Source organism: Brassica napus, chromosome C8, assembly GCF_020379485.1.
Source record: "Brassica napus cultivar Da-Ae chromosome C8, Da-Ae, whole genome shotgun sequence".
NCBI classification, from domain to species: domain Eukaryota; kingdom Viridiplantae; phylum Streptophyta; class Magnoliopsida; order Brassicales; family Brassicaceae; genus Brassica; species Brassica napus.
The window spans coordinates 30,032,706-30,104,637 of record NC_063451.1 but is presented as its reverse complement, the minus strand read 5'-3'; the positions used below and the strand labels follow the sequence as shown (position 1 = coordinate 30,104,637).

General features: G+C 34.6%; 7 protein-coding genes and 1 pseudogene across 8 annotated transcripts in view; 5 read left to right on the top strand and 3 right to left on the bottom strand.

Annotated features, from left to right (window-relative positions):
• Positions 1–1,164, bottom strand: part of LOC106431171 (protein NLP4) — a 3,628-nt gene extending 2,464 nt beyond the window's left edge. Inside the window, exons 1-2 of the mRNA XM_013871979.3 lie at positions 832–1,164; positions 1–682 (exon numbers count right to left, since the gene is read on the bottom strand). The exon at positions 1–682 is cut by the window's left edge and continues 111 nt beyond it. Coding sequence (XP_013727433.2) covers positions 1–627 — 627 coding nt within the window. The 5' untranslated portion in view covers positions 628–682; positions 832–1,164. The remainder of the gene's footprint in view (positions 683–831) is intronic.
• A 13,378-nt stretch (positions 1,165–14,542) lies between these two features.
• Positions 14,543–18,129, bottom strand: LOC106431162 (catalase-3). The gene is made up of 8 exons (XM_048766480.1): positions 17,883–18,129; positions 16,838–16,934; positions 16,407–16,684; positions 15,430–16,206; positions 15,252–15,341; positions 15,086–15,153; positions 14,919–15,012; positions 14,543–14,823 (listed from the first exon to the last, which is right to left on the bottom strand). Exons 1-8 carry the CDS (start codon positions 17,895–17,897, stop codon positions 14,764–14,766), a joined length of 1,479 nt encoding a protein of 492 aa, XP_048622437.1. The 5' UTR covers positions 17,898–18,129; the 3' UTR covers positions 14,543–14,763.
• A 17,358-nt stretch (positions 18,130–35,487) lies between these two features.
• On the top strand, positions 35,488–38,156 carry LOC106431132 (cyclin-B2-3). Its single transcript, XM_013871946.3, has 11 exons — positions 35,488–35,737; positions 35,915–35,969; positions 36,036–36,165; positions 36,245–36,292; positions 36,384–36,432; positions 36,533–36,754; positions 36,836–36,925; positions 37,014–37,235; positions 37,324–37,422; positions 37,511–37,689; positions 37,768–38,156. The coding sequence occupies exons 2-11, from the start codon at positions 35,915–35,917 to the stop codon at positions 37,898–37,900; spliced, it is 1,227 nt and encodes a 408-aa protein (XP_013727400.1). The 5' UTR covers positions 35,488–35,737; the 3' UTR covers positions 37,901–38,156.
• A 217-nt stretch (positions 38,157–38,373) lies between these two features.
• Positions 38,374–39,347, bottom strand: LOC106431133 (small nuclear ribonucleoprotein SmD3b). 2 transcript variants are annotated; one of them, XM_013871947.3, is made up of 4 exons: positions 39,064–39,347; positions 38,863–38,950; positions 38,729–38,782; positions 38,374–38,619 (listed from the first exon to the last, which is right to left on the bottom strand). In XM_013871947.3, the coding sequence occupies exons 1-4, from the start codon at positions 39,147–39,149 to the stop codon at positions 38,560–38,562; spliced, it is 288 nt and encodes a 95-aa protein (XP_013727401.1). In that variant the 5' UTR covers positions 39,150–39,347; the 3' UTR covers positions 38,374–38,559. The 2 variants fall into 2 exon arrangements, with proteins under 2 accessions (XP_013727401.1, XP_013727402.1); XM_013871948.3 differs by having other exon boundaries at positions 38,863–38,929; positions 39,064–39,344.
• Positions 39,348–45,359: 6,012 nt separating this feature from the next.
• On the top strand, positions 45,360–46,894 carry BNAC08G19320D. Its single transcript, XM_013871956.3, has one exon. It carries the CDS (start codon positions 45,939–45,941, stop codon positions 46,632–46,634), a length of 696 nt encoding a protein of 231 aa, XP_013727410.1. The 5' UTR covers positions 45,360–45,938; the 3' UTR covers positions 46,635–46,894.
• Positions 46,895–47,894: 1,000 nt separating this feature from the next.
• LOC106431167 (4-coumarate--CoA ligase-like 5) lies at positions 47,895–50,357 on the top strand. The gene is made up of 4 exons (XM_013871975.3): positions 47,895–49,301; positions 49,400–49,545; positions 49,801–49,868; positions 49,965–50,357. Exons 1-4 carry the CDS (start codon positions 48,077–48,079, stop codon positions 50,185–50,187), a joined length of 1,662 nt encoding a protein of 553 aa, XP_013727429.1. The 5' UTR covers positions 47,895–48,076; the 3' UTR covers positions 50,188–50,357.
• Positions 50,358–51,730: 1,373 nt separating this feature from the next.
• LOC106431150 lies at positions 51,731–55,267 on the top strand (annotated as a pseudogene).
• A 10,371-nt stretch (positions 55,268–65,638) lies between these two features.
• LOC106431147 (4-coumarate--CoA ligase-like 8) lies at positions 65,639–68,154 on the top strand. Its single transcript, XM_013871961.3, has 5 exons — positions 65,639–67,110; positions 67,188–67,333; positions 67,434–67,501; positions 67,607–67,709; positions 67,853–68,154. The coding sequence occupies exons 1-5, from the start codon at positions 65,883–65,885 to the stop codon at positions 67,964–67,966; spliced, it is 1,659 nt and encodes a 552-aa protein (XP_013727415.1). The 5' UTR covers positions 65,639–65,882; the 3' UTR covers positions 67,967–68,154.
• Positions 68,155–71,932: the final 3,778 nt, after the last annotated feature.

Here is a 71,932-nt window from a genome sequence, read left to right as displayed (position 1 = left end):
AATGGCCAGCGTTCCACGGACATCACAGTCCTGAGCGTGATGGACTCTAGGATACTCCTCGCTCCTGAAAAACCTAACATCAGGAGTCCATTCAGGAAGCCTCCCCAAGAAAACCCTTCCAGGCAAACCAGCTAAGGCCTTGGAATCATCTTTCTCAGCGGAGAAGTGATAGTTCACAGAGACCTCTCTATAGTTTGCTAGTCTCTGACATGTAGGATCGTGGCTATAAGGTTGTTCTCTTGTGGTCAAAACTCTCTTACCACCTCTGTTAACCGGAACCCACAACTGTATTAGTGAGCCTCTCTCTGTCGTGTAATCTCTAATGTGTTCAACAGCTTGGACCAGTCTCTCAGTAATAGAAGAACCACCACCACCTGGTCCAATCCACCACCTTTTGTTCCATGGAAACTCATCAAGACTTGCGCAATCCTGACCGTACGTCTGAGATACTACTTCTGATGTGCAGATAGATGATGTATCTTGAGTTGGAGGCCACTTGAAGGAAGATGGATCAAAAGGGCTAACAGATCCATCTGTTGTCTCTAACCAGCAGCCATCTAGTAGCAATCCATCCATGAACTCAGTGTCCATAACCGTGTTCTCAGTTTGGAGAAGACTATCTTCCATAGATATGTAATTTGCTTTGTTGGTTCAGCTACTTCCAATATCAATGTAGCAGCAGCTGAAAAAAACGAAGCATCCCTTTTTCAAGAAAGTTTCACAAACATACAAGAACGAACTTCATGCTAATCAACTTTCTTCTTAATGAAAAAACAAACCTATAAAGCTTTAGAAGATAGATTAGAACAAGAGGAAGAAAAATAAACTCACAGAATAAAGATATACTCGAAAATTCCTTCCTCAAGTGGGGTTTTAAACTCCCTCTTATGAACTGAAGTTTCTTACAACTTGTTGTCTGAGATATAAGGAACAGAAATCTCAAACTAAAGGAAAAGAAAGCTGTGAAGATGTCTGATGGATTATGTCTCCGATGATGAAGATGAAGACGAAGATGAAAATGAACAAAAAAGAATTAAAAAGATTAATTGGAAATATGGATATTTGTGAATTTTGTTGAGAAATTTGTTTTGGTTTCATTTACAGAGCATTTCACTCTATATTCCAACAGGAGGAGATAGACACTTTGGAGAGAGAGAGAGTAGGGAATATCTATTTATGTTGATTTAACAAGATAGAATATCTACGAGAAAAATACAAAAATAACATTAAATCAAATTTTTGTTCTTAAACTAGCATTTAAGTTCAAAAGTCACAAAAATAGCATTTAATGTTTTATCAAAAGTCACAAACTTAGGATTTAGAGTTAAAGGGTGGGGTTTAGGATTTAGGGTTTAGAGTTTAGGGTTTAGGGTTTAAATTTTAGGGTTTAAGGTTTAGAGTTTAGGATTTATAGTTTAGAGTTTAGGGTTTAGAGTTTAGGGTTTATGGTTTAGAGTTTAGGGTTTAGGGGATAATATTTCAAATTTTAAAAAATAAAAAAATTAAAATTTTCAAAAGATAAAAGGCTATTTTGGTCATTTTAGTTTTTAATTGCTATTTTTGTGATATAAACTTATAAAGTTGATATTTTGGAGATTTGCCTAATATCTATTTATGTTGATTTAACAAACGTCACGTAGAGAGAATCAGAGAATCAGAGAATCTCACCAATAATCATTTGATATTAAAAAAGAAAATATAATTTATCTGGAATATCTGTTCACTTGATTTGACAACAATGCTGAAATATCTTTTATTTAGCGAAATAAACAATGATGAACTACACTGCTTGTTTATATGTTAGTTAAATCAGTGATAGAATAAGATTCCACAAAATTTTGAAAAATTCAACTATAATAGCTGATCGTATCTTTAAAATATACCATATTTAATATCACCAATTTGTTTAAAAAGTTATATATTTGGAGAATGATTCTTCTAACATTTCATTGTGGACTTGTGGTGATGACTAAAGCGAATCAATTGCCATTTTCAGACCCTTGTTGCCAAATGGGGAAGTTAACAATAATTATCTATGTTTATAGTTGTCCATCGAAATAGATTATTTTGCTACATGTTGATATATCTCTTAATTCTATAACTATAGCTAGAGAATCAAAGATTCTTAAACGCTATTATAATGCAGTTTTATAACAAAAGTAAAGAAAAAGAAACGAGTGGGGGAGTAGGCTCTTCCTTTAACCTGGTTATAACTTTTTTAATCAAATTGATAGTATAGAATAGTTCGGTAAAACGAAAGTTTATAATATATGTGTGTTAGTGGAGAGTATATATTGTCCAACCAGTACCGTTTTTGCCTTGTCAATATGTAGATGCTGCTAACTTTTTGTTAGGCAACACTCTTGATTAATATTCCCTATTTTTTCAGACATATATGCAATTATTTTTTAAAAATATATTTTATGCAAAATATTGTTAAAATACATATTAAAAATATTCAACTATTTTTTTTGTCATCAAGATATATAGACTCATACTGACTCTGTTGAAATATTCAACTATTTATAAAATAAATTGTAAATTAGAGAATAAAATATCATTAGTTACATATTTTGATAAAATTAAAATCACCTAAAGATATAAAACATTTTAAATATTGAAACATTATAAATTTTCTTAAGACATTTATATTTCAAAACAAAGAGTATATTTTGTATTTTTATAGTTTGTCCGAGAGAAAGTTGGAACTGATAAAGCGCACTGATGTTGATTGGTTTAGCCAAATCTACTGAGCCATTTCATTAAAATCCTAATTAAGTTCATTTGCAAAATGTCACGGTGTAACATTACGTGGAAATATAACAGTTATTTTGCCTCGACTATTCAATATACACGAGTATATATACGACTCTAATTAGGAATACATACGCGCCAATTATATAGGAAGAGATATACCTATATACACTCAAATGTTTATACTTTCTATCTAATGCACACAGATAAAGTAAGCCAACATGCCAAACAAGTGGTGCATGACTTAGCTTTCCTCCACTTGAATCAAATTATTTTCTCCCTTTTTGTCAATGGTACTAAATGTTTTACTTTTACCACTACCTAGTTTTTATTATTTGTGTGATTGGTAAACAATAGAGAAATTAATTAGAGTAAGTGCTAATAAATCAAGTGAAGTAACTAAAAAGAAAATAGTAAAAAAGTGAAGTAACAAAAAAAATGTTGAAGTCAGCATACTTTGTTGTTCTTTTCTAACACAAAAGAGAATAAAATGATTTATTTATCTTCAATCAAACAGTAAATGATGAAAAATAAATGTCTTTTCATCTGATTAGCAAAATTTGAGTTCAACTAAAAGTTAATTTTTATTTCGCTATTAGTGCTATTGGTATAGTCGAAGAAGTTGAAACATCAATGTGAATACTGAATACTAGTTATCCATATTTTATAGTCGAAAGTCGAAACTATTTAATTACGTGACTAGCAGATATGCATTAGACACATCTAATAATAAGTTTTTATCACTTTAACAATCATACTTGATATTATTATTTGATTTAGATCCGCACTTAGAAAACGCAGATTTATTTTTGAAATTAAATAAATTTTTCTTATATAATTTCTATATAAGAAAATGTACAGGTTTGGGTATATTTACCTGGATGCACTGAACCGTATCAAACTGGAAAAAAAAACAAAAATTAAGCTGAATTTCATAAATAACTGAGCATATCCTATATCTTTGAAACCGAAAAATAGAAACCGAACTAAGGACCAAATGAGTACTTAAATTTTTAAAATACAAATTATATACCTATTAAACATAACTAAACCATTAAGAAAAATATATACTATTAATGGAATTATACGTGGTAATGATCACGTCATGTGTAAACATGTTTGAATAATCTGTCATATGTTTTTTTTTTTTTGATCAACTATCTGTCATATGTTCATGTGAATTTACTGTTAGAGTAATTATATAATAGATTATGAGAGATGTGATGTTCGTTTGCTCACCTAAGTGATCCATCTGGGTGAAGATGCAAATCAATGTTCATTTTGTACATTATAATGCTACATCCAGATGGATCACCCAGCTGAATTTTTAAAAACTCATCTCAAATTCCCACTCAAATGAAGGTGAGTCTTGATGGTGTATCTGGATGCAGATGCATCTATTTTAGTCAAAAATGATAAATGAAAAAAATAACCTATTTAAATCAAAATATTATTTTCAAACCAAAATTCTATTTTTTTTTTTTGCATATACATTTTTCCGCTAGAACCGAAAAATGAATTTTTCCGCCAAAACTAAAAAAACAAAATTTTCCGCCAAAACCGCAAAAATGTGTTTTTCCGCAAAAACACACTTTTCGGCCAAAAAGGTAAAACACACTTTCCCGTTAAAACCGTAAAAATACATTTTCCCGCCAAAAATGCAAAACTGCAAAAATACATTTTCCTCCCCAAAACAGGAAAAACGCATTTCCACCAAAACCGGAAAACGCATTTCCCCACCAATACCGCAAAAACGCATTTTCCCGCCAAAACCGCAAAAATCGCCAAAACCGCAAAAACTCATTTTCCCGCCAAAACCTCAAAAACTCATTTTCTCGTCAAACCGCAAATACACACGTTTCGTCAAACACACGTTTCGTCAAAAACACATTTTCCCCCAAAACCACAAAAACACACTTTTCCTGCCAAAACCGCAAAAACGCATTTTTCTACCAAAACCGCAAAAATACATTTTCTCGTCAAGCCCGAAAAAACACACTTTTCGTCAAAAACACATTTTCCGCCAAACCCGAAAAATATATTTTTCGCCAAACCCGCAAAAACGCATTTTCCCGTCAAAACCACAAAATGCACTTTTTCGTCAAAAACTCATTTTTCCTTAAAAACTGCAAAAATATTTTTTCCAAAACCGTAAAAATGCTATTTTCCGCCAAAACATAAAAATATATTTTTATTACCAAGTCCACCTAGATGCAGATGCAAGTTAAAAAATGAAAAACAGACGAACATAGTTGCATTCAGATGATTCATCTGGATGCATAGACGAAATGAATCAACGAACAACACTCAGGTGGAGCATCTGGATAAGACACCCAGATGGACCATCTGGATGCATCTTCCAGATGTACAAACAAACATGCCCAGAAAAATAAATGACTTCATTTAAATTATGTAAAATATTTATATAGTTAGAGAAATTTAAGGTAAGACCAAATAAATAGTTAAGTCTAATGAAATGGTCCAACAATTTTGTTTAAGTAGATTTCTTAGAACTCCTTTCCTTTTAATAGTGTAGATAGAATTGGGGAGATCAAACTTTTTGGGGAACCAAAAGAAAAGAAAACGCCGACAAAAAAAAACTTTGCAAATACAAAAGAAGATTCTGGTTACATAGTTTTAAATTATTGTCCGGACGAATATAATCTCTTTTCATAGGGTGATGAAACGTATAAAAAAGATTAAGATCTCGGACATTTATATAATGAATGATACAAAACGAGTCCAGACTCATTAAGCGGCGAATCTATATGATAATGATTGAGTTTTCGCTCTCTCCTCAGCGCGCCACATCAGCATTTTGTGGGTCCCACTTTTAAAAAGTGTGAAAAAGTGTGAAGTCCATGGCTCGAACCCGGATTATTGAGATATAAACACCAACATCTATACCACTAAACTAAAGGATACTTTGTACATTGATGGCCGAAACTAATATATATTTATGAAGGTCGGAAACCCTTACTTCTTCGGCTTTCTCTGTGGGTCGGGCCTAGGGAAGGAAAATAATATAGATTGTTTTTAATTGATTTCCTGATTCTTTGTTGAATAATATTATTTGCAGATTCTGTGATTCATGAGTTTATTTCCGCCGGACGTGCTAATCATTACATGCCATCTTTGAAAGCCAGTTCCATTGTGTAAGTCGATCGTTTTGAGGTTGATAGGTGCTCAAGCATGTACAAGATAACTGATCATTCATTACTCATTCGTTTCATCTCACCAACTATTATTGATGAAGTCATCACAGATGCTCCTAAGATCAAGCTCCAGTCATAATTAGATTGTTCGACAATTTCCAAGTGATTGCGAACACAAACCTAGAACTCCCAGGTATATTATCATATTGCATCTGGGTTAATATTATGTTTCGATATCATAACTGATATTTAAACTCGCAGATGTGGTTGGGCAAATCCGTTCTGTCCAGGGCTCTGACCTTACCAAAGAAACAACCCAAGTTGTTATCTGTCTCCTCATTGATCCGTAAAAAACAGTCAACACACAATTCCCTTTATATTATTATCTATATTGTGCTAACATCAATAATCAAAAATATTTCCTACCCAAAATATGTGGTCGTCTATTTATCTCCCTTACTTATCAAACTAATTTTACAAAAATCTTTATTTTACAGCTTAAAAGAAACCACAACATCCCAAACAATCAAAACAACCAAAAACTAGAATTCCAAAAAAGACAAATCATTAATGATCACCTCTTTTTTTTTGTCTAATCTTAGAAATAAACATAAAAAAAAATATACCAAATCAATCACCTCAACTAAAACTCAACGACACATACATCGAGCCAGCTAAACAAATACAAACTACACGGCCAACTATTTAACAATTTACAAACTTGCTTTCGCAAAGAAGAAGACAAAGACGACAACCAAGATCAGTGAAATTACCTAAACAAAAAAACAGAGTAAATAACGAACTCTGATAAATACAACTAACAATGATTTTTGTTTACATATTATCCATCAAATAAAAGAGAAACAAACACAACCAAACCAGAAGATACAAGATAAAATCCCGACATACACAAAGGCGGCAACAACATCTTCACCTGCTCACTCCTCTTGTCTTATAAAAACAGCTTACATACCCAATGTCAACAGGTCAATGTTATTGTCTTCTTATGAGTAATACATAAATTCGTTTAAAACCCATTAAAGCCCAAATACTCAGAACCGTCACTCATTTTATAGTTATTTCTACAAGTCTTCATGTATTTGTTTTAAAGGTCCGGTAAGAGCAACAAGTTTTAAAATAAAAAAGAAACATATAACAAACATAATAAGGATAATAAAAATTATTACTTAATACACAAAACTTACACAACTAAACTGGAAAAAAATATCCAGAAACAAAAGGTACTCTCAACAACTTTAATATAATTTATGTACTCTTAATAGTACAAGAAACAAATTAAAAAGACAAACAAACAATAAGTCTCAGTGACACAACAAACAATACCACGAACTATATCAATTACATCACTAACACAATTTAATGCTTCATAAGTGGATAACAATGCATACACAATTCATTATCACAACTCCAACCCTATAAAAAATATAAAAACTTGAAAAACAACTCAAAACGTAAAATTCACAGCTACAATAACCCTAGCAAATATTGAGATGAAACAAAAACTCTGTCCACAACTCCGCGTTTGCGCGAGGACAATGCCCCTAGTTATTATAATTTATAAGGTGGCCGAATCATTAAGTCCCACGACAAATAATTGTAAAAAAAAATTCACTTAGTCTTTGCACGTCTTGTTTAGGTAGAAACCTTTATACTTTTTTTTTTCTTTAATGTTTTGAGTACATTGGTTGGTAGACCTATAGACTAAGGCCACCCCACGAGATTATACACCTCAGAACTTTAGATATTTTGCATAATTTACATTTTATCGTTTTGTAAGTTCTGTCGCATGCAATCAAAGTAAAGTCTTCTTGATTTCGTCATCAATAAATTGACTTTTTCTGACACGGATCCGAGATCTTTTGAGATCTCCCCGCAAAACCACGTTAGTTTATCCTGGTTTATTCCGTTAAACTGGTATAAACATAAGTAGTTTTGGACCAACACTTCAAAAACACACCATTGGATAATTAAACAATCTCTTAAGATGCGCAAAAACAATTAAAAAACTAATGTCTATGGCCAATATATTTTACATCAAAGTGGTGAGTGAATTAGGGTATGACTGGTTTTCCCGCTACCATCCGCAAACGTAGCTTTTGCGGTTGGTAGCGGTTGTTGGCGTTTGGCAACAATCGCTCAAATCGATCCAAACCGCTTCAAACTTCATAAATTCAAAAGCTGGTTCCAGCTAGCCTTTGCAGCTGTGGAAGGATAATTTTTTTTTTAAACAATATAAATACAAAAATAAAAATATTCAATAAAAGTTTAAATTGAAATTATAAAAATACTTAAATATATCTATTATACTTTAATTAATATTATAAAATTTTAAAGTAGAAATATTTTCTATAATTTTAAAAATTTAAAACTATAACTTTCTAAATATAATTTTTATATTTATTATAATATTATGATTTTTGATATTTTTATAATTATATAAAATATAAATATTGTTAATTTATTATTTAAGTGATGTTGCATTTGGTAGTTAACCAATCATAAGTATCCCGCAAACGCACCAATTTTAACCGCAGAACCAATCATACAAATCTCTAAAAACCGCTAGAAACCACAATCACCCGCATCCGCAAACTCCCGCAACCGCAACCGCAGTGTTCGAACCAGTCAAGCCCCTTGTGTCTAACCTCTAAGCATATGTTAATACGAAATTAAGAAAATAAAGCATTTTCAATTACTTGCCAAGACATCAGTTTTTTCACTGTATTAGCTAATTAAAGTATTTAAGAAATTTCAAAATTGTATGCTAATCAAATGCAAAAAAAAAAAACTTTATCTTTTTATGGTCGTGCGTCTGACATTAGACCACAATACAACTCCAACTACCAGCTCACATCATAGATGCAAATCTGAAGAATTAACAAGCACACTAAATCAAGAGAAAAATATAAAACAAATATGCCTCAGAAAATCAACTCTATTAAAATAGAGTTTTAAATTTATCTACCATTAATGTTGGCATTTAAGTTTTGAACTGTTTCAAATTTGTTAAAAAAACTGTTTAATTTATGGACCATTTCAAGACTGTTACAATCTAATTATTATATAACACGTTGCTATTAGTCTATTACAAATGAAACCGGAAAACTTTCATTAAACCAATATTTAATCTATTTAAAGTAAACCAATATATTGACACGATTTAATTTAAATATAGATGTACTTTATGATAAGTACTAGATCCTTTCTCCGCGCTACACGCGGATAATATATTTAAATTTGTTACATTTATCATTTTTATTTGTATGTGAATTTTTGTATATTAAATTATATATAACTAATTTTTAAATTTGATTTTTTTTTATATTTTTAGTCTGAAGTAAGTATTTCTGTTGTATGTAACACAATTAACTAATAAAATATGAAGAATCAAGTCCGAGATTTTAGAGTTATGTAAAAAAAAAAATTATGTATAGAACATAAATTATCTTAGTTTAAAAGATCGGAATCTCATCTCGAATAAATTCACAAAAAGAAAAAGTACTCCAATAACCTACTTAAAATATAAAACCTCATTTTCAAAAAAAACGTACTTAATAATATTTTTTTACGTGTAATAGTTGAAAACTGACAATTGAATATCGATCTACAATATTATTTTAATATATCTAACGGTAAAATATTAATTGTAATAAATTTTTTTTGAATTTTGTAATATTACATGAATTAGAAGTCTTTAAAATCTAAAATCTATTTTATTAACATAATATATTTTTTATTCATTTATTATTTTGACGTTACAAAATATTGCTTTAGTTTTATTTGTATATTAATTTTTTTTTAATAATTTAGTTTCTTTTAAGTAATTTTAAAATTATCAAGAATATAATATATTAAAATTATTTATTTAAATATATCCAAATATGATGTCTCATTTTTATGTGTGTTTGCGTTGAGCATGTTTAATTTGTAGTTTGTATATTTAATAACACCTTGTTGTCTGCCGTTCTATGGTTTTAATAAATGTGTTGTCATTTCATTTTTAATACTACTAACATGATTTTTTATTGATCAGTGATAATGTATTTTTAACGTTATGTATTATATTTTATCGTATATTTTCTAACTCTTCATGCTGGCACTTTTTTAAAAATCATTTTAATTAGATAATAGGTTTAAAGATGTAAATAAAACTGTGTATGTTGTAAATTTAAATTTTTTAGTGTAACTAAGCACTATCATTAATGGAAATTATATTATGATTTTATTTTACTGAATCTTTCTTTCTGTGTATTTTTTTTGTTTTATTTTGTTTTTTTACAATTTTATTGTCTTATTCTTTAATTGTAGAGAATTGTTATTTTTAATTTTTGTTTCATATAACTTAAAAGTGTTCGGTTGATTTTTGTTTGTTTTCTTTCTCCAATTATAATGTACAGTTCGACTGTTTCTTTTTTTTTTGGATCAAACTACTAATATCATCAGATAGAAAAGCTTAAACTTCAAGAATGGATTGAGTATTTGTGCTAGAGAAAACTGATTTAGCCACTAATATAGTGAAATATTATAATATTAGAAGGTGTGGAAACTCTTCTCTGTTGTCCTACACTGGACATAACTAAGTTGTTGTCAATTGATTCTATATTTGTGATAACTGGAAATACATCTTTATGTCTTCCTTACATCATCCTTAATTGGTTTACGGTTCGACCATTTCTAATATACTGAGAGTAACAAAATATTAGATGTTGATTATCTTCTTCCAATTAGGAATGCACAGAATGAGAGAAATTCAAGGTGAGACCACTTTACAATTTTGTCCTCATATCTATATAGAGTTAGTTTATAGATTACTCTACCTGTTTCAAAATGTAATCAATTTTAATTAAAATCCGTAATATTTAAAAGTTATTACTTTAGAAAACTTTCATTTAATATATAAATTTAATCAATTATAGAATAATTTACATAATTTAATTGGCCACACAATATCCAATAAATATAAAGTTACATTGAAATATAAAAACAATTTATATAGTGAAACAAAAAATACTTTTAAACCTTTATATTATAAAACAAATTATATTGAAACATTAGAATAGTAAGAATCAGAAAAGCTGAAATCTCAACGTCGATCATTTACGTCGGTCATGCCTTAGACCATCTCCAATGTATTCCTCTATTTTTTTTTTGTAAAATAGAGGAATTTCATAATAGAGATGAATTTGTCTCCGATGTATTTTTCTATTTTCTCTCATAAAAAATAATATTCATGATATATTCTTTTCTAAGTTTACAAATTAAATTTTTTATTAGTTAAAGTTGATAACCAGCCTAATTTATTTTAGTATTTTATAAAATTATGATATTATTTACACTAAATATTTCTTTACAAACTATTATGTAAAAAAAATATAATTATATTTATATAATTGTTTAAGTAAAAAGTTAAATGATCATTTTGTAAAAACAAATAGAGGAGGTGACTTGACAAAAATATAGTTTCTCATTGGCAGATTATTTTCGCCTACGTAGACACTCTATCTGAGGCTTATATCCTCTTGTTTTAATTAAAATCTGTAATATTTAAAATTTATTACTTTAGAAAATTGTCATTTAATATATAAATTTAATCATTTACACAGTAATTTACATAATTTAATTGGTCACACAATATCCAATAAGTATAAAGTTACATTGAAATATTAAAACAATTTATATAGTGAAACAAAAAATACTTTTAAACCATTATATTATAAAGCAAAGGGAATATTCAAATTATATTGAAACATTAGAATAGTAAGAATTATAAAAGCTGAAATCTCAACGTCGATCATTTACGTCGGCCATGTCTTAAACCATCTCCAATGTATTTCTCTAATTTTTTTTCTAAAATAGAGTAATTTCATAATAGATATGGATTTGTCTCCCATGTATTTTTCTATTTTCTCTCCTGAAAAAGAATATTTTTGATATATTATTTCTAAGTTTACAAATAATACTTTTTATTTGTGAAAGTTGAAAACCAACCCAATTTATTTTAGTGTTTTATAAAATTATTATATTATTTACACTAAATATTCCTTTACAAACTATTATGTAAATAAAAAATATAATTATATTTATATAAATAATATATTTCACTAAAAAATTATTTTTGGTTATAATTGTTTAAGTAAAAAGTTAAATGATCATTTTGTAAAAACAAATAGAGAAGGTGACATGGCAAAAATATAGTTTCTCATTGGCCGATTATTTTTTGTCTACGTGGACACTCTATCTAAGGCTTATATCCTCCTTTTATTACTTGTTTGATAACAAACAAATTCTCTATGTAATCTATTAATATAGACTGATTGTATATATACAACTATATTAGCAATACAATAACTCATATTTGGACCTCTTTTACTATATAGATGATACTTTGCTCTAGGTTGATTTATAAGTTTTTCGTCGACATAATATCACACAAAGAACATGTATGTGTTTGGTTCCTCTTTTTTTGAGTAGATAGATTAGATACGATCTTTTTTTACACCTCATTTTCGTGCAATATGTTAATTTGCTCTAACTTAATTGAATCTTTGTTATACTTAGAGATACCTGCCATTATGAACACACTATGTCGTTAAATAAACTTCAATCATATATAAACTTCAATCGCATAGTTTCATAAGTGTCAAACTTACGAATATAACTTTTGCAAAATTGCATTTTTTTTTAAATACAGAAAATGTTAGAAATTACATGTATTTTTAATTATTTCAAATTCGTATATCTAATCTATTAATTTATGATCCTATTTTTATCTACTATTAACAAGTCATATTAGAACCACTTAAATAATTAGTTAATATGACATATTTAATTATTTACATTAATAATAAACTAACTATAAATTTGAATTTTTTTAATTATAAAAAAATATGTTGTGAAAAAATCTAACAAAATCTTACTTCAAAATTTAAATATTTTTATAAAATAACATATTAATTAATTTCATAATTAGTAATATAATATTGTTATAAATCAATGTTAACTAAAATTTTATTATAAAACAAGAAATAAAAATTATATACTATTTTTTTATAAATTCTAAAATTATATTCTGTGTTATATTAAAATATAATTGATATATGAATTAAATATAATTTTTTTTTATTAAATATGTAAATTAACAAAAAAAATAAAAAATTCATCTAAATAAATTATCACTCATCATTAAAATGGGTTGAAATTCGTAAAATATATAATGTTTTATACAAAAATAAATTTATTAAAGTATGTTAAACTTTTATATCTACAACTATATATAATGTTTTTATTTATTTTGAAACTCTCAACAATATATTTTTTAAAATGTTTATATAAAAATATAATAGTATATAATAACCTTTAGTTCATATACTATTTAAAAAAATATGCTATTAGAAAACTATTAAATTTTAGTAATTCATTTAAAATATTAGTGACAAATAAAATTTAATTATATTTTTTATTTTAATTATAAATAAATATGTTGAGAAAAAAATATAAAATATTACAAAAAATTCAAATATTTTTTATAAGATAATGTAGCTAGTAATGTAGTAACAAAAACAAATTCAAAATTCATGTAGTATTCCAAACTGAAAAATTGTCGTGTAATTTTTTAAAGTTTTCTTGACAAAATATAAAATAAAAATAAATATTCAAACACAAAATAATATATTTCAAATTTTACAAAAGATAAAATCATAGATAATAAAGAATAACTTCTTAAAATGCACACGAAAAAACAAGCTATATATGTTGTAAAAATTAAAGCAATCTATTATTTCGAAATCTTAATTAAAAATTAAAAAAACTCAATATCATAATATCTAAAAATATCATATATCAATAAAATTTACTAAAATAATGTGATATGTGCTACTATGTATAAAATCTACTAAAATAATAGGCTATATTATTTAAACAAAATAGTGTTTTTCCTTATAAATCCCGTTAAATACTAAAATAATATATGTTAAAGTATATTTTTTAAACAAAACATGTAAATATAAATTATCTTAAACATATTTCTTTTCTATAGTATAAATAAATTTTAAAATGTATTATAGCAAAATGTATAAATTAAAAAAACATATTTTAAAGGAGGTTATATATTTGATTATTTTATTGGACCTAACTCTAAAATATTTTAGTAAGTAATAAAAATTAATAACAAAGTAAAATGTATGAAACAAATCACTATATGTTAATAATGCCGAATAAGAAATATAAAATTAATATTATGAGTTACACATTATATAATAATAAAATGAAATTTATATATTTAAATCATTTGTAATAATATCAAATATATTTATAAAATGAAAAATTATCCGCACGAACGTGCGGGTTAAAATCTAGTATTTGTTAATATTGTGAACAGAAAGATTACAAACATGAACCAGTACCCTTTGGTAAGTGTTTCATTGTCACTGTTTATTTTAATGATCTATCACCGATTGATTATTTTCTCCAGTTAACTGTCCTGCTAATTAGTTACGTGTGGATAATATCGTCACGTCTTTGCTTTAGCTGATTGATACTGTACCAAATTACCAATAAATCATAAATAGATAAGTCTTGTTTTCATTTCAAGATTCTCTTTTGAAGTCGTCGAATTAACTTATACTCAAGAAACATTGATTTATTGTGAAGGAGATTACAAAGACAGTGATAGTAAAACATCGGTTTATAAGATTACAAGCATAATTATTATACAAACATGAAACAACCATACATAGAATGGTATCTTTTGAAGGATTTAACGACCACGCGATATGGATCGATGAGAATATCATGACTGTACCTTTGAGATACAAGCAAATCTGTAGATTGGTCTCTAGATGCTTGGCCTCACATTGAGACGGCTTGCCAGTTTCTGTCCCAAAGATCGATCAGCCTGGGAAAGAGATGCTAAGAATGTTAGTTTTGCTGTAAATGGTGCCAAAAAAAAAAGAGAGTAGAGATTTTATGTTTTTTCTTTTGTGTTTTTACCTGAGACCAGTAAGAGATCCAAATGCTGCGAATCTCATGAGTTAGACGTGGTTCCGACAGAATCTCAACCCATCTCTTAACAAACCGGTCTTGCCTGTAATCATTTGAAGATTATAATTAAGCTTTTGTTTATGTAAGAGAGAGAGAGATGAAAGTTTTTTCTTTACCTGTCTGGTGCCCAGGATCTGTATCTATCTCCAGGCTGCTTGAAGTTGTTCTCCTTCTTGATGATACACTGCAACATTAGGAATGAAATCTTGTTTTATTAGACCTATTCGATATATATAAGATTTTGAAGATGTAATGAAGGCATGCATGGACTGAATCAAATACCTTGGTTCGGATTCCAGTGTAGGATTTGTTAGGTATAGGAACTTTCTCGGCGCAGCGGACAGGATCAAACTTTGAAGGGTAGTAATTGATCTGCAAAACCAAACACTCAATAAACAATTCCAATTTTCAAGTAAAAAAGAAAAACAATTGTAGCTCAAGTGGTGGTACTAAGACTAACCTCCTCATCTCTATGCATGAAGTTCATAAAACCTTCATGGTGATTGTTGTGGTGAGCACATTTGGGAGCATTCACAGGCAGCTGGAGATAATTAGGTCCAAGACGATGTCTCTGAGTGTCACCATAAGCAAAGATCCTACACTGAAGCAGCTTATCATCTGAGTAGTAGATCCCAGGCACCACAAGACCAGGGTTGAAAGCAAGCTGCTCAGTTTCATTAAAGAAGTTGTCAACGGTCCTGTTCAGAACCAAGCGACCAACTGGTTGCAAAGGCAAGATATCCTCAGGCCAAATCTTGGTCACATCAAGCGGGTCGAAATCAAACTTATCCTCATCGGCAGGATCCATCGTCTGGATGAAAAGCTTCCACTCAGGATAGTTACCTGATGCAATAGCATCGTGGAGATCTTTAGTTGCGTGGCTGTGGTTGGCTCCTCCAACTACCTTAGCCTCTTCATCAGTGAGATTCTTGATCCCACAAGTTGGTTTCCAGTGGAACTTCACAAAGAGAACTTTTCCTGATTTGGATACCAGAGTGTAGGTGTGGACACCGAACCCTTCCATGTGTCTGTAATCTTGTGGGATACCAACGTCATCAAACATCCAGCACCATGTGAGTAAACTCTCTGGTAAGTGGGACATGTAGTCCAGTATCCTCCAGTACTCCTGGATGTTTGTCTTCGGGTTCGGCTTCAGTGCATGGACAACATCCGGGAACTGAATCCCGTCACGGATGAAGAAGACAGGAGTGTTGTTGCCAACAAGATCAAAGTTCCCCTGAAATTATTACAATAGTAGTAGGGATAGACATGCATCAGTACTAATTTTAAACATGGTCTGTTCTCTAGTCAAACCGGATGAAACATTCGCATTGCTCTCCAAATATTAAAGAACTATTATATATCATCTTATAAATTTCAAATCCGTCTTTGTTTCTAAGAAAACTAGAGGATATAAAAAATGGAAACTAGTTATACCTCTCTGGTGTAAAACTTAACGGCGAAGCCACGAATATCCCTCATGGTTTCAGGGCTGGCACGCTCGTGAACGACGGTGGAGAAACGGACGATGACCGGAGTTTGAACACCTGGAGCTCTGAGGAAGTCAGCACAAGTGAGGTTTGAAATGTCATGCGTGACCTCGAAGAAACCCTTAGCACTGATTCCTCTGGCATGAACCACTCTCTCAGGGATTCTCTCTCTGGTGAAGTTGGCAACCTTCTCGATCAGATGGTAGTCCTCAAGAAGAACAGGACCTGACCAGAACAAGAGTACCAAAATTTTATAAAGAAACCCATCACACTCCACCATTCAAAAGATCATAGCTATATATTGTTTCTGTTGTCCAAAAAAAAAAACTATATATTGTTTCTTTTAGAATATCAATAAGAAGAAGACAATATGTATACCTCTTTCTCCGATGGTGAGGGAAGAGATGTTGTTCGAGACTGGAGCTCCACCGTTTGTCGTGTAGAACGGAGCGTTGTATGCGCTCGAAGGACGATACTGCAAACACCATAGTTTGATCCATCATCAGAAAAATGAAATGGCAACAATCGAATGGATCCGAGAACAACACTCATGCGTGAAACAAAACCCTAACTTCAGTTACAAGATATCACTTTCTCTACTAAGTACTAACCGCGTTTTTACCAATCACAATCATAAAATTTAATAACTCAATTAGAAAAAACGAAACCCGGTTTATCGGGTTGGATCCATACCGTCGGTTGACAAAGAAGGCTTTCAATTTTAGATAATTTTTTTTTTTTTTGTGATTAGATGGATTTATTTCACCATAAACAAAAAAATTATTCGATTATTTGTTGCTTTTGAGAGACTTTTTGTATATAGGTCAGAAACATGTGTTTATAGACCGAATGTTTAAAACTAATTAATTATATGTTTCGATCTAATGTAATCAGATTATTAAAATTTTGATTAATCAATCGCGTAGATTTTGATTTCTCAGGTGTGTTGACCTGAGAAATCATTCAACTGATTAATATTTCTGATTTGGCTAAATTCATACGTCTAAATAATTGATTAAACACTTTTTTAGAACACATGTGTTTAATAAGAGAAAACACAAACAACAAAACAGCTTCTACTATAAGGAAAAAAACAAAGCACAGGCGGCGTTTTTTCACATGCACTGTTTTTTTAGATCAAACGTTTTAAAGATAGCCAGCCCAAAAAAAATCAACTTCACCAACTTATAGCTTATGATCATAGAATTTAAGCAATATTTGAACTAAGGATCATGTTAACATTAAGATTGAAGAGCATCGATGGGATTCAACTTTCATCTCTTAATTAAAAACAGTGAAAACATCATAATGAAATATGATTGATTATTTGTCGTCCCCAAAAAAAGAAGAAATAAATGATTGATTAAAGACAGAGACACACGCACACACAGAAAAAGTAGTCAAGAAGAACATGGGGATATACCTTGTAAGGATCCATGGTGAAGAAGAAGCCCTGATGATCCCCAAATATAACTGTTGAGGTTTTCGTTTAGTGAGAGTGGTGAGATGAGATCCTGTGTGTTATATAGAGTGAACAGCGTGTGCTATGCACAGTAGTGACGCCCCCAAATGAAGGGGTACTTCTATCCTTTTGAGATCAATTTATCGGTACAGTAAAATCGAGCCAATGTGTTTACTTTTCCTTTGGGGATAACAATAATGCCCCCACGTCTTGGTTGTCTCCAATGGCCCCCCGCCCCCACCTAGATATTTCTTTTTCCGTTTTTGGCTCCAACCCACAAAAAAAATATCAGTTGGTGATGAACAATAATTTTGATCCTGACAAGTATTGCCCGAGAGGAGAAAAATACTCAAATTATTATGAGAAAAACAAATCACCAAATCTCATAAACAAACCTTGAATAAAAGATGAATTGTTCGAGAGACCTTTTCAATCAAGACGGGGGGGGGGGGGGGGGGGGGGGCGGGGCGCGGGGGAGACAGCTTGACTTTGCGTGTCCGACGTCGCGGCCGAACGACGGCTGCCGGCAAATCCGACGAGATCCTCCGATCGCCGGAGACTTCCCGGACACTCGGCGACGTACCGGTTCGAGCGAAGACAAACCGTTGAGAAGAGTCGTTCTCTCGGAGTCGATAACTTCCTCGATCTCCGGTACAGTCGAGGTCATCGGACGGTACCGCTCCGGCTGGTGAGTCTCCAGAGGCGGTTGATGCATCTTTCGCCGTTGAATTAATGGATCTGATACGTCTTCTTCTCCTCGTGTTCGTCTCGATCCACAATCGTTCGCCTTGTCGAAGCTCTGTTGCTGTCACTTATCGTAAGTGGTGGTGCGGCTTTGGAGTCAAGACGCGTCCGTATGGTGGAGCTCGGAGGTGACGGAGCTGTTGATGCGCGTTCTGGTGATTTTATTTCCGGGCGATGGAGGCTTTTTTAGCTCCGTTGACGTCGGTTCTCTTGTGGGGGGTGGAGGCTTTCAGAGATCCACCGTCGCCACTCTTGCTTCCGGGAAGGTGAGGTTACTTTAACTCTCTTCGCCGGCTTTTGGATTACAGTGAGAGGAGGCTCACATAGCTCCTTGATACCGGTGTGAGACCCTTTGTTTTGGGTGTGGCGATTAGATCGAGGTTTGTAGAGGCGGTTGGTTCTTGTAATCTGTGAGGGATTCGTGGGTCGCCGAGGATGAGATATCAGTTTAAGCTCTCCGGCGACGGCGATGAAGTTTTTAGAAGAAGTTTGTGCGGTTCTCGGCTCGACTGTCCAGCGTTTCTGGTGGTCCAAAGTCGGAGGCGATCTCGGTTATCTGATGAACCCTCCGGCGTGAAGACAGTACGGCGATGAACGTTTGTGTACGTGCGGAGGCTCTGCAGGTTCGGAGCTCCGGCGGTAGTGGCGTCTCCATGCGGTGCGCCTAGGGCGAACAGCTCGGTTTCTAGTTGTTTGGACCGTGTGGCAGTCTTGTATTACTTGGGCTTTGGCCCATTGTGTGTTTATGCTTTGTGGCCCGTAGTATCGTGGGCTTTTGTTTAAATCTCGTGCTGTTTGGGCTTCGGCCCTGGGCTTGGCCCATCTATCAATAAAAACAATTTGGGAAAAAAAAAAAGAATAAAAGATGAATTGTTTTCTGAAATAGGACTATATATGTGACCTGATACATAAACTCTTTTAAGAGAAATCAACGATAACTACTCATAATAAGTAGAGAAAATTGCCAAATATGACTCACAACTTGATTTCAAACATAAAGATTAACCCAAACTTGAATCAAATGCAAAAGCAATTTAAAAGACTATTGAAATCACAACCAACCCCTTGTGAACAAACAAAAAAACCAATTTTTTTTTACGTTTCTAACCCCCGTAAGTCGTCTGGACTAGTTTTACTTAGAAATAATTTAAAATTTTTGTAAAAGATATTTTGATAATTGAAAAATTGAAATCATGTAATTAACATATGTTTTAAGAGATATAAATTAAGATATAACAAAAGTTGATTGTTTTCAACATAGATGAGTGAAAGTAGTGAGTCATGATATTCTTTGGTTTAGGTTTTGCCAACATATTTTGTAGTATTGTATGTGTTCTTAGGGTTAGATTTTGGAATGCATAAATGTTTTTTTGAAAACTTTAAAATTTACCTAAGTATTTTTATTTCTGTGTATAGTAAACACTATTTAAGTATAACTACGGGTTTATAACGTGGTTAGTTAGTTAATTTAGTCAATTTAGTTTAGGGGTTAAATTTAGGGTCTGGGACGACTTACTAGTAAGTCGTCTGATGTACAGTATTCAACAGACGACTTATTAGTAAGTCGTCCAAACCGGACCAAATATTTAATTTTACAATGTACTTTTAAACCTAACCGGATTATTTACCGGCCATATATAAGGTGTTTTTTTTTCACTGTTTATCGAAAATCAGAAAACCCTAAAGTCGTTTCTCTCAAAGGCGATTTCGAAGGCGATTTCCGTCGATTCTCTCTAATCCATCATTCTCATCGTTCTCACCGCCGGTTATCTCTCCGCCGTTATCACCGTCGTTCTCACCACCGTTCTCACAGCCGCTTCCTCTATTTAAGATCCGAGAGGAAACCCTAGCGCGCATTCTCTCAGAGGCATCTCGTTGAACTCCGCCGCCGGTAAGTTATATCTCTTACTGTCGAGTGATTGATTGAGGAAAAGGTGAACATAAAACTGGAAGTCTTGGAAGCTGGAAAACTTTCCAGACGACTTAATTATAAGTCTTTCAGCTGGAAAACTTGCCAGACGACTTAATTATAAGTCTTTGATTGTTTGAGATGGTTGTCTTTGATTGTTTTGCAGGCAAAAAAAATGGAGATGCCAGAACTCCCCCGTAGGATATATACATTAGGGGAAGAGCCCCCCGCAGTGCATAGCATTTCGTATCATACTTGTTGGACGTTGCATGCTGCTTTAAAGAAAGCTCTTCATGATGACGTATATGAAGAGCTGAATGAGTCGAAGTTGGAAGTTTTCATCAAGTTCCAAGAGCTGGGATTTGATTGGGCTTCAAGGCTGGTTCACTACATGCTCGGTTTCCAGCTGGACATAAAGAAGAAGTATGAGCTGTGGAGTCTCGTTGGTCCAGAACCTGTGAGGTTTTCACTGTTAGAGTTTGAAAACCTCACTGGTCTAAACTGTGAGTACATCGAGGACCTTGAGAGACCTCACTCTGCTGTTACAAAGGAGTTGACTTCTTTTTGGGAGATGCTGGGAGTTCATGTCGAAGCTGGGCCATCTACTCAGGAGATAATAGCAGCACTTGAGAGATGCGAAGGGTGGTCTCGGGATGATCGCAAGCGGCTCGCGTACCTTGCCATCTTCACTGGATACATTGAAGGGATAAAGTATTCAACCCCTACACGGGTTAGTCTGGGAAGGCTAGTGATGGAGCTAGAACGGTTTGAGAATTATCCATGGGGGAGAGTCGCGTTTAAGGTGCCGATGGACTCTGTGAAGGGCAGAGATATATCGGGTTGTTACACTATTAATGGGTTTGCGCAAGCTCTCCAGGTCTGGGTGTACACAGTTCTTCGGGAATTGGGTGCTACTTTTGGTAATCTTCTCCCAAACAATCCGTCTCCACCGATACTGGCTTACAAGGATCGCAAAGGACGCAGACAGTTTAAAGAGGCTATCCTCAGTCAGTTATTTACTTCAATCTGGACGACTTCGTAGAAAACTTATAATTAAGTCGTCTGATAAGTCTTCCAATTAGACGACTTAGTAGAAGACTTATAATTAAGTCGTCTGGAAAGTCTTCCAGCTGGATGACTTAGTAGAAGACTTATAATTAAGTAGTTTGGATAGTCTTCCCAGACGACTTAATTATAAGGCTTCTACTAAGTCATCCAGCTGGAAGACTTTCCAGACGACTTAATTATAAGTCGTCTGTGAAGTCTTTTCTTTCCATCTTTCTTAATCCGTCAAATATCTAAATTCATATCTTCTATTTACTGCAGACTAGGGTGATCAACTTCGTTGAAAAGGACACTGCTGAAATGTTTCCAAAATGGGAGTTTGATGTTGAGGATACGCTCGCAGAGAACATAATTAAACTCATGTTTGTGAAGAAACCGTGGAACTGGACCATGGATTGCTGGGAAGTCACCGGTACTTGGGTCAATACAAAGCCGGCAGTTGTGAGTCCAGCGAAGAAAAAGGTAGTGAAGAAAGACAGTCCAAGACCTCAGAAGAAAGCTTGTAAAGAGGCACCTGCTGAAGCTAGTGAAGAGGCAGCTGCAGAGGCTAGTGAAGAGGCAGCTGCAGAGGCTAGTGAAGAGATGGCTACGAATGTTGGTGGGTTGACCAAGAGGATATTAAAACCATGTTCAAGGACATAGCTGATGCCATGAGGAAAGGATTTGGGACGTGCCTTAAGGAGATCAAGTATCTGTCGGAAAGGGTGGAAGCTGTGGAGAAGAAGGTTGGTATCACCACAAAACGGAAAGGGACATCATCTCAAAACACTACCTCTCCACCTAAACCGATGCTCGAACCCGGGGTTAGTAACGAATCCTCTCACAACAAGAGATTGACTAGACAAAGTCTTAAGAATAAGAATTGAAAAGTTGCATTTGCTTTGTTTCTTGTATGTCAGAACATGTGTGCTTTGTTTATAGTGTATGGATTTTATATATGTATTTTGTTTCATGTTTGAAGACACTCATTGGTTATTATTTTTTGAAATGGATCTTTGGTTATTATTGTATAAATCCATCTTGTATATTGCAGAGTGAAAGTGTCAATGGGACAAACGCGGGAAGGAAGAGCTTGGCAGAGGATAAAGGTCCAGATGTGCCCGCAGATGTGCCCGCAGATGTGCCCGCAGCTGTGTCCGCTGATGCTAGTTCCTCGGAAGATAAAGCTCCAGAACCGAGCCTTGTTCTATTGGACAAAAATCAATCCACTGTTTCAGATTTACAGAAGGAGGATGCTAGATATCTAGAAAAGAGGGATGCAGCTTTTGCACTTTGCCGTGCAAAGAGTGATCGAACAAGGAAACTTGCTGCCTCACAGAAATCTCCTTATACTGCAAACAACACGGCCAGAGTGATCATTTCAAACAGAAAGCTTTATCCAGGCTATAATCCTTTTGCACCAATTGACAAGACGAAGTTGAAGGAGCTCGCTGATTGGTTGAAATCTTGTTCGTAAGTGTTTGCTTTTCTCATAATAGCTTGCTTTTCACATAATAGCTTGCTTTTCCCATAAAACCTGATTGCTTTTCAACATTTTGTGTTTGTAGTCATTATAGAACAACTCTCGATAAAAAACCACGTAAAAGTACAACTTGGTGGTATCAAATCCTCCGAACCTCCCTAGAGTGGCTGGAGGACTGTGTAAGTCTTCTGCTATGACGTAGACGACTTACTTGTAAGTCGTCTGGTAAGTCTTCTACGTAGACGACTTATCAGACGACTTAATTCGTCTACGACTTACTTGTAAGTCGTCTGGTAAGTCGTCTATGTAGAAGACTTACCACTAAGTCGTCTGATATCTTCTGACTTGTACTCTATTTTATATGCAGCATATTGATGCTTGGATTAATGTGCTGAGGAAGAGGTACGACGCTAACCCACAACATTTCAGGAGCGAGAGAATTTGCTTCCTTGATTATCTCTTTGTTCAGCAATGGATATTCAACTTCAAGGATTTTAAGGACTCGAAGCTCGATCACAACGGTTTAGGAAGAAGACTCCCTGGTGGGGTGTGGAATTATTATGCAGGCACTATATCATCATTTTGCCAATCAAACAAGGTTTAGGGGACATATATTGATGATATCTATGCGCCAGTAAACTTCGCTGACAGTCATTGGATTGCTATGTGGATATCGATCCCTAAGAGGCACATAGTCGTCTTTGACAGCATTTGTTCCGGTATCTCCCCAGAAGAACTCGATGTGGTAATGGAGCCTTTTCTCTACATGGTCCCTTATCTGCTTGTTGAGTGCGCTTCCTCAGACGAAGTACGTGCCCAATACAGCCTGGAGCCATTCACATATGAGAGACCGACCAATATACCTCCGGCCCGAGCTGGTGATTGTGGCGTGTACACTCTAAAGTACATTGAATGTCATGCTCTTGGGATAGAGTTTAGTAAAAAAGACTTTGCGAAGCCCAACAGGAAGAGTATGAGGGATAAGATGGTGGTGGATATATTTCAAGAGCTTCCTGACGTGCATGAGTTTGAAAACAAGTACATGGATGACATCATGGGTACGTATGACGTGTGATAAACATGCCACTTTAGATTATTTTGTATGATAGATTAGGCTGATGTGTGTATTTGAACTTGATCCATATTTTGTATTTTAACTTGATCCCTATTTTGTAACTATATTTTGCGCAGAATACTTACAGTTAAGTCGTCTGGAATGTTGGACGACTTATAATTAAGTCGTCTGGAAAGTCTTCTGAGCAGTGACCTTTTGTAACTATATTTCGGATAATATAAAGGGCAAGACCATCTCAAATTTGTTTGGTAGTGCAATTTGACAAAGAAGTTGACACAGATAAGTTCATAACACAAATTTTTAGTACATACACTGAACACTGGACGACTAACTTGAAGGTCTTCTGGAAGAAAAAACCCTGGACGACTAACTGGACGACCTTCTGGACGACTTAATTGAAGGTCTTCTGGAAGACTAATCACTGGACGACTAATTTGAAGGTCTTCTGGAAGAAAAAACCCTGGACGACTAACTGGACGACCTTCTGGACGACTTAATTGAAGGTCTTCTGGAAGACTAATCACTGGACGACTAGCTTGAAGGTCTTCTGGAAGAAAAAACTCTGGACGACTAACTGGACGACCTTATGGACGATTTAATAGAAAGTCGTCTGGAAGACTAATCACTGGACGACTTACATTGTGGTTTCGTATGGCCAGTTTTCTTGCATTTTGAGCATCTATAAACCATGTGCTGCTTCCGGGGTTTGCGTCCTCTCATCCTGGATAGCTCCAACCAAGATTGCCATCTTGATTTTTTTTGTCTTCCCGGACCACGTTTTACTTCTGGAGGAAAGCATGTGTGTTCCTCAACTTGTTGTCCAACACACGGATATATATTCTCTGAGTATCCTGCAAACAGAAAATCCTTTGAGTACACTGGACATACAAGTGTGGAGATATGCAAACCAACAGATGTTCCAGCAGCTATAGCATGAGAGCAAGGTATTTTCTCCACTGCATAGACACCACAATCACACTTTCCATGTTCCAAATCAACCACACAGTCCATTTTACCACCTTTCACAAAGAATAGCCATCCATCAATTGGTTGTACCGTCATCGTATCCGCTATCTCCGATCGAACAGCAAGCAAGTATTCAACACCTCGACTATGTTGAGTTGGGAGACTCAAAGCATCTTCTCTCCTTTTCCAAAACCACTTTCCTGGCTTCTCCCTTATGAACTCCAACATGAACTGAACCGGAAATCCTCTAGCTTGCTTCAGAGCAGAATTAATAGATTCAGCGATGTTGCTTGTCTTTATGTTGTACGTGTCTCCCTGACAATAAACCCTTGACCAAAGGCTGATGTCGGCATTCTCCAAATACGTTGCAAGGTCCGGGTTTACACTCCGTATCTCAGCCATGTACCGGTCAAAATCTGAAACCGTATGAGCATAAGCAGCACCTTTCACCAAGTACAAAAGATGTTTCCCTTTAAACTTTTTGACAATGTTATCTTGAAGGTGATAATAACATATTCCTCGGGTTGCCCAAGGAAACACCTTATCACACGCACTTTTAATGGCCGCGTGCCAGTCAGAGACTATCACCATAGGCTGCTCATCAGATACACAACTAGCCAATTTTGTGAAAAACCATTCCAAAGAAGGCTCATCTTCAGCATCTACGATCCCAAAAGCCAATGGAAATATCTGAAAATTCCCATCTTGTGCGGCTGCAACTAACATAACACCTCCATATTTCCCACTTAGGTGAGTCCCATCCACCACAATGATCCTTCTCTGATACTTAAAACCTTTGATAGAAGCTCCAAAAGAGAGAAATAGATACTTAAATCTATTGATAGAATCAAGTTCTATAGCCGTGATAGAATCGGGATTTGCTAAGGAGATTTGCTCGAGATATGATGGCAGACGCGAATACCCATCTTCTGCTGATCCTCTCACCAATGTTTGTGCATATAAAAGTGCTCTGTATGAAGTGGTGTAATCAAGCGTCATGCCAAACATGTTCTTCATTGCATCAGTGATATGCTGCGGATTCAACCCATCAATGATTCCAACACGATCAATGAAAAGCCTACCAACATACTTCGGAGTACAGTGTCTCCGCTGAGCGAGTCGGTCTCCCGCTGAGCATGTATATTTTTCCACATACTTTGTTACCCAAAACGTGTTTGTCCCATGTTTCACCCTCGCTCTGACCTTCCATTGACAACCACTAACCGGACATGTTGTCACAAGGAGAGTTTTCGTTGACTTGTATATTCTGAAGGAGAACTTAAACCTCACTGCTGTCAACCGCAGCTCTGAAAGCAGTGCATCCTTGCTAACAAAACTCTGGTTGACAAAGATACTGTTACCATTCGATCTTCCTCCTTCAATCTTTTCGATATCTTCAAAACACATATCATCATCTTCCTCATCCTCATCTTCAACCTTTCCATAAACACTGTAATCCTCAGCATTCTCGTCCGCTTCAACAATAATAGAGATACCAGCATCCTCCTCCCCATCGTCCTCCTCCCCATCATGATTTTCATCTTCAACCAAATCATCATCATCATCTTCAAAACATTCATCAGCTTCATCAGCTTCATCATCTTCCCTGAACTCTGAAACCATTTCCACCTTGCTACGGCTTGATACACAAAGCCGTACTCCATGCGTTTTGGTTATCTCGAGCAAGTTTTGAACTTGTATATCACTTGTAACATGAATAGGAGGGGTGTCTGGAGCCTACATCATTTCTGCTAGTAATGAGTAGGTTATCTCCACAGATTATGTGCTCATGTCCAGGTTATAATCTTCTTGAGCTATTGCAAGAAGTTCAGCATGTGTCGAACCTTCCCCCAAAAAAATGATTCTCGCTCCTTTGACTTTATCAACCACAAAATCCCAACGGCAATCATTCAACAACCATTCTCCATGCACTGCATGTAACTGACGCATCATCTACAAAAATTCAAAACAAAACACATTAGTAAACATAGAGAAAATGAAAGTTTACTAAACATTGACGCAGACGACATACCAGTAAGTCGTCTGGAAGACTTACCATTTAGTCATCCAAACAGGTCATTTTTGCAATTTAATTTTAAATAGGACGACTTACAAGTAAGTCGTCCAGCTTTGTTTGTTAAAAAAAAAAACCTAGAGTCGTCTAGGATAAATGGGTTAGTTTTGCATTTGACCGAATTGTATCAGATATTTGACTTTTCCTAGACGACTTACCAGTTAGTCGTCTCAGGGAAAACAAAAATTTTAATATTTTATTAAAGCTAGACGACTTATTTGTAAGTCTTCTCAGGTTAGTTTGCAATTCGAAAAGAAACTTATATATTGAACTTTACCCAGACGACTTACTTGAAAGTCGTCCAGGCAGACGACGTACAAGAAAGTCGTCCCAGATAAGCAAGGTTTGACCATAATCTAGGAAATAAATTTGGACGACTTTGCTTATCCTGGACGACTTGCAAGTAAGTCGTCTTACTTGACGACTTCCGCGTAAGTCGTCTTGGAAAAGTTAAATATTTAAGTTTTATTTTCCAATTGCAAAAGTAACCTGGGACGACTTACAGATAAGTCGTCCAGATTTAATAAAATATTGAAATTTTTGTTTTCCCGGAGATAACTTACTCGTAAGTCGTCCAGGAAAAGTCAAATATCTGACACAATTCGGTCAAATGCAAAACTAACCCATTTATCCTAGACGACTTATCAGTAAGTCGTCTAGGGTATTCTCTAGATTTTTTTTTAACAAACAAAGATGACGACTTAAAAGTAAGTCGTTCGTTTGACCAAAAGACTTACCCGTAAGTCTTCTACAACCAGACTACTTACGGGTAAGTCTTCTACACAAACAGATCTGGAAAAAATTTTAATTTCATACCTTAAACTAGTGAGATGACTTCCTTAGCACACATGGTCTTCTCCAACCACCCAAAATCTCAAACGAAAGTAACCCACCAAGAATAGTATGCTTGAATGGCTCTATAAACCATAAAAAAAATTTGAATCAAAAGCTTGAGTTTTTTGGATGAATATGGAGGCAAAGTGAAAGAAATGTTGTTTTTAGTTCATAACAAGTGAAAAAAGAGAGTGTAAATCGATTTTAGGTGCATTAAGAGCTTCAAATTGGTTGTTCATGGTGGTTGGGGTATTGATGACCATGACAATCTTGTAATTACTTGAAGATGATGAGGGTGAGAGAGTAAAAATGTCATTTTCGGAAAAAAAAAATAAAAAAAATTTGATGGCATTTTCGTGAATATCATGAACTTGTGGGGTGAATAGGACAAAAGAAAAATCCAAAAAAATTATGGGTTAATTTTATGTTTGACTTTGAGTTTTGAGTCAATCTTGCAAAAAGCCAGTATGGTCATTAGTTCAACAAATTTTATTTCAGTGAATACTTTATCCTCCCTCTCCCTACTCCTACTTGTTCTCGTGATCATTTTAATACATTTTAGTCTTAATTTATATAATTTAGTTATTTTACAGATTTATTCCTGAGATGTAAAAAAGAAGAAAAAAACTATATAACTGAATCTAAATTTTGTTTGTTTCCAAACACGTAAATATTTTCATTTTGGATCTTACCATCTCAGTTTATGTATATAGAGTAAAGTAACATGATACATTTCATCACATATGTTTGGTCTTATATCTTATCAAAAGAGGAAGCATGGGTCAGACACATGTCGGATAATGTAGGCTGAGGTTTCTACGTAATAATTTTCCTTATTCCAAGGTTATATGATGTTTGGATCGGTCGGCCTGGGATTTGTCTTTTAAACTTTTTTTTTCAAACTTGGCAACCTTTTCCTCCAATAATGTTTTATGATAAGAAAAAATCAGGTTGAATAATGGAGCTCAACGGGGAAAGATTAGCCTTATCCGATTCGATTTTATACTTGAATAAATAAAATATACATTATTAGTATTGATAAGCATGGATCTAAATTCACTGGTTGAAAATTCAAGAAAAAAAAAGCTAAGCAAATGAAATTATTGAGTAGGTACGGTGGGGAGTCTATGTTTGATAGCATGTGGCGATTATTAACACGGTACTTTGATGCTGAATCGATCCAAGTTTTGATTGGGGACCTAATTAACGCCTGGGTCCATTTAGAATGAACAAGTTGCTAGTGTTACTTCGGTTGATATTATTATAGCTAGGTTAAACTACTCCAATATTATATATTCTCTCAGAAAATTGCAACAACTAGAAGACAAACAACATCTCTAATCTATTCCGTTTAACAAATTAAATTCACATTATCGAAACAAAATGTACTCATATAGCTTGTCTGGTTACTGGTAAAAAATATCATAGTCCCTCTCTTATCAGATAAAAGTTGTATATATAAATCATCTTACCAAAGAAAAGTCTTCGTGTCGTAAGAAAATCAAAGAAATACAATTCTTCGTTTGGTGACGACAAAAGAGCTACAGGCCTCGAAAAGGTAGAATACTAGCCAACATTATCATATGCATGTAATTTTGTAGGGCTGTGTGTGATAAGTTTTATATTCTTCACGGAGGGATCATAGTTTCTGCCAAGTTTGTTCATAGTCCATCCTGATATTGACAATCGGTTGTAGTGGAGAATTCCAAAAAATAGCAGCCTTATTTTACAACCCAATTTCTAATATAAGCATCTCTTTCTATCAAAAGTATATATAGCACAAACAACATTCTAAAAATTTGTTAGGATGGTAAACTTATTGCCTTTCGGTATAATGTACACTAGGCCTGGGATTTATCCGGACAATTTTAAGATATCTGGATCCTTATTCGGCGAATCCATAATTTTATTATCTTTATCCGGATCCGGACTTCGTGGATATCCGGGTGTCGGATATCTTTCTAAAAATTATAATATCTGGCGGATATCCAGATCCGGATTTGGATCTTTAAAATAAATAAAAAATAATATTAATATATATAAAATATTAACAATAATTTAAAAATAAAAATATATATAATGTTTTCAATTATTTATATGCATGAGATTACAAAATTTACATAAAATTTATATATATACTATTATAAAAATGAAAACTTATTACATAAAATTAGTTTTTATATATAGATATTACTATTTTTAAAATAATTATTAATAAAATTTACGGATCCGGATATCCGGACTAAAAAATCAAGATATCCGGATCCAGATTCAGCTTTGACGGATCCAACATTTTACTATCCGAATCCGGATTCGGCATCTCCGGATATCCGGATTTTCGGATCGAATCCGGATCGGATCTCGGATCGAAACCGGATCGGATCTCGGATCGAAACCGGATCGGATCTCGGATCAAATCCGAATCGGATCTCGGATCGAATCCGGATTTCGGATAAAAGTCTCAGGCCTGATGTACACTACAGAACAACACTTTAAAAGAAAAAATAGAAAAATTAAAAGTTGACAATTATGACTAATACTGATACTAATACTCAGATCGCATACGAGGGAAACTGAATTCCACTAGTAAGTTGCCACGTAGCAATCTTACCCTTACTTAGTTACTTTATGGTGTTACCCAACGAATGAAAATGCGTTTTAGTGGATCAACACGACAAAAAACGGGATTACACCTTATCTTCTCACCCTTTCTTTTTTTTGGAATTTGAAAATTTGTCAATGCAATTGAAAAAATCAAAAGAGTACGAAGTTGTGCACTCAAATCTTTTGGTACCCCCCTGTTTCTATTCAGATGGTGACTAGACTAGACTTTGATTTCATGATTTTATATGATTGCTTACATTTTACTTTTCTTTAGCGTGTGCAAAAATCTTCCAGTTTACTTGTAACTTTTCTTTTCTTGTTATTTTATAGAAAAGTCTTTTATAGCTTATAAGTTTTAGGATATTAGTTATCCAATTGAATAGATAAACTTTTTAGTTGAGACTTGCTATCAGAAAAGGTACGTAACATGCATGGAAGGTAAGAACGAGATTTTAGAAATCAAGATCTAAAATCTGATGCGTTTTCTTACCAATTAATTTATACAAGCTTACACATAGGAAAAGAGGAGCTGGTGAGTGGTGAACGTAACTGGTGATGCATGATGCTAATTAAGTCTGAGTCCTTTTACAAATGTGTGGACTCTGTTATATAAACTTATAATAGGGTGGCTGGTGGTGCATGATATTAAGAAATAGTAGAACAATAGTGGCTGGTGGTACATGATTCTAGTCATCAAATACTACTCGATACAACTGTCTTGACTCGATTAAAACTTATAAATAGAAAAGGTGTGGTGTTTGGTGCATGACATTAAGACATTAAATCTTAAATTGCTAAATAAATGTGTTGGCTCGATTGTAAGCTTATCAACAGGAAAAATAGAAGCTGGTGATGCATGATACCTACTAGTCTGGAATCCTTAGACAAGTGATTCTGCTCGGTTATAAGCTTATAAATGGGAAACGAGTTCCTGGTGGTGCATGATTTCTAGTTCCAGTGAATTATACAGTAAACACTATAAAAATGGTTTAGCTCGGTTGTAAGCTTAATAGGAAAACTGTAGCTGTGATAAATGATGTCTAGTCCAGAAACACTATACAATAAAGTCAAAAATTCCTTGGTTTAGTTATAAGCTTAGGAATGGGAAAACAAGAGTTGGTGATGCATTACGAGAATCGAATCACCATACAAATGCCTCAAAACATTTGTGAACTTGCGGGGGGGGGGGGGGGGGGGGGGGGGGGGGGGGGGGGCGGAGGCAAAGTGGCTTCTGCTGTGTCTAGAAGAGTAGAATTACTATACAAATGCTTCCACACGGTTATATAAGCTAGGGAAATGTCAGATAGGGAAAGAGTGGCTCGTGGTGCATAATAATAAGTCAATTTGGAAATATGAAAAAGTGGCGGTATTGCATGACACTAGTTCTTAATCGCTATTGAAATATATGGGCTCACTTATAAGAAAAGAGTGGTTGGTGGTGCATGATACTAGTTCCGAATGGGCCGAATCACTATAAAAATACCCCAACTCGGTTGTAACAGGGTCGCTAAGCTGATTAGTCCTAACAGGGTCGCTAAGCTGATTAGAAGTTTACGAGAGGAAGGGGTGTTGCATGTTACTTGGAAAATTTGACTAATGCTATCTATACAAATGCCTCGAGACCCGGAATAACTCTTATAATACCATTAGAAGCTTATAAAATGGGAATATGTTGGATGGTGGTGCATCTAATATATGGAGAAATGGGTGTTATCATATAGATTGGTCCTAAAGAGATATCTTTAGAGCTACATGAATAACACGAGAAACCGAAAGCTGTACAAGAAGATAAGCGTAAGAAAAAGATGATATGAAACAAAGAAACTGCACCATATCGAGGAAGCTCCTAAGTCCTAAGCTATGATCATATATACTAGGCATGAAAATTTTAACCTGGACCTGAAAACCTGAACCGGAACCGACAAAAAAATATTCGATCCGGAACCGAACCGAAATTTACAAGTACCTTTTGAGTCTAAATTTCTTTTATCCGAAAGGAACCGATCCGAATAGACCCGGACCCGAAAAGAACCGACCCAAATAGACCCGACCCGATAAGAACCGATTTGTGTCCGACTTAAAAACATGTATATCTAAAACTATGATTTTTCTGTGTTCTATTTTATATATTTTATTTTATGATTTAGTTGAAATATCTTTTGTTAACAACATTTGTTATTATTTTGTAACATTTTTTAAGTAATATGAACCTTTAAAATCTAAAATTTAGAGTTTAAAAATGTTTTATTTTAATTATTAATAGTTTCATTTAAATTATTTTGTTAAATTTTAGATATATATGACAAATATCGACTAAATTTGATGGCGTTGGGTAAGTCATGTTCTTTTCAGATCCTAAATACCCGACCCGGACCCGAAAAATTACGGGTATTTATGGGTATTTTAATTATAGACCCGAACCGACCCGGATCCGAGAAGAACCGACCCGAACCCGACCCAAAAAATTCTAAAAACCTATTGGGTCTAAATATTTAGGACCCAAAAGACCCGGACCTGAAAGGAACCGGCCCAAGACCCGAAAGCACATGCCTAATATATACACGAAGCACCCTGTGGAGATAACATGCTATTTTAGATGCCAATAAAGAAGAAGTTATGGCACAATCAATACTATTAAAAGATGATATTTTCAAATTATACCTTTAATGAAAATTACAGTTTTCTCAAAAATACTTTTATTTTTATAAAGAATTAATAAAATTCATTAATGTAATTTAAATCTACGGATACACCTAAATGGATTTATAAATAATGAGCATATATATATATATATATATATAAACGATATGCTAACTTTAAATTTAATATAAATATTATAAGTATAAATATATTATGAACAATAAATAAATTAGCAAACACTATTATTTTCATAATTCTATGTATCAATATTCAAAATAGATAATTTGAATATTATGTCGATTTTCAATACAAACCAAAACCCTATATCCTACACCATATATCATATACATATGTGAATATCATTTTCCATGTATAATGTCATATTGTACATAATATTGATATGACTATTACGAGTGTTTAAGATATTTTAAAAATTATCTTGAAATCAATTTTTAAATCTAAAATAAAAATACAAACTTATAATAGGTTATTAATAACAAAAATAAACTAATATTTTCATATCAATAATATTTTTTTATATTATCATTTTTTATTTGGATAACATAATAAAATTTCATAATATTCTAAAGAATCACAAATTTATGTTATATTAAAAAAATATATGAGTAACTTAATCAATTTTTTAAAAATACTATAAGATATTTTGTATTTTTATCGAATCAATGGTATTAGATCGCGGGTTAATAGTGAGTTTTTGAGTTTTTACCAGGTTCTATCGAATTTTTAATTAACGAATTTTCTACTAAATTTGAACCGAATTATGTACAATGTATCGGGTCTATAGGTTCAACCACGAATCTAGGTCGGATATGAAAACAACTCTTAAAACTCAAAACATCATTATAGAACAACTGCCATATCTCAAACAAATACCATATTTTGAAGAGAAAAAACGAACAAATGATAAAAACCTAAAAACTCAAGGGAAATTGCCACAAATACCACATTCATAGTACCACATTTCATGTCTACACTAATCACTTTTACCCTCACTTTTAATGAATGGTAAAAGACACTTATACCCCTAAGGTTAACTAATCTAGACTTAGGGTTTAGAGTTGAGGGGTGGGGTAGGGTTTTTGGAATGTGAAACTTAGGATTCTAATATAAATATATACTTAAAAAATATAAAAAAACTTTTTAAAAATAGTTTCAAACACAATTTTCGATTTTTAATAAGAAATTTTGAAAAAAATAAAATAAAATTTCAAAAAAAAATCAAAAAAAAGTTATAAAAATGTTAGAATTTGAAAAAATATAATTCGAAAACATAAAAAAAAAACTAATTTTATTATTTATTTATTTATTATTTATTATTTATTTAAATAATGATTTATTATATATATAGAGAACAAGAGTATAAGAGTCTTTTGTCACTTAATGAAAAAAGTATTTTTGAAAATGTTCTTTTAATGGTGGTAAGGATGAAAAGTGGTACTATGAAAGTGGTAAACATGAAATTTTCCAAAAACTCAATTGTTATGGTTTGAAACAAAAATAATGGCAATTTGTAAATCAGCTTTTGATCAATAAATAAAAAAACAAACCCGCGTTTTCTAAGCGCGGATCAAAATCTAGTTTCAAACTTGAAACCAAAAGGATATCATGTTATTTAATGTGAATACAAATGTAGAAAAGAAGAAGTTATTGTGGTTATATAACTCTAGACAGAAAATCCAATGATATGAATGTATGTAGTCACAGAAGTACAAAGTACTTAAGAGGCAGTAAATCAGTGCCATTATTATGTAAAGGTGTATATATATTCTATTCCTATAAAAAATACACTTCTAGATCTGAGATTATGTGATTCTTTACCAAAAAATATTATTATCATGAGATTAATATTAAAAAGTCAATTTTGTCGTTTGGTTAAAGAAGACGAAGTTCAAAATTCATACCTCGTTTTAAAGATTTTTTTCTTAAAAACAGAGACGTTTATTTCTTGACAAAAAAAGCAGTGTTTATTGTTTATTTTGATTTGTAAGTAATAATGTAAAATTAATAAAAATATTTAGGTGTCTTTCCCATAGAAAAAAAAAACTGAAAATTTTGAATGGTAGCAATGAGTTGAGAAGAAGAAGGCATATATGCTGATATGAGACACGTGGCATTCATTAAACGGTTAAGATTAAATAGCCGTTAATTCTTAAGAAACTCTTGTTTTTCAAATTTCTATTACCAAAGAAAGGTTAGAGTTTTTTTTTTTCTAATTTCTTTTTCATTTTCTTCTTCTTCTTCTTTCTTTTGCCCCTTATATTGGAAGAGAGAGTGAGCGAGAGTAAGTCCGAATCTTTCGATTGGGGGGGGGAGAAAGAGAGCGTTATCGGTTGTTCTGGGTTTGGCTGAAGGATCTCTCTTTCTCTCCTTTGTTTGATTCTCTAGATCGGAAGACTTTGTTTCTTCGAATTGACGGCGAAAGGTGAACTCTCTTTTTCTTGGGTTTGTGATTAGGGTTTGTTCTTGATTGGGTGATTAGTAAAAAAACCGGATCTAAAAGGGTTTTGATTGTCAAATTCAAAGTCAAGACCTTTTTCCAATTTAATTTTTTTTTAAACAGTGCTTTTAAAGTTGAATATGTTTTGATTTAATTATCCAGATGGGTAAATCAGATGAGAACAGCGTTGGACTAATTGGATCAACGAATCTTCAAGGTACCCACTTTAATCGAACAACTTCTTAAATCGAATATCAAAGCTGAGTTTTACATTGATTTGTAGGCGGAGGAGGAAAGATCATGGCGGCGGCTAAACCTGGCCCGACCAGAAGAGCACTTAGTGCAATTAACAAGAACATCAATGAACCTCCGTCTTACCCTTATGCTGTTAACAACAAGAGATCACTTTCTGAGTAAGTGTGTTCTGATTTGATTCGAGAGTAGTTTTTTATTATTAGGAATCTAATATTTGATTTGATTTGATTCTTGCAGAAGGAATGCAATCTGTAACAAACCACCTCCGCACCGACCAGTTACTAGGTACATTATTAGATCTTCTTCCTTGTCTACTTCTTTAAGTGTCTCACATTTGTCTGGTTAATGAGTTAGTACCACTCTCTGTTTGGTTCAGGAAGTTTGCTGCTCAATTAGCTGGTAATAAGACACAAATCAAGGAAGAGGTACTTTTATTAGCGTCACTATTCAGTGTGTGTTACAGTTAGAACACTGATCATAATACCAGTTTTTTTTCTAAAAAAAATCATTCCCTTTTGATCTTAGGAAACTAAGAAACCAGACTCGGTTCCAAGTGAAGCAGCAGAGGACTTTAATGAGCCAATGTTTGTACAACACACCCAAGCAATGATGGAGGAGATTGAAATGGAAGATGCAGATGAAGATGAAGAAGAGCGAGTGATCAATATTGACGCTTGTGATGAGAAGAATCCTTTAGCTGTCATTGAATATATCAATGATATATACGACTTTTTCAAGAAATCTGAGGTGAGTGTGCTCTTCTTGATCATTCAATGGGGGCTTCAAAGATTCATGATCCTGAAATTTATGTTTCTTATGATTGTGCAGGAGCTTAGTTGCGTGCCTCCTAACTACATGGACAATCAGCAAGACCTTAATGAGAGGATGAGAGGAATCCTCATTGACTGGTTGATTGAGGTACACAGATCCAGACCAAAAGAGCATTTTAGTTTCATTCTTATTGTTGTTGAGGTTATTTAGTGTGCATGATGATTTTTTGGAGCAGGTGCACTACAAGTTTGAACTGATGGAGGAAACACTTTACCTCACAGTCAGTGTCATCGATAGATTCCTCGCGGTTCATCAAATCGTGAGGAAAAAGCTTCAGCTTGTTGGTGTCACCGCTCTGTTGCTAGCTTGCAAGTACGAGGAAGTCTCGGTTCCAGTAGTAGATGATCTCATCTTGATATCTGATAAAGCTTACACTAGAAGAGAAGTACTGGATATGGTGAGTAACCATATCTCTACATTGATCATTAATCCAAATATGGTTTGAGTTTCAGTTTTGGTTTACCTGTTTCTTCCTGGTATTGCAGGAGAAGCTAATGGCCAACACCTTGCAGTTCAATTTCTCTTTGCCTACTCCGTATGTCTTCATGAGACGGTTCCTCAAAGCTGCTCAATCTGACAAAAAGGTAGCTTGAATCCTTTTTTTTTTTTTGCAAGGAAGCTATCTCTAGCCTTTTGTATCTAAAGTTGTGTGATGTGAAATTGTGGTTTCAGCTTGAGGTGTTATCCTTTTTCATCATCGAGCTTTGTCTGGTGGAGTACGAGATGCTGGAGTATACTCCATCTAAGCTAGCAGCCTCGGCGATCTACACTGCTCGGTGTACATTTATTGGATTTGAGGAATGGAGCAAGACCTGCGAATTTCACACAGGCTACAAGGAAGAAGAGCTACTGTAAGGATCACAAGTCATGAATGTCGTTTCAAAACCTATAAATGAAACTGGTTTTGATTTTTTTTTTTTCTTTTCCAGGGAATGCGCAAGGAAGATGGTTGGTTTCCATCAAAAGGCAGGAACAGGGAAGCTAACAGGAGTTCACAGGAAGTACAACACATCAAAGTTGTCTTATGCTGCAAGAACTGAACCAGCTGGGTTTCTACTTTAGTGGAGGAGAAAAACTATAGTAATAAGAACGAATGACTCAGAATCTAAGTATGAGATTTACAACTGTTTGGTTGACTTCTTCTCTTCTACTTTAGATCTTTCTTTACTTGAGAGAGAATAAAAAGATGCAATATTTCTTTTTTTCTTTATACCATGCTTTATAAAACATTCAATTTGTGAAGGGGATCACCTTTAAACTTGCATGTATATAATTGTTGTAAAGCCCTCCGGGATATTATGCGCTTCATTTTGGTTAATGCCATTCAGGAATGTCTCAAACATTCTGCAAGCCATTGCTACATACATAGTCATGGTACTTGGTAGCCATCTTAATGATATGGTGTAATCGTCCTAACTCAAATGCATGGTCACACTGTCATCTACTTGTTCCATCAATTAGCCGAATTTTCTCTTATTTACAAGTTGGATAAATCATGTGTGTTGTTTAATTAAATCTACTGCCAGAAAATGGAATATGAGAAAAACATATCATGAGGAAACGTTGTGAATGTTTTAACATCTTAGTAGTACCCCCAAAATACAGAACTAATAGTGCATCTGGACATATCTCTCTTTCTCTCTTGTTTGCCTCCTTGTTAAAGAAGAACATTGGTTTTTGTCTCAGAATCGAAGCTTACGTGTTAAAGCATATAGATTCAATCATCTCCTCACAGGTGGTACCGCTCCCCTTCCTCCAGTTCCACGCCCAGTAGCCGGAGCCTTTATCATGGATCCAACAATTAGTAATGACAGAGGAAAAAACAAGCATTCAGGACAAACAAGGCCTTCATCAAATTTCCTGACAATGAGAGATAGAAATGTAAATTACTTTCCCTCGCATTGCAGCTCTACCTCTGCCAACACCCAGTGATCCGCTCTTTCCCTGCATCAATTGAGAGGCATTATGTAAGTTGAAGATATACATAGAGACTTTGACATCATTCTTCATCAAGGGTTTCAGACCTTGATTCTAGCATCTAAGCGCTTGAACCTTGGAGCATGCTTGAGAATGTCAGGTATGACCATAAACCTGTCAACATCTCCTCGATTGCTAAATCCTCTCAAGAGAGAATTATAGATCCGGATCACAAAAATCAAAGCTAACTCGCCACATCTAGGATTTTCACATCAGTAACAATGAAAGAGAGCTAACATCTTACTGACCTTAGCGGTAAAGGTGATGTCCTCGAGCTGACAGTTCCAGTTATCCTCACACTCCGATCATGCTTCCTCTGTATAGCTCCCCGCATTTTAGCTCCACCGTCACTATATGACCCGACGCCTCGTGAAGAAGCTTCACCGGTATCCCCAAACTTCGGCTTATCTCTGTTAAACCCTAAATTGAATGAGACCTTACCTTTCACTCTGTTTACCGAAACAAAATAAAAATGGCGGAAGGGAGAGGAAGGAGAGAGACATTAGAGCACGTTTAATGCAGTAGCTTAAGGCTGTTGCTTAAATAGAGTTGTCATTAAAAACACTATTTTTTCCTCTGTATTTTACACTGAAATAGAGTTGAATTTGCTCCAATGGTTCACTCTATAATAGAGTTAACATTCATGTATATTTCACTCTATTATAGTGTAAATCTGTTATACAGTGAACCATTGGAGCAAATTCAACCCTATAATAGAGTTACTCTATTTTAGTGTAAAATTTAGAGGAAAAAATAGTGTTTCATTGGAGATGGTCTAAGGTTAATTACAATTAAAAATAAAGAAAAAAAGGAAAAAAAGCGAACAGACGTTGCTTAATTAAGCACGGGAAGTGTCGTCCCTAAACGTGCACGTGTCGCGAAGGAATTGGCTGGAGGAGAGGTGTCGTTGGCTTCCGTCGCGTTTCTTCTTCTTCTCTCTCTCTCTCTCTGTGGCGAAAGGCGACATCTCTTGCGATCGGTGGCTCTGTTCGACGAAACAGCGGCGTCTCTCTCGGTGGCTGTCATCGTCGAAGGCGAACGACGTCCCCTCCATCTGTTTCTCTCCTCCACCAAAGAACACGGCGAGATCTCTCTCTGGTTCTTTCCTCTCCTCGGCGAAAGGCGAGATCTCTCCCGATCGGTGGCTCTGTTCGACGACAAGGCCACGTCTCTGCCAGTGGCTGTCGTCGAGGAAGGGAAACGGCGAGCTCTCTCTCCGTTTCTTTCCTCGTCTTGGCGAAAAACGGCGAGCTCTCTCTCAAACGAACCGAAAGGTAAAGATTTGTTAATATGTAGATTTGTTTGGATATTTCAATTATGCATGTGGTTGATTTGGTTATCTCGAACAGATCGAGATAATTAAAATGGGGAACATGCAAAAATTTGTTTTGATTTTTTTTTTGTCTTTGTGTTGTGAGATGGAAGAATCAAGAGGCGTGATCAAGGTTTCTCAGACAAAAGCCGGACGATTACTCATAACAAAAGCCACACGATCAAGAGCCACATGATAAAGGTAAACCTTTGTCTTTGCTCGGTTGAATTGGATAAAACCTATGTATTTGGTCTCATGAATTGGATGAAGCATTGATAATTACATTTGGTTGTCTTGTGGTTTGTTGATATTGCTTTTTATTCTCTGTCGATCTCTTATCTTAATATGATGTTGTTTGTTTTGGAACTGATTTGTTTCTGTCTTTTTTGTCTTTAGGTTGTTTGATCAAGAAGCTTGATCCAGGTTCATGAGAGCAAAGTCTTACGATTGTTGATACAGGTAAATCCCTCTATTTACTCTCGTTGGTGTAAATGTTGATGGTTAGTTTAGGTAAGAACCGTAATAAATGCGTGTTGATTGTCTTGTTGGTGTAAATGTTGAATGGTTAGTTTAGATAATAAATTGTAGTTATGGTTTGATACTTGTTGATTGTCTTGTGTGATAATTACGTTAGATATATGTCCACTCCAAGTGGTTGTGATCAATGCTTCTCTTCCTCTTATTAAACACTCTCCTTTTCTTCTTTCTTGAGCAAGCGAACGGGGCCTTCTCTTCCTTCTTCCTCCCCTTTTGTCTTTAATTTTCCTCTTTCTTTATCATCTTCGTAGATGGATTTCTATCCATATAGGCAGAATCCAAAGTTTGTTGATTTACTCAATAGTCAACAAGATATTGCCTTTGGATCCTGTGAAGATAGTGTCGCCTCTCTTCAACCCAAGTTCCTTTTCTTGCCAGTCAAGGAACAGCTGATTCAGCCTTTGTTGGAGACACTCCTGCTGACTGTAGAGAAAGAAAAAAATGAACTCCAGCGGATGATGTTGTGCTGATCAGCTCGTGGCTAAACACGAGCAAAGATGCAGTAGTTGGCACTGAGCAAAAGTCAAGCACTTTCTGGTCAAGAGTAGCAGCTTACTTTGCGGCAAGTCGTCAAGCTGGTGGCGGCGATCAGAGAGAGGGTAGTCATTGCAAGCACCGTTGGCACAAGATCAATGATCTCGTTTGTAAATTCTGTGGAGCCTATGAAGCTGCAAGTAGAGAGAAAACTTCTGGTCAAAACGAAAACGATGTGCTCAAACTAGCTCATCAAATATTTTACAACAACCACAAGAAGAAATTCCTTCTTGAACATGCTTGGAAGGAGATGAGGAACGACCAGAAGTGGTGTGAGCTTTCATCTGCTAAGAACGAAGGAACCTCTAAAAAAAGAAAATGTGAAGATGGTGCAGATTCTTCAACATCTCAAGCCGATTCTAAGAAGCGTCCACCGGGTGTTAAAGCCTCAAAGGCGAGTGGGAAGAAGACGGTTGTTGAGGATAAGATTGTGAATAAGTTTGAGAATATGTGGACAATCAAAAAGAAGGATTTGGAAGCTAAAGAACGCTTGTCTAAGATGAGAATGCTTAAGAGTCTTATTGGGAAAAAAGAACCTTTGGCTGAGTATGATGAATCCCTCAAGAAAAATCTCATCAATGAATTTTTCTGATTCTAGTTGTCTTGTTCTCTTGCTTGTTCTATTTCTTGTTGTAAGCGGATGATGTTCTTGTTCTGTTTTGCTTAGTTGTTGTTGTTCTTAGTTGTTGTTGTTCTGTAAGCGGATAAATGTTCTTGTTCTTATTGTTTAAATGTAATACTTAAATGTTGTTGATCTTGTTCTATGACACTGATGTTCTTGTTGTTGCTTAACAAATGCTTAGTTGGTCTTGTTTTTGTATAATGCTTTGACACTGATGTTCTTGTTGTTGTCTTGTACTCTTGTAGACAGCAGCTGAGGTGATGGCTTGTACTCTTGTATCACAAGAGTGGAGAGGTCACGAGAGTGGAGAGGTCACGAGAAGAACACGACAGCCGGAGGCAGCGAAGAACACGAGAGTTTTGTATTGTCTTGTAGTCATGGCTGACTTGTCCTCTTGTATCTTCATGTCACAAGAGTTTTGTATTTTGCTGAGCCAAGAATTATTTCTCTCTTGTTATTTTGCATCACTGAGAGGCCACAAGAGTTTTATAAAAAGAGACTCATCACAATCACACTTGTAGTATCTCTCTCTTGTTAACTTTCTCTCATTCTCTGATTTCTCTCATTCTCTCATCACAAACACACTCACACTCATTCTCATCACAAACCCATTTGTTCTTTAAATTCTCATCACACTCATCATCTCCAATTCCCTTTATTTCATAATAATTTCAACTTATAAAAATCTATTTTTTTCCTTCTATCAACTGACAAGAAAAAAAAGAGTTTTTGTCAAAAGAAACCGTGAAGAAGGTCATCTCCGATTATGGAATGATTATTTTAGTGACGCTCCAACGTATCCAGAAAATCTATTCCAACGACGATTTCGAATGAACAAACCATTGTTTATGCATATTGTTGATCGTCTCTCAAATGAAGTTCAATTCTTTCGTCAGAAGAAGGACGGTCTCGGAAGGCTTGGTCTCTCTACACTTCAAAAGTGTACAGCAGCTATTCGTGTGTTGGCATATGGTTCTGCGCTCGATGCGGTCGACGAATACCTCAGGCTCGGTGCAACCACTACTCGGTTATGTGTGGAAAATTTTGTGGAAGCAATAATAGATTTGTTCGGCGATCAGTACCTAAGAAGACCAACACAAGATGATCTTCAACGTCTACTTCATATTGGAGAGCTTCGTGGATTTCCCGGGATGATAGGAAGCATCGATTGTATGCATTGGGAGTTGAAGAATTGTCCCACCGCTTGGAAAGGGCAATATTCTCGTGGTTCTGGAAAACCGACTATCGTTTTAGAGGCGGTTGCTTCATATGATCTTTGGATATGACATGCGTTTTTTGGACCTCCAGATACCTTAAATGATATCAATGTTCTTGATCGCTCACCTGTTTTTGATGACATAATAAATGGTCAAGCTCCGCAAGTGAATTTCACGGTCAACGGAAGAGAGTATCATTTGACTTACTATCTCACCGATGGTATTTATCCGAAATGGGCAACTTTTATCCAATCTATTCCAATTCCCCAAGGGCCTAAAGCAGTTTTATTTGCTCAACATCAAGAAGCTGCCCGAAAAGATGTCGAACGTGCTTTCGGAGTCTTGCAAGCTCGATTTGCCATTGTTAAAAATCCGGCACTTTCTTGGAATAAAGTCAAGATTGGAAAGATTATGAGAGCATGTATCATACTCCATAATATGATAGTAGAAAACGAACGAGATGACTACACTCAATACGATGTTTCTGATTTTCAACGAGGAGAAGGAAGCGGAAGTTCACATGTCGATCTCACATATTCAACAGATATCCCTACAAATATCGCCAATCAGATGGGTGTTCGAACAAAAATTCGTGATAGACAAGCACATCAACAACTGAAAGGTGATTTGGTTAAACATATATGACGTAAGTTTGGACGTGATCAAGATACCAACTGAGTTTCGATGTCTCGTTCAAATTATTATCGTTTGTTTTAGTAATCTTTGTTTCCATGCTTTTATGTTTGTATTTTAAAATTTATGTTTAAAATGTTATGTTTAACTATGTTTTATTTAATTAATAAATTTTATCTTTTTAAAAAAATTTATGTTTAAAAATAAATTAAATATTTTTTTTATTGTTAAGCACCTTAAGTTAAGCAACTACCAATAAACCACTATAATTAAGTGTTTTTTAAGATTATTTCTTAGCTTAATTTTAATACTTAAAAGTTCATTAAAACCCACTTAAACAACACTAAAGATTGTTAGCAATAAACATGCTCTTAGTTGTTTTAAAGCTCTTCAGATTCTATTACTATAATTGTGCCTTACATCAAGCTCATTAACTACTTTAGGCTCCATTTAAGAAATTGCCCTTTTTTACCCCTCATATTTTGACATTAATGCACTTTTAGTCCTTACTTTTTTTTTTTGGTGCAATTAGTCCTTAGTTTTTCTGTTAAATGAAATAAGTGATGGTGGATCATGGGTTTTACATAAAGATCTAAACTTTGTTTGTGCGCATGAGCACTGTAATGATCCCTCGAACCAGTGTACAAGTGTTTTCATGTTGGTTATACGACCTGATCTGGTTTAGTGGTCGGGGAATATTTATACCATTGCATAATAAAATGAAAAAGACAAGAAGTTGATTTGCTTTGAGCACTTATTGTATATGATGTAAATGTTGATTTTGAGATCATTTTTGTGGATGATGGGAATACTGACGGCACACAAGATCATTGCTGAAGTTGGTTGACAATATCTTGGTTCGGGTATGAATCTCTCTTTATACTCTTGACACTTGAACTCTGGTCGTGTCTTTTAGAAAAACTTCACTTTAACTTTGACAACAGTCTACAGAGACAGGGTTTTGCATCATATTAATATTCGAAAAAGGTTCATCATATCATCATAGACGACGGTGTTCGTTTTGAATGTTGAGTTTGAGATCATCTACATTTGATTAGAACCTTAACCAACCAAAATAAAAGGTTTGTTAGTTATTTTAAGTGCCGCCATGCATAAGGTAGTTTCTTTTATAAATGCAAACTTATGATCACTTCCAGTAAACTTGGACATACTGGATGTATTTAATAATCAAGATAATACCATATGCTCGAACGATAATCAAGATCTGGGAAAGCTGTAAACTTAAATGGAAAATCAAATAATTAGGTTTATGCTCTAACAACAGAACAAATTATGAGGTGGAAAGTGGCTTCGAACATTTCAGGTGCAGTGGCGAACGCAAGCCAAGGGGTATGGGGTCACATGCCCTCATCTCTTTTTTTAATTTTCTATAGTAATTAGTATAAGACAGAAGGAGTGCCCTCAATTAGACAATTGGATATAATGTATAATTGTCATGTGACCCATCTACATATAATCATGGATCCGCCAATATTCAGGTGCTACACTGTTTATACTAATCTACTTAGAATCTGCTTGTCTACTAATCAAAGATTTGGACAAAATGTTATAATAACATTTAACATGCATGATCAATTTTGTTGTTGGACGTACGTATATATTTCCATTTAATTATGAACCTGTCACATATGACTTGATTCAATGTAAAACATACTTTCCTGAAATTTAAATCTTTCAAACCTTCAATGCATATGGCATTATTAAACCGACATGGCACTACAAATAAAACCGTGGAACATCTCTATACAAAAATAAAATAATATATGAAAATAAATAATATATAAATAATTCTTTCTGATATTGATTCCTTACAATCCAGATAATTACAAATTTACACTAGCTGGCTTGGTTCATGAATGATTTCTGACAAAAAGTATTCGCTTATAATTTACATTTAGAATTGTAAATTTTGTTTTGTTGTATAGACAACAGTATCTGATTAAATCCATAACGTAGCTTAATCCGGTATTATACGGAAGGTTCCTTAATACACCCAACTGCAACTAGTTTGAAATTATAACCTAAATGACCTGTTATGTCTCCATGTCCGTACAAAAGAACACCCCAAGGTTCCTTCCTCGTACTTTCCTCATCATTCTCAGATCTGCCTCCTCTCCAATCTATACATTACATATATATTGAGCCTCCCTAAAATTTCAGTAAATCCTAATCACAAACCTATTTCCTTTGAATTTCCTCACTTTTTCTTGTGAATCAAGCAAAACACCCTTTCTAGGTTTCAATCAAATGGCGCAAATGGACTTGGAAGGTTTGAGAGAGTTACAAGACTGCGCAAACTACCTCCTCGATCACTGTCCAGAAGCAAGAGAGTCTCTGTGCCAACAAGGGAAGGAGAAATGGATCGAGCAAGTCTCTGAAGCTTCAGTAACAATGTTAGACGTATGTAACGTGTCGAAAGATGTCATGACACTCGTGAGACATAGCCTGAAAGAGCTTCAACTCACTCTACGCTGCAACGAATCAAACATGCACGTGAAGATCGCAGCGTATAACAGGCACAGGAACAAGCTCAAGAAGGAGACACTCAAGTGCTTGAACACTCTAAAGAGTATTAAAGGGGGAGGAAGAGGGACGTTGGTGATGCAGAGGATAGAGCAGAACCTTCTGTTTGTTGCAGAGGTTTTGAAAGAAGTGAGAAGAGCTATTGTGACTATGGTTGAGTCTCTGTTCTCGCTTGTGTGTATTCCTTGGCTCGAGACAAAACAGAGCAAAAGGTCAATGTCTTCAATCTTTACGATGAGGTTTTGCTGTTTGGATGATGTGTGGGACGAAATAGCGGTGCAGAGCGCGAGTACAAGGTTGGAGGCTGCACAGATCGCTGTTGAGGAGCTTGAGATTGAGTTGGGGTGTATTTTCCGGCGGCTGATACAGACCAGAGTTTCACTTCTTAATATTATTACAGCTAAGATGTCTTCTGTTTGATTTTACTTCTGGTAGACAAAAGCTGTATATACCTGTAAGAATTAGAATGATTAGAAAAGACCAGAAGACATTATCATCTTATAAAGTTGTGAACATAAATCAATTCAGAGAGTAACAAACACATTATTATAAGTGGATGTTAGTGGAGCTGAATTTGTAATGATTGTCAAAAATATTAAATTTTTATGATTGTTGGTCTATAGATTGAATAATTATTGGTTTTATCTTTGTTCAATTATATAAATATAGTTATTCAAAAATTGACTTTTAATAATTATATGATTCTATTAAAATTTTGTGTAAACATTTGAATTCTAAACAATTAACTCACAAAATGAAACTTTTAGAATATTGTATATATCTTCTGTTTTCTTAAAATGATTGAAGTTAAAAATTTTTTATAGATTTTTTAAACATTCAAAACTATTTATAACTTTTTACTAGTTTAATGAATTTCTCAACTTTTTAAACGGAAATACTCTAGGATAGCACTAAAAAAGTTTATATCATAAATATAGACTCTAAAGATCAAAATGACCAAAATATTTCATTAAAGAGGTAAATATACACTTATACCCATAGGATTAACTAATCCAAACCTTAGGGTTTAGAGTTAAGAGGTAGAGATTGGGATTGAGATTTAAAATTTTATAAAATAAAAAAATAAATATTAAAAAAAATAAAATAAAAATTTTAAAAATAGTTTCAAAAGTATTTTCGAATTACAAAAAAAAAATTGAAATAAAATTCAAAAAAATAAAAAAAAATTCAAAAAAGAAATATTTTTATTAAAAATTTCGAATTTGAAACATATAATCTAAAACTATTAAAAAAAATATTTTTTTAATTTTTATTTTTTTTTAATTTTTAATTTAATTTTTTAATTTTTTTATATATCTAGAGTATTAAGATCTTTTTACCTATTAAATGAAACATTTTGGTCATTTTCCTCCGTGTGGTCTATTTTCGTGACCAAAACTCGAAATGAGAATTTCCCATGTTTAAATCAATAAACTCTACATAAATTCAGTTTTCCACTGTAATTTTTCTTTCAGGTTCCCAATTATAATATGGCGCTTAGGATTGTCTCTACATAAATTCAGTTTTCCACTGTAATTTTTCTTTCCGGTTCCCAATTATAATATGGCGCTTAGGATTGTTGAAAAAGGCCTAGGCCCAGTATATGGCCCATGTAATATTCAAGCGCGGTCAACGTCGGTTTTAAAGCTTATTAAAACCATAACTTTCACGTGCCACCAACGAACTAAAAAATATCGCGGAATAAAACACGCTGGTGGTCGGCGGCGATGACTTTACGGTTGTTTAAAGTAGTCAAACTTCTTCTCAAACTCAAGACAAATCATTTTAAAAATATAGTTCAAAGCTACAGAGAAACGCATCTAGATTAGATTTGTGTCCACAGCAAAAGAGAGAGAAAAGAGATGGCGTCAGTGGATTCTCGAAGTGGTTTCTGCAACTCGAACTCCACTTTCTACAGCAAACGGAAGCCGATTCCTCTCCCGCCTAATCCCTCCCTCGACGTCACGACTTTCATATCCTCTCAGGCTCATCTCGGCCGTACCGCCTTCATCGACGCCTCCACCGGCAAAAACCTCACCTTCGCCGAGCTGTGGCGCGCCGTGGAGTCCGTCGGCGACTGTCTCTCCGACATGGGGATCCGCAAGGGCCACGTCGTCCTTCTCCTCTCCCCTAACTCCATCTTGTTCCCCGTCGTCTGTCTCTCCGTCATGTCGCTCGGCGCCGTCATCACCACCACGAACCCTCTCAACACCGCCGCCGAGATCGCCAAACAGATTAAAGACTCGAACCCCGTGATCGCCTTCACCACGGCGGAGCTCCTCCCCAAGATCGCCGCCGCGTCGGGAGGATCCAAGAAGAGGCTCCCGATCGTGCTCATGGACGAGGAGCGAGTTGACTCGGCGGGGGAGGTGAGGAGGTTGGCGGAGATGATGAGGAGGAAGCCGAGTGGGACCCGAGTCGCGGAGCGAGTTGACCAGGACGACACGGCGACTTTGCTTTACTCTTCCGGAACCACCGGGATGAGCAAAGGAGTGGTCTCTTCTCACCGGAACCTTATCGCGATGGTGCAGACCGTCGTGAACCGGTTTGGATCTGACGTTGGATCTCAGGGAGAGCAGAGATTCATCTGCACGGTCCCTATGTTTCACATCTACGGCTTGGCGGCGTTCGCCACAGGGCTGCTCGCTTACGGGTCGACGATCATCGTTCTCTCCAAGTTCGAGATGGGCGAGATGTTGTCGGCGATAGGGAAGTACCAAGCGACGTATCTCCCTCTCGTGCCACCGATCCTTGTGGCGATGGTCAACGGCGCGGAGCAGATCAATGCCAAGTACGATCTGAGCTCTCTGCATACGGTTTTGTGCGGAGGAGCTCCGTTGAGCAAGGAGGTCACGGAGGGGTTCATGGATAAGTATCCAACGGTCAAGATCTTACAAGGGTATGGGTTGACCGAGTCAACGGGTATAGGAGCTTCAACGGATACTGTTGAGGAGAGTCGGAGATACGGCACCGCTGGGAAATTGTCGGCAAGCATGGAGGGGAGGATCGTGGATCCGGTTACGGGTCGGGTTCTTGGACCGAACCGTACCGGTGAGCTCTGGTTAAAGGGTCCTTCCATTATGAAAGGTACTGTTTAGTTCGTCGAGGATTGTGAACTTAGCATTTGAGAATCGTTCTTGATTTTGGAGATCATCAAAGCAGCTTGTTGTTGTTGTTCTTGGCAGGTTATTTCAGCAATGAGGAAGCTACGAGCTCTACACTTGATTCTGAAGGATGGTTAAGGACTGGAGATCTCTGCTATATCGATGAGGATGGGTTCATATTTGTGGTTGATCGGTTAAAGGAACTGATAAAGTACAAAGGCTATCAGGTAACATATGCATCACAGATTTGAACATCATCCACATTGATGCTATATTATGTAGTCCTTATGAAGCATAGTGAAATGCTGATTAGTCAAAATCATCCATTTTTGTTTTAGTAATGTGATTGATTTTGACTAAATTGCTAGAGACATGACCTGGTTTGTTCTGTTGAATCAAGTGTTGATATTATATATGCTTGTGTGTATATGATAAGCTTCTCGAGAAATGGTGCTAAACTTGTGTTTGGGATCATTGCATAGGTCCCTCCAGCTGAGCTAGAGGCTTTGTTACTCACTCATCCTGAAATCGCTGATGCCGCGGTTATCCCGTAAGTCATAACAACATCACCTGCTTTCTTGTTTTTATTTTTTATATTTGACCACATAAACAGTACTTGAGTTTGTAATGTTTTGGCAATTTACAGGTTTCCGGACAGAGAAGTAGGGCAGTTTCCGATGGCGTACGTTGTAAGGAAAGCAGGAAGCTTGTTGTCAGAGAAGTCAGTGATGGAGTTTGTAGCAAAACAAGTGGCACCGTACAAGAGGGTACGAAAAGTGGCTTTTGTATCTTCCATACCAAAAAATCCATCAGGAAAGATTCTGCGCAAGGATCTCATCAAGCTCGCAACTTCCAACTCCAAGCTTTAAAATTGTTACGAGTCTTGTACTGTCAGCCAATCTCCGTGCATTATTGTTGCTTGTATTGTAGTAACTCTTGTCAGTTCTGTGAAATATATATAACCCTGAGGATGGTTTACACATATATAATGTGGAGAACGATGTTGTTTATTTAAAATATAGAGCCTACTTTCAAACCATGTTTTTAATCATCAAATCTTAGCTAAGTGCCAAATTTTTAAGACGGATGTGTTTAGCTAAGACTAAGGCCTTGATTGGTAGAGCAGTATTCTGTAAAAGCATTATTTTGCAGGAGTTGTATGCTTTTGCTAATCTGTGTAATTAGATGATTGATAGAGCAGTATAAGTATGCTATTTAAAATTATTATAAAAATTTGAGAAAAACAAAAATAGCACTAAATCAAGCTTATGTTCCCAAACTAGCATTCAAGGTCAAAAGTCACAAAAATAGCACTTAATATTTTATCAAAAGTCACAAACTTAGGGTTTAGAGTTAAAGGATGGGGTTTAGAGTTAAAGGATGGGGTTTAGGGTTTAGAGTTTAGGGTTTAGGGTTTAGATTTTAGGGTTTAGGGTTTAGAGTTTAGGGTTTAGGGTTTAGAGTTTAGGGTTTAGGGTTTATGGTTTAGGGTTTAGGGTTTAGGGTTTAGAGTTTAGAGTTTAGGGTTTAGGGTTTAGGGTTTAGAGTTGAGAAATGAGGTTTTGGGGATAAGATTTCAAATTTTGAAAAATAAAAAAATTAAAATTTTCAAAGGATAAACTTAGAAATGTGCTATTTTGGTCATTTTAGTTTTTGAGTACTATTTTTGTGATATAAACTTAGAAATGTGCTATTTTGGAGATTTGCCCTAAAAATTAGTACATAATATATAATATATTTATTTATAATGAATATATTTCTAATATATATATATATATAAATATATTAACACATAAAATTAAAATGATATATAATTGATTTATTTTATTTAATAATTTAAAAATTAGTTTATATCGAAAAATATTATTTTAAAATAAATTTTATAATGAAAATATCTATTTTTAAAATACTTTTTCACATTTAAAATAAATTAAATTATATAAAATTAAATTATATTTTAAATGTGAAATACTATTTAAAAAAAATATTTTTATTGTAAATTAATTTTAGAAATCAAAATTTTATTTTCTGGATATAAAAATAATTTTATGATATTATTAGATAAAATAAATAAATTAATTATATATTTTCCTTAATTTTATAAATTATAAATGCAAATGCTATTCTAAAAGCTTCTTATGAGAGCATTGACTGAAGAGTATTTGGAGAGCATTAGCATTTAGTAAATGCTTCTCTAAATGATTTTCTAACAATTGTTGATTGGATAATATAGAGCATAATGCTAATGTTAATGCTCTACCAACTAAGACCATGATTATCGCAGTATACTAATGGAGTTTTAAAGGCGTGGGTCCCGAGTGTTTTTTAAAAATCGGTTGCAGAAGTCACGAGATAAGGATCGACTTTGGGCAGTTTTTTGTACTGTTTGCGGATCCCACTGACACGTGGCGGCCCGCAATTGATTTCTTTTTCTTTTAAATCACACAAAACAAGAAAAAAAAATTTAAGAAACCCAAAACAAGTTTGACCGATAACGATGATTTAGCTAAGATACTAGACTACACCTGTTTTGTACAATATGTAATAGATTTCCTATAGTATTGCCTGATTCATTGTCAGGAAATTCTTGGATTTGTTCTGGCAATTTCACGTTTTTCGTATGGGACATCATGTCGTTCGGTAATAAAAGTTCTTTAACATGGGAAAATGAACAAACTGGAACTATACTTACATTACATTCAACGAGGTCTTGGTATCTATCTATATATATACTAGCATTGGTTTGCTTTTTAAGAGTATTAGTGTATTACTATTATATTTGGGTATAAATGTATTATATGTATTATATGAACCGGGCCTCGTGGTCTGGTGGTAAAGGAACCTCGGCTGAGGTGCCCGCCATCACGACTTCGAGCCCCGGCCACAGCGGATTTAACATCCCTTCCGTTGGGGCGCTGGACTCCCTACGGGGAATAGTTGGGAATGTGGCTGCCCAGATACCAGAGTTATCAAAAAAAAAAAAGTATTATATGGTTAATTCTCATTTTCAGAGGGGCATACTGTAGTGTAGTGTTGAATGTACACGTACCGTCTAGAAAAATAGTCAACCTGAGTAAAAGAGAGACCACCTCCATTCAAAGATTTGTCTTAGTTCTTGGGGTATTCTTTGAGATGACTCTTGCAGTATCTACGGTGGGGTTTGGTAGATTCACTATCACTCATTTAACACATATGGTATCATCAACTCTGCGGTCTGGTGGAAATGCACACTCTGGTAGGATCTTTTCCATTGGTTCGCTACCCTGCATGGCTCTTCTTCCGCTTCTTCCCTTTGCTGACTTGCACCTTAATCCCCGGAAGTTCTCTTCAGATTCATTTAACGCTTCATCAAAACCCGGTTTGGCAACTCCAGGTTTGCTAGTTCATCAAAGACTGGTTCAGCTATTTCTTTTTGCTTTTTCTTTTGTTCAACCAACCAGTAAATTTTTTCCATTAGTGCACCCTTTTTATACAAACCATTTCTAGGTCACTTTCAAATGCTTCAGTGACATTATAAATTAGTTTTATATGTTATTAACAATCTCAGGGCTGCATCATCCATCTAACCACCTGAAGAAAATGGCAGTTACTGAAAGATCATCAAAACCCGGTTTGGCAACTCCAGGTTTGCTAGTTCATCAAAGACTATGGTTCTGTCTCAGCTTCTGTCTTCAGATTATAAATTAGTTTTATATGTTATTAATAATCTCAGGGCTGCATCATCCATTTAAACCACCTGAACAAAATGGCTGTTTGTAAAAGATCATCATCATCTTCTTCTTTATCTCCAATCCATCCTAGAAACGGTTTTTGCAATGCAAACTCCACATTCTACAGTAAACGCAACCCATTGCCACTCCCAGCTAATTCCTCCCTTGACGTCACCACATTTATCTCCTCTCAAGCTCACCACGGCACCACCGCCTTCATCGACGCCGCCACAGGCCACCCTGTAAGCTTCTCCGATCTCTGGAGATCGGTAGACAACGTAGCCGACTGTCTCCATCACGACATGGGAATAAGGAGAGGCGACGTAGTACTCATCCTCTCTCCCAACTCCATCTCCATCCCTCTCGTCTGCCTCTCCGTCATGTCACTCGGCGCCGTAGTCACCACCGCCTCAGAAATCTCCAGACAGGTCGCAGACTGCAACCCAAAGCTCGCCTTCGCCACTCCCGAAGAGCGCGTGGGATCCACTCTCGGAGTCCGAGTCGTCGGCAGCCTGAGCGAGATGACGAAAAAGAAACCGAGTGAGATACGAGTCAGAAACCGAGTTAACCAGGACGGGACGGCGATGCTTCTGTACTCGTCCGGAACCACAGGGCGAAGCAAAGGAGTGATAATCTCTCACGGAAACTTAATAGCACACGTGGCGAGATACATCGCCGAGCCACTGGAACCGAACCAGACCTTCCTCTGCACCGTTCCGTTGTTCCACACGTTCGGGTTACTCAACTACGCTTTGGCCACCGTGGCTTTGGGTTCGAAGGTGGTGATCCTCCGGAAGTTTGACCTCCACGGTATGATGGCGGCGGTGGAGAAGTACAGAGCCACGACTCTGGTTTTGGTGCCGCCTATTTTGGTAGCTATGATCAACGGCTCAGATTTGATCAAGGCCAAGTACGATTTGACCTCGCTGAAAACGGTTAGATCCGGTGGAGATCTCCGTTGAGCAAAGAGATTACGGAGTTTTTCTTGGAGAAGTATCCAACGGTTGATATTTTTCAAGGGTACGCTTTGACTGAATCAAACAGCTCAGGAGCTTCGACAGATTCGGTGGAGGAGAGTAAGAGACACGGTGCGGTTGGGTTGTTGTCGTCTGGTGTGGAAGCGCGGATTGTGGATCCGGATACGGGTCGGATCATGGGTGTGAACCAAACGGGCGAGCTTTGGCTCAAAGGTCCCGCCATCACAAAAGGTTATATAATACGTTACCGTGCGCAACAAGGGATTTAAATAAAAGGTTTATTATGAATTTAATTTTATGTTTCATTATTTTAAAAGGTTATTTTAGAAACGAAGAAGATTTGTTCAAAAAAAAAAAAGAAACGAAGAAGCTACAAAAGAAACTATTAATTCAGAAGGATGGCTAATAACTGGAGATCTCTGCTGCATCGACGATGAAGGATTTGTTTTTATATTGGATCGATTGAAAGAGCTAATCAAATACAAAGCTTACCAGGTTATTGTTTGATTTTGTCAAATATGAACGTTTGTGTATATTCGAACAACAACATCTTCAGATTTCTATACCCGACCTTTAGATTAGAAAAGCATTCAATCATCGGGTATTTCTTTTGGTGATCATTGGTATACGTAGGTCCCTCCAGCTGAACTAGAAGGTTTGCTGCTCACTCATCCTGAAATCATTGATGCCGCAGTGATCCCGTAAGTGACAACAACAATAACACTATAAAGTGTTTTTGTACCAGAAACAATCTTGAGTTTTATAACATTTTTGGGAATTTATAGATTTCCAGACAGAGAAGTAGGGCGGGCAGCTTCCGATGGCGTACGTTGTAAGAAAAACAGGAAGCTTGTTATCAGAGAAGTCATTGATGGAGTTTGTAGCCAAACAAGTGGCACCATACAAGAGAGTACGAAAGGTGGCTTTCGTGTCTTCCATACCAAAAAATCCATCAGGGAAGATTCTGCGCAAGGACCTCATCAAGCTCGCAACTTCCAACTCCACGGTTTAAAACTGTAACAAGACTATTAATGAGAGCCAATTTCAATTCTATAATTATCATATCTTCCACCTTTCTGGAACAATTAAAAAAGTAAATAACAGTCTCCATGCATTCATATGAACGTGTAGTTCGAGCGTCAACAAAATCTATATATAATAGCAAACCCAAATTACGTAGTTGCTGACATCATTTTTTTTATAGGACTTTTTTCGTCGGACTTATTTTAAAAAAGAATATTCCGAGGATTTTTTTCGTCGGAAATTCCTCGGAATATTCCGAGGAAGATGTCGTCGGAATATTCCGAGGGATACACTTCCTCGGAATATTTCCAAAATTAAAAAAAAAAAATTATAAATTTATTTTTTTAAATTGAAATTCAAAAATATAAAATTAAAATTGAAATAGAAAACATATTTAAAATACAAAAAATAATAAAATAGTTTTTATAAATAAAAAAAATGTTTTATAAATACAAAATTAGTTTTAATAAATATAAATATTTTTATAAATATGAAATCATCTTTTTATAAAAACAAAATAGTTTTTATAAATACAAAAAATAATAAAATAGTGTTTATAAATCAAAAAAATGTTTTATAAATACAAAATTAGTTTTAATAAATATAAATATTTTTATAAATATGAAATCATCTTTTTATAAATACAAAAAATAATAAAATAATGTTTATAAATCAAAAAAATGTTTTATAAATACAAAATTAGTTTTAATAAATATAAATATTTTTATAGATATGAAATCATCTTTTTATAAATACAAAATAGTTTTTATAAATACAAAAAATAATAAAATAGTGTTTATAAATCAAAAAATGTTTTATAAATACAAAATTAATTTTAAAATATGATATCATCTTTTATAAATCCAAAAATCGAATTTATATACAAAGAACGTTTTGTATATTTAAAAATAGTTTTTATAAATACAAAAAAAAAAAATAGTGTTTATAAATAAAAAAAAATGTTTTATAAATACAAAATTAGTTTTAATAAAGATAAATATTTTTATAAATATGAAATCATCTTTTATAAATCCAAAAATCGAATTTATATACAAAAACGTTTTGTAAAATCGAATTTATATAGAAAAAACTTTTTGTAAATACAAAAATAATAAACAATTTATAAAACAAGTTCTAAATCAATTCAACACAACCAAATCACAATTCTAAACCTATTACACAACAAATCACAATCCTACCCAATCACCCTAACAAAAATCTATCAAAAAACTTCTAAAATCATCAAATCTACTTAAAAACCTAACAAATAGGACCTAAGAGAGTGAGATAGGGTCCTTACATGATTTGTAAGGGAATGGAAAGGATTCGCCGGAGAGATCGTCGCGAGAGAAGGTGGAGAACGCCGGAAGGAGAGAGAGATCGCCGGAGAGGAAGAAGAGAGAAATGGGGAAGAAGATGCGGTTCGAGTTTATAAAACCTTCGGTCTGACGGATATTTTCCGTCGGAATTCCCTCAGTATTTTCAATTTCAATTTTCGCGAAATATTTGGCGGCTTGTTTGCCCGGTTAAATGAAAATATTCCGAGGAAATTCCGACGGCCACTTAAATATCCGTCGGAATTTCCTCGGAATATTTTCATTAATTCGAGGAAAAAGAATATCCTGTGCATATATTTTTATTAATTTATATTGTTCCTCGGAATTTCCTCGGAATATTCCGAGGAAATACCGAGGAACTAGTGTTTGGGGTTTCAAAACATCAATTTTTTTTGCCGTATTTCATTTCTTATACAATTGTAATGCATACCATTGAGGATTCTTTGTATAGATGAGCATAAACCATGAAATAACAAATTTCAAAACGAATTGTAAGTATTCCATTTACCGTTCATTAAAGTGTATAAGTGTTTCTCTTATGTTGTGGGGATTTCGTTCATACAATCGGAAAAGTGTTTATTATAGGGTAAGGAACAAATTTTTGACTTCATAATGAACGTAAGACACTTAATAAGGGTTATATAGGTGTTATTCAAACCGCAAAACGTTGTTTTCGGTTTAAAAACCCTATTTTCTCGGAATTTCCTCGGAATATTCCGAGGGAATTCCGAGGAAACCCTTTTCTTCCTCGGAATTCCGTCGGAATATTCCGAGGAAATTCCGAGGAACTAGTGTTTGGGGTTTCAAAATCTCGAATGTTTTTTTATAAACGCATCGATCGATGGATTTATGTCCAAAAACGCATCGATCAATCACTAAGATGAAACAAAGCGTAACAATGTGATCGATCGATGAGATTATCCCATCGATCGATGAGATTATCCCATCGATCGATCTAGGATATCAAGTGTTCCTCGGAATTTCCTCGGAATATTCCGAGGAAATTCCGAGGAACTACTGTTTTGGGTTTCAAAATCTCGAATGTTTTTTTATAAACGCATCGATCGATGGATTTATGTCCAAAAACGCATCGATCAATCACTAAGATGGAACAAAGCGTAACAATGTGATCGATCGATGAGATTATCCCATCGATCGATCTAGGATATCAAGTGTTCCTCGGAATTTCCTCGGAATATTCCGAGGAAATTCCGAGGAACTACTGTTTTGGGTTTCAAAATCTCGAATATTTTTTTATAAACGCATCGATCGATGGATTTATGTCCAAAAACGCATCGATCGATCACTAAGATGGACCAAAGCGTAACAATGTGATCGATCGATGGGTATATGTCCAAAAACGCATCGATCGATCACTTGTTCGTCGGAATTTCCTCGGAATTTTGTGAGGAACACATTTCTCCTCGGAATTTCCTCGGAATATGCCGACGGATTAATGTTTCCTCGGAATTCCGTCGGTATATTCCGAGGAAATTCCGAGGAAACCCAAAATTTGGGCTTCCTCGGAATTTCCTCGGGAAATTCTGAGGATTTCATTTTCCGTCGGAATGTCCGTCAAAATACCGATGTTTTCTTGTAGTGAGGGAAGATTCTGCGCAAGGACCTCATCAAGCTCGCAACTTCCAACTCCACGGTTTAAAACTCTAACAAGACTATTAATGAGAGCCAATTTCAATTCTATAATTATCATATCTTCCACCTTTCTGGAACAATAAAAAAAGTAAATAACAGTCTCCATGCATTCATATGAACGTGTAGTTCGAGCGTCAACAAAATCTATATATAATAGCAAACCCAAATTACGTAGTTGCTGACATCATTTTTTTTATAGGAAAAAAAAGTTCAATCCAATGGTCAATTTTTTTTTTTTTTTTTGTGATCTAAGAGCATCCATATCAATGAATCCCTTCGTGATGTTCATCTTTTCAATTTTTTATTATTAAATTTTTTTTCTTTTTCTTTTGATTTTTTTTTTTAAAAAGAGGAAAAAAAAAAAACTTGACCAATCGCGGACCGCCACGACACGTGGGGCCCGCACTACAGTGATGAACTTTAGGAGAGAGGGGTTCATCCAAGAGAGCTTTAGGAGAGAGAAGTTCATGTGGTTGAATTATTATTTTTTTTTCTTGATTTCGGTGTGAACTCCCTCTATAAACCCTCAACGCGGATGCTCTAAAGACCATAAACGCTCTTGTTGATGTCATCAAAATATTATGTTTGACAACTCTTCCTTAAATAGTTATATATTTAAGCAACACATCTTTTAGCAAACATACCTTTTCATTATCTATTTAAGCAATGCATCCCTTAACAAACATATTTTTCACAATTTAAATTTAAAAACAAAAATATGAAATGTTTCCATCTCAAACAACACATTGCTTCTAGATTAGTCCTGGATGTACCTTTTCATAGTCTATATAATGAAATTTTTATAGCAGAAATTTATAAAAAAAACATACTTGGTTGTTTTAGTAACCATCTTCTATCTCCTTTTCTTATTTTCTTGGTATATGTCAAGGTATGTCATTCCGTATTCATTTGGTATCTTATTGTACACTTAATAATTGATGTTTAATAATAGATTCTATAACGGTTGATTAAAGGGAACAAATAGAAAAAAAAATTTAACGTCATTAGTCTTTCTTCTTCTCCTTCCTTTAAAGTCTCAGAGTCATTATTGAAGTGTTGATCTGTTTACGGTGACATTTATCACTGGGTTTTGTTGTTTTTAAAGAAGTAGAGTAAATATTACAAATTTTACATACCTTGCTGTTGTTATCGCTAGAACGTTGGTATCAAATAAAATAAGATTGCAAGTCTTATTTAAAAAAGTAGAGTTAGTCGAGTATGAGATTTATCTCATTTTATATGAAAGTCTCATTGTAAGAGAATTTGATGTTGGTATTGTCTTCTCCACGTCTTCATCATTCGGAACCATTTCGTTGGCTTTTGATGGCACGGCTGCTTCCTCCTGTAGTTGTGTCTGGTGACGACAATGGTGGCTCGTCCTTTAACTGCATCAAAGTCAAGAGATGAAGAGTGGGAAGTAGAGTGTCCAACGAGGCATAACCCATTCTCGCAACGTGATAAACGAGATGATTTTAGTGTCCAACCAACATATAAAGTTGGATAATAACTATTGCAAGTGACTTTGCTGTTGTTGCTGCTAGAACGTAAGGATCAAATAAATAAAATTGGAAGTCTCATTTAAAAAAGTAGAGTAACTCCTGTCTGAGATTTATTTCGTTTTATATGCAAATCTCCATGGTAGTCTTAGATTTATTTCATTTTATTTGTGAAACTACCAAACCGTTTGATCACATATAAACCATATAAAATCATAGATGAAAAGAATTTGCACGAAAAGAAAAAGTAGACGAAAAGTAATAAAGTCTACAGAAATAAAATAAAATAAAAAGAAAATTGGAAGGGATAGACATAGATTTTTGCCCATATTTGTTTATTCTCTTGACAATTAATTTTTACCAGCATAAAAATGACTTTTTTTAATTTAAATATGAAATGGATTAGTTAACAAAATCCTATTTGATATTCCTTCCCGTGGTAAACTTTGTAAAAAATAATTAAATTGTATAAGAATAAAACTTTTGACAACACTATTACGTACCAAAAAAAATAATAAATATTTTTTTACTATGTCTTCTTATTTAGAATAAAAACATCTATGTACATATATAAACATATTAAAATATAACTGATGAAGAACTGAAAAGTTGTGACAACTCTGCTTCTAATTTAAGCAGATATGCTTTTTCATTCTTTTTTTTCTATTGAAGATAAATTAGTAAACACCTTAAGAGGATTAAACTTTCTCTATTGCATAAATAAGAAGTGAGGATATTTTTGTATCAGTTATTTTAAGTTATTATAACCTTAAAATCATGAGTATATAATTATATATATTTTTGGTCTAAATATATAGACATATATAAACATATAAAAATATAACTGACGAAAAAATGAAAAGACGTGTCAGTGCTTCTAATTTAACAGATGTGCCTTTTCATCATTTTCCTTTACTACTGATAATATAATCACTATATCCGTTTGAATGACGCTTAATAATAAATAAGTTACCTTTTTATGATGAAATTTTTTTTTATCTGTTATTTTAAATTATTATAACTTTGAAAACAAATGTGAAAGGTGTGTTTTCACGTTGAAAGACATTTGGTAACACTAGATATTAGTTTTTTTTCTTTTGTATTTCATCATACTAATGTACGTACTCCATGTATTTGAAATAACTAAAAAGTTCAAAGAAAATAAAAAGTTACCATTAAAAATACAACATAACTTTTCAAAACTAGCAGACACAATTGTTCAAGACTCTTTTTACACTATAAGTAGAGAAAAAAGGATCACTAATTCACAAACAACAACAACATGGATAGGAAGGAATCAAACTTCCTACCTACAAATTACTAGAAAATATCAAGATGAAACGTGGAGAACAAGGAATTATAGAAAGAGTAATAAGACAATGTGGGAAGTAAGAAATCCTAAAATTGGTTATAAGCCTTAATTTCTTACTACCGGATGAAAAGGTAGTGTTTTCAATATTTTAATTGAATTACTTTTAATACAATAAATAACTTCAAATTTTTTATAATCTAGCAATCTACTATCGTGGGATCAATTTATAACTGATACATTCATCAATTTTCTCAGGAACCATTAGAATGTAAAATATATATCTTCAATGATTGTGAGTATGGAGGGCTGGAGATCATTATAAAATTTCAGAACATCCTTTTATTATTTGGTGTAAAATATATATCTTCAATGATTGTGAGTTTGGAGGACCGGAGAACATTATAAAATTTCAGAACATCCTTTTATTATTTGGTTGAATGATTCAACAATATCTCAAATTGAACAATATGGTGTATTAATAAATTGTGGGAAATTTAGGTTCCACGATTATGATCAACTTATGAAAATTGTAGACAAAAATTAATTATATGATGGTAATACAAAAATAAATAAACACAAAACTTATTGATGTAGTTAATGTGTATTAAATAATTAAGTTAATTACAGATACTATTGGTGTTATCATTGAAGAAATGCTGAACACAAAAAGATGCAAGTAGTAGACAAAGAAGAATAAACCTAGATCTTCAATTCGAAGGGTAAGTTCATAGTTACATCGGTCAGAAAGATAATTTATTAGTAAAATATTAAAATATCAAAATTTTGAGATTTAACCTCTTCTCATAACTTAGAATTTGATTTAAGTTTGACAAAAAACATAATAAAATATTTTGCAAAACTACTGCGTCAAATTAAATAACCTAATATTAACTTTATTACTACATTTCAAAATCTCGTTTTAATAATATTTACGCTTCTTTTTATACTTACTGTTTTATAATATCACTAAGTTTAAACGTTTTTAATATTTTTTTAATAAAAAATAGGGAAATCAAAGTGCATATTACTATATGGGACAATGTGGTAGATACCTATCAAAAAAAAAAAAAAAATAAAGAAGCAAAAAGTGTAACTCTAATAATAACAAGTGGTCATCCCAAAACATTTTCAGGTTTTGTAATGTATCATCATACTTAATTTAGATAGAAATTAAAATTTTAAACAATAAATAAAATTATGGTTATAAACATGGAAAATGGGATATATTTATTTAAACACAATGTCAGCTTCAAAAATATATAGAGATGATCGCTTGGGTACTATTCAATCCTTGAAAGTAACCAATGCATATAGATTGAATTCAAACATATTAATTAATTGGCTAGATATTATTGTATATGTATAACCAATTAATTAATTTGTGGACTACCCAGAACACCTACAACACAAGTGAAGTTGGAAAACAATGTAATCAACACACTTAACAACATTGTCAAAATAACATAAATAATGAATTTCATTTCTGGATATTTGTTTGAGGTATCTCAATTATTTATTCTAATAAAACTCACATATGAGTTTTAAAAACATCAAAATATTCATAATTGTTAAAAAAAATATGTTGTAGTCCATTTATTGTTGGAAGAAAGAGTTTACCATTGAAAGAAAAATAAAGAAATTAGTTCAATAAATGGATGAAATTACATATCTTGTCATCGATGTGCAAAAATATTTCAAAAAGTGGGTGGAAAGTTTATTTGCAAAAATGCACAAACATGGATATTGTTGGTATCTTAAGGTAACTAAGAGTACTAAAGATTTTTTAAACTTAGATAATAAACAGATTAATAATAAAATGGTAATTTATAATAGCTATAAAACATAGACTATTGACGAAGATAATTAAAATACTGCATTATTAACCACATTCAATAAAGAAATGACAAGAATTATGGGTAAATATTCAACAGACTTGATTAAATTACGTAAGGGTACTACTTATAAATATTATTACACTATAATGTATAAATAAATACTAATGTTTAAAATTAACAAAAATGCAGGAGCAATCATATAATGATTCATGTGATAACACAATTATCTCTTTCTTATCAGAACAAATTGGAAAAGTTTTCAAATTCAATGTTAAAGTCACATCTTTTAATTATAAGTTTATAACTCAACTTCAGCAAGATTAACAGTCACTTGAATTACGTGACAAAAAAAAAAAAAAAACAGTCACTTGAATCAACAAGAAACCCAATTAATATTGAAGAGGTACAATACATTTTGACTAACAATTGTTATACTCTTTCTTTTGTTTCTAATTATAAAAAACAAAGTAAATAAAATACAAATTTTTTTTTTAATAAATACATCATTTATATTTAGCAGCCTGTTATAAATGCAAGTGTTGTCGAGACAGAAGGAAGTAAAGTCATTATTTCTTGTAAAGAAAAAAAAAGAGATTAGGAAAAATATTTAAGGATGATTACGTTTCTTAATTTTACAATGTTACACTAGAACTGTTTTTTCAAACAAATATAATAACATTTTCCTGTTTTTATACGCATTATATATTTACCACTCATTTATTGTATAAGTTTTCAATTACACAAGTTATTAATCTACTAAAACTATGTTAAAACATTTTATATTAAATAACTAAAAAATTAACACAATTTTATAAGTCCAACATTTAAATTAAACAATTTACGTTTATTCTTCACGCGCGGGGTTGTTTCCTAGTGCATATAAAAGAATAACCGTTAATTACATATGTATTGATTCAACCATCCAAAAGTTAGTAAATATAAAAGTAACTGAGTAATTTATTTGGATCCGTGCAATATATAATTAAGCTCTTGAAATCATGTAACTGAATAATGTTTAAACTATTTCACGACAAGAAAGAGTCATTTATACCGACGCCCAATTTTGTCAGAAACTCGCCGGGAGACCTCATCTCTGAGAATTTTCCGAGAACTATCATTTCGTTGGAGTTTGACGGTCGGAAACAATAGGACGTCGGTACAGTGTCGGAATTTATCGACAAAACGTGTTCTCGGAAAATTTCTCGCTAATGGTTGTCGGTAATTACCTTGGCATTTCCGACAATTTTCAGAACTTTAAACAAAGAAAAAGAAATGCAAAAACAACAAAAAAATAAAAAATAGAAAATATTATAAAAATCTCAAATATTTATTACATAAAATTAGAAAAATTAAAATAAACATTAAAAACTATCTTATATATTAAAACAGAAGTCACAACACAACTTTGATTCATGTGTGATTTTTTAAAAAATGAATTTAATGGACATATTCCTAGAAAGTCATGTTACATTTAATCTCAAATCTTATCATTTAAATTTTGGGCCTAACATAAATTTTTATTGGGATATCAATAATTGGATTTAAATAATAGATGATTCATTGAATTTATAGATAATACAAATTAAATAGATATAATTTAATGTTGTAATACTATATCTCCATATGTTAATTATTTAAATATTTATCGATGTTAACTTTTAATTATAGAAAAACATTAATAACAAAAATCATATTATCTAACAATGATTAATTTAAACTACCTTAAACCAATGAAATTTTTTTTTAAACTATATAGTTTATTTTAAAAATTAAACAAAAACTAAATGTTTAATTATTTATTCGATAATATAAATTTATGAAGCGAAAAGTTTAATTTTTTTAATTTCTAATTTTTTGAAATGTTACATTATCTTTGAATATGACAACAAAACAATATTTTACTAATTTTTATATATATAGTTACGATTTTAATAATGAAATAATAATCCAAAAATATGTATATATATAAGAAAATACAAATATAAGTGAAAGTTTGAAACAATCTATTCAATGAAAAAATATACCGTAAATTTATTATGTTTGAAAAATTGATAGACACATATATATTATAATATACCAATTTAGAATTAAAAACAAAATATTTATATAAAAATAAATGAAAATAAGAATCTGCGCGGTTGCACGGATCGAGATCTAGTCCTTGTTTGAAATAAATAAAAAAACATTTAAACTATACTAATGCTAAATAATATACTATGCCGGTGAAAGGATCTACGGGTTTGTGGCGGTGCTTGAAGAAACAACGACGGCGGCGGCCATCGAAGAAACAGTGACGGTGGGTGATCTGATCAAATTTGAATTATTCAGATTTAGATGTGATTCCTATTCGGTTTATATAAGAGTTTTTTATATGGGTGATCTTATCATATTTTCTAAATATTTTAGATATCCTAATCATTTACCGATACTGAATGTTTACTTGTTATTTCCTATTCAAAATAGTATAAACTTAAATACGAGAGATGTAAAACTTTGTGAATCTAACAAAATCGCCAAATTTAAGACCAGATCATATTAGCCAAACTTACAAATTGGTGACAATGTATAATAGCTAACTTGTTATGCAATTTACAGATACACCAACTATATGATATAACATGTACCTGATTATTTGTCGGGGAATTCATGGATAATGTATACGCATAATCACGTTATTTGTAGTGACAAATTGTAGTTTGGTCCATTGCTTGCTTGTATAACTTCTAAATCATGGAAACATAATCAAACTGGAACTACACTTAATTTGTTTTTGGTTTAATTACTATACACTACACTATACGTCATGACATCTTCTTGTATAACATTACCCCCGGTCTAAGTAAGAGACGCTGAGCTGTTAAAGTTCGTGCCATGTGTCATGTGTCATGTGTCAACTTAAGTTAGGACATGATTAACCCCGGTCTTTTAGCCGGAGTTCTTAACTCATGATTTGACATATTTTTTGTTTTTTTTTCACACTTTTCGCCTAAGAGACGGTTCTTAGAACATGATTAACCCGGGTTCTTAATTTGAGGTTCTTAATTCATGATTTGACATTCTTTAGTTTTTTTTGTTTTTTTATACTTTTCGGCTAAGAACCGTGTATTAACCGAATCTAAGAACCAGATTTGAGTTAATCATGGTCTTAATATAAATACTTTGACAAATCTAGAGCTGTGCATCCATCTAAAGTAGATGATTTAATCCCCACCTGAAGAAAAATGACAAACTCCATAAGATCATCATCATCATCATCTCTCATCGATCCTAGAAGTGGTTTCTGCAATGAAAACTCGACGTTTTACAGTAAACGCAACCCATTGCCACTTCCGGCGAACACCTCACTCGACGTCACCACTTTCATCTCCTCTCAACCTCACCGCGGCACAACAGCCTTCATCGACGCCGCCACGGGCCGCCGCATAAGCTTCTCCGAGCTCTGGACGGCCGTAAACCGTGTCGCGGACTGTCTCCACCGCGACGTTGGAGTAAGAAAAGGCGACGTCGTGCTCGTCCTATCTCCCAACTCCATATCCATCCCCATCGTCTGCCTCTCCGTCATGTCTCTCGGCGCCGTCGTCACCACCGCGAATCCTCTCAACACCGCCGGTGAGATTTCAAGACAGATGGCAGACAGCAACCCGGTTCTCGCCTTCACGACCCCTGAGCTGAGTCAGAAACTCGCCGGTTCCGGTATCTCCATTGTCCTCGAGAAAATGGGACCCATTCGCGGAGTCAGAGTCGTCGGTTATATGAGTGAGATGATGAATAAGGAGCCGAGTGGGAAGAACCGAGTCAGAGACCGAGTCCACCAGGACGACACGGCGATGCTTCTCTACTCGTCGGGAACCACAGGACGTAGCAAGGGAGTGATGTCGTCTCACGGGAACTTAATCGCACACGTGGCCAGACACCTCGTCGAGCCAATGGACCCGCACGAGATCTTCCTCTGCACTGTTCCGATGTTCCACACGTTCGGTTTGTTGAACTACGTCATGGCCACCGCATCGTTAGGCTCCACGGTCGTGATCCTCCGGAGATTCGAGCTACACGAGATGCTGGCGGCGGTTGTGAAGTACAGAGCCACGACGCTGGTTCTGGTGACGCCGGTTATAGTAGCTATGATGAACGGAGCAGAGCTGATCAAGGCGAAGTACGACCTGAGCTCGCTGAGAATAGTTAGGTGCGGTGGAGCTCCGCTGAGCAAGGAGGTTACGGAAGGGTTTATAGAGAAGTATCCAACGGTTGATATTTTTCAGGGTTACGCTTTGACGGAATCTAACGGTGCAGGAGGTTCTATTGATACGGTGGAGGAGAGCCGGAGATATGGTGCGGTGGGGTTGTTGTCGTCCGGTGTGGAAGCGAGGATTGTGGATCCGGATACGGGTCGGGTCATGGGTGTTAATAGAACGGGTGAGCTCTGGCTTAAAGGGCCTTCTATTGCCAAAGGTAAATAAAAAAATAAGATATTGCTTGGGTTACACGTATACATTTTTATGACCAACATTTATTTGTGTATATAAAAGGTTATTTTAAGAATGAAGAAGCTACAAAAGAATGTTTTAATTTACAAGGATGGCTTAAAACCGGAGATCTTTGCTACATTGACGATGATGGGTTTCTTTTTACTGTTGATCGATTGAAAGAGCTAATCAAATACAAAGGTTATCAGGTTAGACATGTCTTCATTGTATCATGTAAATTAATTAGGTTTACCAAACAAAAATTCACATGCAATTATCTAACTAACGTGTTATGGGGATGTATAATAGGTACCTCCAGCTGAACTAGAGGCTCTCTTACTGAACCACCCAGATATTCTAGACGCAGCCGTTATTCCGTTAAGTCTTGTTGATCTTTTTGCTTTGAGTAATAATCTTGTTTTTAAATCATCAGCATAACACGTCGTTCTCTTACTTCTCCTCGGCTTTTGTATATTGCATAGGTTACCGGATAAAGAAGCAGGGCAATGTCCGATGGCTTACATATCGCGCAAGCCTGAAAGCGATCTCTCTCAAAAACAAGTTATTAACTTCATCTCTGAACAGGTGCTTATATAACCACAATCATTTTATTACTAATTTAACACATCTTGTTGAAGGATTAATTAGCTTATTTGGTTGATTTCTTTAACAACTTAAGAATTTACTATTTGATTATTTTGGGTGTTTATGATGTAATAAACAAACAGGTAGCACCGTATAAGAAAATAAGGAAGGTCGCGTTTATAGACTCCATACCAAAAACTCCATCGGGCAAGATACTTCGTAAAGACTTAATCAAACTAGCCAGTTCTAAGCTTTAAGCGAATCACAACATTATTACTTTTTTATTTTATAGTTTTTGTTCAACATTATAAGCAAGAAATTGCACACAACGAAAGAATCATAATAAGAGAAGTTGTAAACTTGTAATATATAGTTTTTGTTGTAAACTTAAGGATTGAGAATCTATAAGTTCTTATTATATTAATCGATCATAAGGTGCCCTTATATATGAGAGTTACAAAAAGATAAAAGGAAAGACATAAATATGGAAAGTGTACAAATACAAGGAAAATGAAACTAGGGTTTCCCCTTTACTAAGCCGCTTCTGTCTCCTCTTGTTGTGCGGCCGCCTCTCTCTCTCTCTTTAGGTGTTGGGCAGGTTTATGGACCGGACCGGTTATGGACATCCATCATATGGTTTATAACACTCTTCCTTGGATGTCATAACCATTCAGAGTTTGTAATACGCTTTGGATGTTGCATCATTAAAACCTTATCAGGAAAACCCAGTGGGACAAAACCATGAAGAAGGAAAGAGAGTACAACACGTATTACTCCCCCTGATGTGTACCTCCATATATGTCCTTCAAGTTGGCGCATCCCAACCTGATGGTTGAGCTTCATGGACGCCAATGACTAATGGTCTCAATACCAAGGTAAAGTAGTGCTACCGTGTTGCAAAGACATAACTTGCCTAGGATCTATCATTGTGGATCCGAGAGATAACCTGTATCAATCAAAACATATTAACCCTTCTTTGGGTTTTGGTTAGTATAATGTAATCTCAAATTTTTAGTTCCTTGTAGGTAACATAGGATGTATTTTATCATGTCCCAGTCCCTTATGTTCGGACATGACCTAAACCTAGACAATAGGTTTACATCAATACTCATGTCCGGATGTGTATGACATGACAAATACATCAAGACAAGGCGCCAATAGTACTTAAGGTAAGGGACATGTATGTCTTTATTTCCAGTGCCTCATGGTCGAACATGGGCTAAACATATATAAGAGATTCACGGCAAGAACACATGTCCGGCCTAGTATGGCTTGCCTATTACATTAAGGCGCCAATGACACTTGGGTAAGGGACTTTACCGGACCAAGGACATATTTCTTGTCCTTCTTGGGACCAAAGGATCCGTGTCCAAGTCAGAGGTACTCACGACCATGTCCTTCTTGGGACTTACAATGGGTTTGTGTCCAGACCAAGGGACCTTATGGGACAACTCAATGGGCGAGCTTTGGTCCATGTTAAAACCGTTTGAATACCTTTCTATAAGTCCTTTGATGCACAAGGATTCCATCTTTTAAGATGTTCAATTTGTAATCCTAAACAAAACTTTGTTTGTCCCAAATTTTCATTTCAATCTCTTTCTTTAGATAATCGTTTGAAAGTCTCTCCAGAGGTTCCTAGGATATTAACATATACTTGTATACTTTAGTTCTCGAGAACCTGTTGCATTTGACTATCCAATACCTTCTGGGACTTTTATATATATCTCATTATCTAGTGGACCATACAAGTAGGCGGTTTCTACATCCTTTAACTGCAAGTCTATTTTTCTTCTTTTATGGCCAGACTTGTTAGGAATCTAAATGTGTGTTGCATCCATCACAGCGGAGTATGTCTCCTCATAATTTATTCCTGGTCTTTGTGGAATCCTTGTGCATATGGTCGTGCCTTATATCTTGCTATCTCGCCATGTATCATTTCTTTCACAAAGACTCATTTTTGTCCAACTGGTTTCACATCTAGAGGTGTCCGAACTATGGGACCAAAACCTCTCTTTTCTTAATGAACTTAACTCCACGTCCCCTTTCCATTTGATCTAATCTGATTTGTTGAGTGCACTCATGTATGGACGTGGGTTCATGATCCTCATTCATTTCATAATCTCAAGTGCTACACTGCATGCAAATATATCATCAATGTCGACATTCTTTCTCTTGTTTCATTTGTGTCCCGGACATGACATAACTTATTGAGGTTTCATTATGACCTTCGTACCCTGAAGCATGGTGTCCCAAGACTCATTGTTAGGCACCTTAGGTACAACCATGTTTATGGTTTCCTGATCCACGGCTGTGGTTTTTAAGTTTGTCCATCTTAGGATCGACCATGTCTAGGATTCCCTCGTCCACAGATTCATTAGCACCTTTCTTTAATATCCGAGGGATCTTATCTTTGGAACTTATTGGTCTACCACGTTTCAAACGTGCCTTAGACTCAGTAGCAACTTGATTGTGTTCTTCTTGAACATCAATTCGAATTTGGTGCATTTACAGCTGGTATATATGACTTAGTCATTCTATTCGGGTCAGTAACGGAATCTGGCAATTGTTTAAGCTAGCTTTTGTATAATCTTTTGGACTTCTAAATCTCATTCTTGAGTCTGAGGATCTTGCCAATATAAGGATGTATGATTCCATGTAATTTCTTTTACTCTTTTACCAGTTTATTACTTTCTCCCCCTAATCCGTGTACCTGGCATCAAACTGATCACCCATATTTGGCTCAAGGTACTTAATAATCGTGGGAGAATCATATCCAACATATATCTCCATCCTCCTTTGAGGTCCCATCTTAGTTCTTTGTGGTGGAGTAATTTGTATATAGACGGAACATCCAAATGTTATACGATGGGATATGTTTGGCTCTTGACCCGTTATCTAATCGATGGGGAATATCTATGCTCACTAAATGGCCTGATGCGTATTAACTTAGATGCATGTAAATTTCGTGTGGCCCAAGCTGTGACTTGGAGTTTTGACCTCATAAGTAATGGTCTAGCAATCAGCTGTATGCGTTTAATAAAATATTTCGGCCAAGCCGTACTTGGTATGGACATGTATCACGAAATTGTCCACACTTACCCCCATGGACATACCATAATCATTTAAACGCTTGAGACATGTATTCACCAGTTTATTATTTACTTAGTTTCTTTGACTGGTGATGGCCTATCAATGAGTTTCCCTTGTGTACATGCTACACACGTGAGATTCTTTGGGTTAACTCTTTCTTTCTTTCAATGTGTGCCCAATTGTATATCAATTTCGCATCATGTTTGAACCAGGATAGCCAATCCAGTTATGCCATAAAGTGAATATTTTTCGCAGGCATTTAGCCCTTATCATCCTGATCTTGGCATAGTAAAGACCAGTAGAGAATGCAGGTATAGTTTCGACCATTTTTCTATGGTCTTGGGCGAATTTTATATATCTAAAAGGAACTTTTTATTTCCTTTGCCCATTGTTTCAATATGAAAACCACTCTTATATCTTTAAAACTCAATGGGCTTCTATGAGTGAGTATAAATCATTAAATTTATTTAGTCTGGTCGTAGCTTATCATGAGAATGGCTATACCCGTAACTATATTTCTTATAAACTTATATATTTGAAAAAATCATTCATTCCTTTTATTAAGTTCGGAGTAAACAAAGCAATAAAATAAATTCAAAGTGATAAAACAAAGCAAATATAAAAGCAAAACAAACACAGAAGTCGAAATCAACATTATTCTTTTAGGCAATCAAAAATTTCATATTCCGTAGGATCATCTCTTTCATGATCAAAATCATCTTTACCATCTTTATATACCAAGTGGGCTTCAGGATTCTTCCATTTCAGACTCTCTTGATAGAGGTCACAAAGATGTTTGGGAGTCTTACATATCTTAGCCTAATGGATCTCTATTCCACATCTATGACACACTGATTTGGTCGAGCTTTGTGGTTTAAAGGATATACCACGGTCTCTGCCTCGACCATGGTATCAAATTAGGTTGACACCCACGGTCTTTGCCATAGTGGTTCCCACGGACAAATGTATAATAGTGGCCATGGCCACGTCCTTTCTACCCTCTACGGCCATGGCCGTGTATTTTATCGTCCTGGACGTGGTTAGATTCTTTGGATTCTTTCTTTTCCTTTGCGGCCTTATTGGCTTCAGGTAATGGGGTTGATCCAGGAGGTCTCAATTCATTGTTTCTCATT

Coding starts and splice junctions, on each gene's coding strand:
- LOC106431132 (XM_013871946.3), top strand. CDS start 35,915: ATGGGTAAATCAGATGAGAACAGCGTTGGACTAATTGGATCAACGAAT. Junction 36,433..36,532: donor AGACACAAATCAAGGAAGAG/GTACTTTTATTA, acceptor TTTTGATCTTAG/GAAACTAAGAAACCAGACTC. Junction 36,926..37,013: donor TCATTGACTGGTTGATTGAG/GTACACAGATCC, acceptor TTTTTGGAGCAG/GTGCACTACAAGTTTGAACT.
- BNAC08G19320D (XM_013871956.3), top strand. CDS start 45,939: ATGGCGCAAATGGACTTGGAAGGTTTGAGAGAGTTACAAGACTGCGCA.
- LOC106431133 (XM_013871947.3), bottom strand. CDS start 39,149: ATGCGGGGAGCTATACAGAGGAAGCATGATCGGAGTGTGAGGATAACT. Junction 38,951..39,063: donor ACATCACCTTTACCGCTAAG/GTCAGTAAGATG, acceptor GAGAGGATTTAG/CAATCGAGGAGATGTTGACA. Junction 38,620..38,728: donor GAGCTGCAATGCGAGGGAAA/GTAATTTACATT, acceptor TCCATGATAAAG/GCTCCGGCTACTGGGCGTGG.
- LOC106431162 (XM_048766480.1), bottom strand. Junction 15,342..15,429: donor TCATGCATAGAGATGAGGAG/GTTAGTCTTAGT, acceptor TTGGTTTTGCAG/ATCAATTACTACCCTTCAAA. Junction 15,013..15,085: donor AGATCCTGGGCACCAGACAG/GTAAAGAAAAAA, acceptor AAATGATTACAG/GCAAGACCGGTTTGTTAAGA.
- LOC106431167 (XM_013871975.3), top strand. CDS start 48,077: ATGGCGTCAGTGGATTCTCGAAGTGGTTTCTGCAACTCGAACTCCACT. Junction 49,546..49,800: donor TAAAGTACAAAGGCTATCAG/GTAACATATGCA, acceptor ATCATTGCATAG/GTCCCTCCAGCTGAGCTAGA. Junction 49,869..49,964: donor GCTGATGCCGCGGTTATCCC/GTAAGTCATAAC, acceptor GGCAATTTACAG/GTTTCCGGACAGAGAAGTAG.
- LOC106431147 (XM_013871961.3), top strand. CDS start 65,883: ATGACAAACTCCATAAGATCATCATCATCATCATCTCTCATCGATCCT. Junction 67,334..67,433: donor TCAAATACAAAGGTTATCAG/GTTAGACATGTC, acceptor GATGTATAATAG/GTACCTCCAGCTGAACTAGA. Junction 67,502..67,606: donor CTAGACGCAGCCGTTATTCC/GTTAAGTCTTGT, acceptor TATATTGCATAG/GTTACCGGATAAAGAAGCAG.